The sequence below is a fragment of the Glycine max genome, chromosome 19, assembly GCF_000004515.6.
Source record: "Glycine max cultivar Williams 82 chromosome 19, Glycine_max_v4.0, whole genome shotgun sequence".
NCBI lineage: Eukaryota > Viridiplantae > Streptophyta > Magnoliopsida > Fabales > Fabaceae > Glycine > Glycine max.
In genome coordinates, this window is record NC_038255.2 from 1,961,605 (window position 1) to 2,032,491 (window position 70,887).

Below are 70,887 nucleotides of genomic sequence, written 5' to 3' on the forward strand. Positions count from 1 at the left end.
TTCTTTATTTTTAAATATAAGATTTAGTTAATAATATTAAATTTATATTATTTTATCAAAATTATCTTTAAATTTATTGACATTCATAATTTTTTTTCCACTTAATTGCTTTTTTATTTAATTAATTAATACCTGTTGTTTTTTTATCTCATCTTTTAAGAGAGATAATGTGTTTATATTTTAAATATATAATATTTATTATAAATAATAAAGAATATTTTTGTAAATAAATAATTACTGTAAAGGAAAACTTAAAAAGATTCTAATAGAAAGGAATAAATAAAACTAAAAAAAGAAATAAAGAGTTTTATATTTAACGAAGGAGGAAATATACGCTGTTATCCGGATATAAATTGATATCAGTGTTTTATATGGTATAAATTTACTGCAATTAATTAATTTAACTAATAATGAAAAAATATTAGAAAAAACTATGGTGGAAAATATGTTGTTAACACTTCTCTATTAATTATTATTACTGTTTGTTTTTTTTTTATTACTCCGCAACTTAGGGGATAATTAGGTGTGAAGGCTTTGAATTCACTCTTTTGCATTGATTTTTGGTGATGTTTTTTGGGTTGATGTGAATGGAGAGAGAAAGGAAGAATGATGTGGATGGATGACTAGTTAAGATTGGATGCAGACAATGTTTAGGTCCTGAAATGGGTAAATTGGATGTGTGTTTTCCCCTAAAATATGCTGTCTTTGTTTGTGTTAGGGAAACCTAATCTTTGTTTAGAGAAAGAAAAAATATCACCAGTTAGGCTAGTTAATGCTACTGTTAGTCTGTTACGAAATGTTCCCAAATTCGTCTGAAACAGAAAATATTAAAGTACTTGCTTTCAATAGTAGAAAAGAAAAAAAAAAAAAAAAGTTAAGTTGGGTGTTTAACTCTTTAGTAATAATAGTACTAAGTAGTAACATATTAAAGTAACAATTGCAAATTGCCTTCCAAGAAAAGTAGTAATTGCAAATTACGATGTGCGTGTATTTTGCGTTTGTAAAGGAACGTTAAGAGTGAGTTTATTTATTTATTATGGAATAATTATGATCTTATCTTTGTAAATTGTAAACTCATGATGAAATGATGAAATAGTTATTTTGTATTTGTAGTTTTTCTTAAAGATTGTATTTATAGTTAATGTTCAAAGCAATATTTATTAATTGTTATAGTCGCTCTGTCTCACTATAATTATAGAGAAAAAAATTATTACAAAATAATAATTATTTTAATTTTTTAATGTAATACTGATTATTGTTTTTATTTATATCACTTATAATATTAATGGTGGATAATAAAATATATAAATAAATTAATGATGATATAAGATTAATTTTATAAAATTATTATTTTATTTATTTATTATTTTTTAAAATTTTTGTAAAACAATAATTATTTTTGGAATGCGAAAATATTAAGATAAAGTCTTGAATTAAAGTGGTATATATATTTAATTTTTAAAGTCTTTAATTAAAGCTAAATTCATTATAATATAAAAAACCAAAATTTATTATTGATATATATATATATATATATATAACCAGTCAAAATAAATAAATAAAATTAGTTTTAAAATTTATGTTAACTGACTTATGAAATATAAATGCAAAACCAGATATAAATTTTGAAAGAAAAAAAAAAGAGAGTAGAGAGAAAAAAATTATAACAATATTCTTTTTTCTGTTCAACGTATTGTGAGATATTAACTCTTTTTGCTGAACTCGGTTAGCAATAACAATATTTTATTTTTTAATCAGTTATTGTTCTACCTTAGTCAACATTTTCAATAAATGAGGAGTATAACTCTTTGAAAAAAGCAACACACCATGTATTGAACGGTTAGAATAATACTAAAATTTATGTCTTCTTAAGGTTTTTTTTTTTTTAAGACATGCCTTCTTAACCTAAGACTTAGCAGACATGATAACAACAAAAAATCAATTCTTACTATCAAAAAAAAATATACCGGAATTAAATCTTTTTTCATACAAAAGTTAAGTTATAAAAATCATTAGTTTAACCTTAAATATGTTTTATTTCCTTAAATTTAAAGTAAGTTTAATTTTTATCATCCAAATTTAAAGTTATTTTTTTTTAGTCCTTATAACTTAAAAAACAAAAAAACTTATATCTCTATCTAAATTTGAATGAATATTAAAAAAAAGGCTACGATATTTGATTATAAGAATACAAAACCAAAAGGAGGTATCATGTAAACAACTTGTTGTTATTTATAAGATAACCTAAGTTTCTAATAACATTTCAAGAAACTAAAACATAATTTTCTTAAATTTTGGAGATTAAAAAGATTAATTTTAAATTTGTGAGACTAAAATCAAATTTAATTACTTTAAATTTGATAAACTAAAAATATATTTAAATTTATCTAAATTATATAAAACTTGCCATAATTTTTAAAGGAGGTAACGAAGGGGAAACAAACAAAAGCAATCTTAACAAAATTTTAAAATTAAACGTGTCAATTATATTTTTAAACCAATAAATAAATTAACTATCTTTTTCATATATATTTAGATCATGGGCCTTGTAATGGAAGCTTGTTTTTTATTTGCTCAATACAACAACAACATTAAATGATTAACATTAAACAAAAAAAATTATTTAATATTGACCATTGAATGTTTATTTGCTATAATATTTAGTTAATATTATTTAGATTATTAAATATTTATTAAAATATAATATTCTTTCAGCTGTAAGTGCATATAAAAAAAAACTAATTATTTCTTTAGGAGATAAGGTTGATCCTGTGATTTTGGAAAAGGTTGAAAGGAAAAAATTATGGGTTGAATCTTCACAACTGACCTTATAATAAAATTATCAAATTAACATTTACTAATAGAAAAAAAAAACTTATCTTTTTCTTGTATTATTATTATTATCAAGTTTTTATAATGAACTTGTTACGTATTAATATATAATATTTATTTTCTTTATGAATTTATATGACTTATTACAAATTGTTAACTTTTAAGCTTTTTAATTTGTCTATTTTTTTTTAAGATCTTTTTTTTTTTGTACAATTTTTATGGTTCTCTTGGTACTGAAGAAATATTATCAACGAGCATTAATATTCGATCTACAAGTCTACTCTTGCATCTTTTTAAGTCATTTTACGTGATAAGAACTTCATAATGTAATAACGCAGAAACTATAAAACCAAACAGTTTACTTTGACTTTCAGGTTTATCAATTTCTTGCGAACATTTTACGTGTGAATTATTCTAACTTATCCAAGTCAATTGTCAAATTATAGTACCATTTTTTTTAATTCTAATGTTGTCATTGTGCACGAGTAAACGTTGAATGTAAAATTAATAAATGATGTTATTTAACTTGCAGCCAATTTGTACGTCAGCTTCGTAAAATATGTCTTACCCAAATGCAACACATTTAATTTTGTCCACTGGCATTCAATTTGGTAAGTTAATGTCTTGCCAACTTCAAATGTGAGATCATGCGACTTTATTTTATTTTTCCTGGGTGATAAATTAGTTTTTTATCATGTTATTAGAATGAAATATTTATTAATTTTGTTAATGATTAATTTTTTAAAAAAAAAATATAATTCATTTTTAATAAAATTCTTTTCTTTCAATCATATTTATTTCATCTATAATACTTAAACTTGATATGTTAAAGATTAAGCCAGTACAATTCAGGTCAACTATTAATTGGTTATTATTACGTAATATAGCTGAATGATATGGTTGGTCCTCAATTAATCACATTTATTTTGATAATATGTTCTTATGTAAAAATTGCAGTATATAATTAGCACACATTGTTTGATGTATGGGGTTATAATTTTAAATGTGAACCTAAGAAGCCCAAGGTTGGTAATTGCAAATACTACTATTTATTTATTTAACAATCATTTAATTCATTCATGCACAATCGAAATAGTTTATTTAAATGAATTAAATCAATATATTTATATTTTGGGGTGAGTAACTTTAATTTGATTCTTAGAGATTGGGGTACCAAACTAGGTGAGACTTGAGATTTCATATATCCTCTATTGTATTAGTTGCTTCACCTTTCATTTAAAAAAAAAAAAGTTATTGTTAATAAGATATCTGTGCATTCATATTTTTAAATGAATTTCACCAATAATTAGTTATTGGATGTTGAATAAACTATTCACATTTTTAAAATTAATATCTAAAGATAAGAGCAAAAGCATATTATAGATTCTTCAACAAATTATTCTTATAAGAAGAAAAATAAAAAGGAATAATACTAATTAAAAATAATTAATCTAATGAAGAAAAATAAAAGCAATCCAATTAATATTATTAGAAATATTGCATGAGTCAATAATCTCTGACATAGTTAGATACATTTATTTTAAATTATAAATACATGCACAGTATTTTTTATAAACAAAGTAAAATTATTTAAATATGTGATACGTCGATATCTATAAAATCCACGTGCCCTCTATTTCCAAAATTTTGGTAAACAATTCCAATTTCTAAATGTTGTACTAAGAAATTTTAATGGCCTCCGAACATGGACCCCACTATAGAAACTTAGAAACGATGCTTCCACCTTTTTATATAATCAATTAAATAAATATATAAAAAAAATAAATGATCGCGGCCCTCCAAGAATTCTACTCAATCAAGAGTGTCAATTTCCATGTAACCTCTCCTTTTTTTTTTTTTTTTTTTAGGGGTTTTTCATGTAACCTCTATTCTCCAAGTAAAATGGATAGAAATAAAATTATTCTTATTCGATCAGGAAAATAAAAAACTTTCACATGCATCATGTGCTTCTAAATAACACAAATATTCAAGTTTCATACTGTTTAATATATAAAATATAAAAATAAACAACTAATATTAAATACATAATTGTATAAGGAATTATTTTGTGTTTTTGACTTATAAATAAATAAATAATTAGTGTTAGTTTATAGATAAGTTTTTAGAGAAAAAAATATGAGCATATAGATAAGTTTATTAACTTTTAAAATAATTATTTTAAAAATTATATTAATATCAATGATGATTTATAATTAAATAATAGCATTGTTTGACATTGTTAACGCATAATTATTAGACTCAATTTTTTAAATAAGAATGTAAACACTAGATTTACAAGTTTATAATTTAGTTATTTAATAAGTTTGTCATATTTGATTTGAATTATTTAAAAAATTATGTTTGTTATACGTAATAGACATATATAATGTTTTGTAGTTGATTTATTATGCTAAATTTAAATTTATTCAATTTTTTTATTTGTTAGTATTTATAATAAAAATATGAAATAAACTTTATTTAATAAAAATATAGGTAATGGACCTGTATATGCGTGTCTAGATATTCATGGAATACGAGAATAGAAATATTACCTCTAATCCTTTTTATATGTGATAATTTAGCTAAATCTTTATTTTGAACTACTTGTAAATGTAAATTATTTATATTTATATTTTGGGGAATTTCTTTAACCCGATATTATTTTTTTTCTCAATAATTCCCATCTAAATTATCATTTGAATTTAACATATTCTAAAATAGTGCATGATAGATTAAATAAGATGTAACGAATAATAATGGCACCCCCCTTAGGATATTTCTCAATAGTTGTTGACAAGATTAGAAGAAAACTTACATCTTGGAAGCACAAATTTCTTTCTTTTGATCGGAGAGTGTGCCTGATCAAGTCGCTATTAACATCGATATAACTGTTCTACCTTTTCCTGTTTAAAGCACCCAAGATGGTAGTAAAAAAGATCAGAAGATTACAGAGAGAATTCTTATGTGGTATGCGTTTGCAGATTGGTGTGGAATTCAAACAGCATATAATCAGTCAGTGGAGAAATTCTTTTGGGTTGGTGCAAGGAAAAGAAACAAAACTAATGTGGTGGAAGAATGTGTGGTTAGCAGCTCTATGGACTACTATTTGAACAACAAGAAATAATCTGTTCTTCAATGACTATCCTCTCGATCTGGAAAAGGCTATGGAGCTCATCAAAGTCAGATCTTGGAAATGGAACACGGCCAAATTGAAACACTTCAAGTGTTCCATGTATGATTGGATTTCTAATATAAAGGTGATTATGAAACAAGAGCCATAAATCAACTGTCACAAGGTGGAACTGGTATATTCAGCAAAATTAACAGATGTGGAGTAACAATGAATTTCCAGAGGCAAAATGATATCAGTCAATGAATTGTGAGAAGAAGGGTACTAATGTTTTGATTTTAAAATCAGACTTGGAGTAGTCATGTTACTCAAGCTGTGATAATTTTCGAGGGGTATATGGAAGTAAATGGAGTTATGCTTTTTTGGTTTCTCAGTAAAGTCTAGTAGCTTGATTTTCTGTAATTAGTTTGTGTACTGCTGAAGTTGTTGTGTTGTGGGGGACTTAATGAAGGGTTTAAATGTGTGGTGTATTAGGAAAACACACTTACAGAGGCACAGGGAAGGGAAGTTTTCTTTGGAGGTTAGAGTTTATTTATAAACAAACTGTTTTTGGTATAAATAAATTTTAACCTCTGCGTTCCTTTTCTCCTATAATGCTACACTATGTACTCTTTACCTTTAGGTACCTCTGGTACCATTTATTTTATAATATTTGATTGGCTGATTAAAAAAAAAAGAAAATTTAAATTGGGATTTGATGGCATCATTAAAATTGTTTTTTTTTGTACAAATAAAAAGATGTAGAATTTTTTTTAGTATGATTTGAATATAATAATAAAAAAGTTAAATATCTTTTGTTCCGGAAGGGCTCTCGGCCATGCTAAAGCCAAGGAGAAACTTTTCTTCAAAAACCAATAGTAGATGTAGAAAAAAAAAGGGGGGGATTGCTTGGCACTTCCAGTTATTGATATTATTCATGTGGGTGTCTTTTTGCTTTATCTCATCATTCTCCCTGGACAAAAATATACCAGGATCAGAATTCTATTGTGTTATTAGAATGAAAAAAAAAACAATGGAATTATGATTGTTATACACTTGTACGTATTTTTGTTATTTTTTTTCACCTACGTTATCAAACTGAATCACAATTTTGTTATATATGAGTACAACGGGATGAGAATTCTATGGTTGATTTTTTTTGCCCTCAATTGCATAACAAAATCATGATTCCGTTATGTTATTTTATTTTCACCCATCGTTTAGCAAAATCATGATTCTGTTGTATTTTAATTTTAAAAAGTAAAATTTAATATTTTACATTGTGATTTAACAATCATATTTATGATGGTCTGACAAGTGCCCTTGTAAAATTCAATGCAATCTGAATTGTCTATTTTATCGATGCAATCATAGTCGTTGGTGATAATTGACTCTCAAGAGAACAGTACAAGATGCTAATAAATACAAGTGGTTTAAGGGGCAGCTCAATGTATTGTGTTGATATTTCACCATATTGGGTTGAAAATGCAGAAATTCGTTGTTGTTATGTATTATGACAGTGACGTGGTATCAAATCTTGAAGGGATATTGTTTGAATATCCTTATGGTCCTAAATTCATTAAAATCAGTGAGGAAATGTCACTTGTTGTTTTGAGGAAAGCAATTATGAATGCCTCAAAGGTGGAAAAAACTTATTTGAGGTTTTTTTTATAGTAAACATGTATATGTAGGTGATGGTTGTGTTGAGTATAACTATGGAACTTAATTAAAGACAACGATGAAGTGGGAAAGATGTTTTTCATTTTTTGGAGTTTAGTTCTAAAGGACCAATCGAGTTGTATGCAATTGTTAACCGATCTCCAAAAGAAATTCTTGTCTTGTTGTCTAAACCTAGAAAACCAACATCAGCCAAAGAGATCATTACTTTGATGCGTGAATCAATAACGACAACAAACTTTAATGAAGATGATAACTCTACGCAGTTATGTTTTTAATTGATGAAATTTATGTTTGTTGTTGTTTGGGTAAGCATAAAAACAAGACAAGCATAAAACTGTTAAATATAAGTTTATAGAACATAAAAATAGAATTTTACAAACAACATCATAAGTTGAATACATAATAATTATACAAAATGAAGAATGTCTTTAACAATGATCAATCGTCTTTGTTGGGTTTCTTCCTCTACTGCTCCTCAGGTAAACTACATCCAGTTGCAAGATCCTCATATGTCATCAACAAAAGTTTTGTATGAATTGATGACTATTTGGTGCCTTCAAGTACAACTTTCATGTCCAACAATATCTATGTGAACATTGACATCATCAGGAATCAATCTACATAAATATTTAATAATACAATCAATAATTTTCTTTTCATTAAAAATTAAAACAAAATGATGACAATATTATTTGCATTACTTGGCATGAGTAGACGACACCTAGTACATAATTTGGTATCTGACTACCATTAGGCTGAGACTGTTTGTGGCAAAAAATGTATAGGACTAAGTGATGTCTCTTCTTTCTATGGTGGAATTAGGTATTGATGTGAATGTTCATAACACCAAGTAATTTGTAGTGTAGGCCCATGGAGCCCCATGTGGAACAGTCCCACCCAACGACACAACATGTAGCTCCCACTTGTTCCATGTCTCACTACACTTTTGTGAGTGTCGAGTCCACATGGACATTATTTGAGCTCATATTTTGTATATACCAAATTTTAAGTAATGGAATGAAGAAAAGTTGGTATATTTTAAGATAAAAGTATAGAAATGTAGAGTTCAAGAGTAATAAAAGACATGAAAAATAGAGCAAGGTTCAAAGAGACAAGAAAAACAAACACTTTGAGTCTAAAAATGACAACTTGGTGTAGATTTTGTAGAAGTATTGGGTGTTTGGCCTATCAAATGAACTCTAGATGTAATGCTAATGATTTTTCACCATTTAAAGTTATTCCAACTATTCACCAATTAATCTACTCTAATCATGATCCTTGAGAAGAAGAGTCTAAGTCACTTGATTTCACTCATATTCCCTTAGGAAGCTAAACCAAGTAACTTGCTTTAAGAGTAAAGATGCATAAATAAGACTAACTAACACCATTTCATCCCTAGATATGAGTTATGTGAAGATGTGTCTCTAATATTAGTTTGCAAGCTGCCAAGTTAGTTACAAACAATTTTCTAATAAGTTAGTCCCACCAACAACTAACTATTTTTTCAGTTTTTTTGTTTTGGCAATTTTTTCTTTGATATCTTGTTTTTCTTGAGTGATATATAAACATAGGAGTATTTCCTTATGAGCATGTTGCAACAGAGGTCCCGTTCATGTAATCATATTGAGAGGAAGATCAGAGTGTGTGAGAGAAATAAAGTGAAACTTAGGGATCCTTGATGTTTTTATCTCAACCGTGAAAGGACCAAACAAGATCTTATTTGTACACATAGAAATAAAGTCACTAGCAAATCTACTTTTCTTGAAACAACAACTTTATTCTTTCAAGATGACAGAGGAAAAAATGTTGTCAGATCAAATTGCTAACTTAAACAAGATTCTTGATGATCTTGAAAATCTTGAAGTGAAGATGGAGGATGAAGACAAAGCTCTAATGCTACTCAATGGACTTCCAAGCAGCTATAAGCATTTTAAGGATGCTATGTTGTTTGGAAGGGATCAAACCATTACCTTTGAAGAAGTGCAGTCATCAATTCGAACCAAGGAAATGCAAAGGATACATGAATCCAATACTAACAACAATGCAAAAGAATTGAATGTGATGAGGGGTAAATTAGAGAAAAGGAACTCAAAGTCAAACAAGCACATATCAAAATCCAGAAGTCAATCTCAAAGCAAGTTCAAATGTTTTCGCTATCACAAGAAGGGACACTACAAGAAGGATTGCCCCTGAAAGGAGAGGCAAAGATTCAAAGAAATCTCAAGAACCAAAGATGTGGACAAAAATAATTCAAAGATAAATAATAAAAATATGAATTAAGAGAAATATTTAAATTCATAAAAAAATAATTCCTTTAGTCCCTCAACTTAACAGAAAAATCTTTTAAATTCCTTCACTAGAATTTGGCAGACTAAACAGATAAAAATTTATTTTAAAAAATGGACTAAAAAGAGCATTTTTTGGATTTGAATGACTATGAAGAATTATTCATAAGAACTTGGAATATCAAAGAACTCGATTATTTATGTCTCAAATTTACATCCATGGATACATTAATTCTTTCTCTCTAGTCTTGTTATTATATTCTTGGGGATTTAACATAAAATTTTATGTTTATAATAATATTTATTATTATCTAATTTGTCATAAGATTGATTTTCTTAATTATAAACTCAAGGAATAACCTTTCTATAGTATTGGATAAATAATATAAAAATATTGAAAAGATAGTAATAGTAATAATAATAATAATAATAATAATAATAATAATAATAATAATAAATTCATTAATAAAAAATTGTACGCATGATCTCAAAAAATATCATTTGAACAAAATTAAATTATTCTACCGTTAAATATATCCTCAATCACCACTTGCCAATGAATGGTTTCTCCATATTCACACCAGATTTTAGTTAGTTTATATCAAAGCATAATAACCAAACTAAATGAGAATTATGCATAGAAAGGTGAACTTCTTGTAACAACTAACAAATTTTGCATCATTTTAGAATGATTCATCCGTATGTAATTGTCTCTCCTTACTCTAATTAGACATGAATGACTTTATGACACGTAACTTATACATACACATAAACGTGTACTTCCCAACTTCACCATTTTTCTATCTTAATATTGCCTTATTCTTTCTACCCTTGTTGCCTCAAAGTATTTGCATCTCATTCTCCCTTTTTTGCTCATCATCAACCTTTTGAATGGAGTTCTTTCAAAAGGCTAAAGTGGTGCGCTTGAGAAGCCACCATGATAAATACATGTTGGCTGATGGTGATCAAGAAAATGTCTTCCAAGACCGCAATGGGTGCTACATGAATGCTAAATGGATTGTGGATGTTGTGGAGAATTCCAATTTTATAAGGCTGAAGAGTTGTTATGGAAAATACTTAACAGCCTCAAACATGCCATTCATATTGAGAGGCACAGGAAAAAAAGTGTTGCAAACATTGCCTACTAGGTTAAATTCTTCAATTGAATGGGAACCTATTAGAGAGGGGGTTCAGGTGAGGCTAAGAACACGCTATGGCCAATATTTACGTGGTAATGGAGGGTTGCCACCTTGGAGGAACACCATCACCCATGATGTTCCACACAGAACAGCAACAGCTAATTGGATTTTATGGGATGTGGATATTGTGGAGCTTCGTCCACAAACACAAGCTCCTAAACCAAGACCAAGGCCTACACCTATTACCCCACCTAATCATTCTATGAATGCAACCCCAACAAATCTTTCACCTTGTCCTTCTCCTTCATCATCACCATTAATTTCGGAGATGGATTCCTTGGTCAAGATTGATCTCAGGTCTCCCACAACATCTGAGGTTCGTCATATGAAATTTCGAAAAAAAATTAAAATACAGAGAATCTTGGCTATTAATTTTTTTTCTTTAACATCAAATATGAGATTGAAAAATATAAAAATAGATTAAATTATGTCACTCTACAACTTATGTTCAAATTGTTGGTGATCCATGTCCACAAAGTTTATAATCATCTTAACCATAAGAATTTGAACAAGAAATTGTTCATAAAATGGAGGGCTCCTAACTTTTTAGTTTTGTGCATGGCTTGACACATATGTATTGAAGTTTCTCATGGAATCAAGTAGGTGTATTGTTTCCAACAAAGCAATATGATAATAGAATGATTTGTTTTCCTTTGCACAAATCATTTGTCGCTTTGTATGTCTCGTTATAACTTTCTTGTTATTCCATTAAAAGAAAGCATAAAATGCATCTAAAAGATAATAATAGTTAAAAAGGAAGAATGCTTTATTTTAAAAGATAAATTAATTTTTAGTTGCATGTTGTTTTCCAATATATAAAGAGATAAAAAGACTTGTTATTTTAAGTAATCAATATTACTTAAATGCATGTAATAACTATATCTACATAGTTTCAAAAATTATTTTCCTTTGATCCATTTATTGTTATTCATTTCATATATTTTTTTAATTAACTTCTTTACATGTCGAATTCCATTGTTGTTTTGAAATATGATAAATTACAATTAATAAAAAATTACAAAAATTAATAAAATATATTATGCTATAAGATAGTATTATTTTCATTCTAAGGGAAAAAATGACATATTATAAAAGCTAAAGACAAATATTACTTTTTTTGTTTCCAAAATTCATTATCAACTCATTGTATTTGTGCCTTTAAAAAAAAAAAAACTCACCATATTTGTTAGCCTAACAATGTAGTCATATGTATCTTTGTCATATAGCAAGACCATGTTGTTCAAAAAATATATATTCATTATTACTAAAAATACATGTTGGGGTGTTTTAATATATTATAAGTATTGTTTTTTCTATTTTTTAGTTATTATTTAGCTTTAGTATATACAAGTAAGTTTCCTAACATTGTTAAGTATTCTCATCTTTAAAATGTTCAACTTGAAAAATCTTTCATTAGTAAATTATTCTTATTTTCCCTTGAAATCTCCGTTAAAACTACAATATTTCATCTTTAAGAACTTTATATAATGAATTTTGTTTATCGTTCATATAATTTTCTATTATTTTTCTTTTTTCTTGAGAAAATTATTATACTTTTGAAAATAGATTAGAAATGTCGATAAAAAAAATGTAAGAACAATGCACTTGATTTTTTCTATAAAAACTTGAGGATGGTGGGAAAGTTCTTCATTCACACAAATAAACAACATAAAAATGTATATGTTATTAATTTAGTTCCTTTTTCAAGTAATATCTAAATTGACATTTCAGAGTTAAGGTATTGAAATTAAAAACACCACTATTTATATGGAATAGTCATTTTTTTCTTTTGCATATGCAGTCCGAAGATGAAATAGAATGCTTGTCACCATTGAAAGAAGGAAGAATTATATTTTATGATGTGGGTAATGATAATGGTGATATTGATGATGCAAAAAAAGAGTCATTCTTTACCTTTAAAGGAAGTTGTGCGAGTGAGTTAAAGGATAAATTGAAAGAGGAAACAGGACTTGATGATATTATTGTATGTTGCCGCAATCCGTTGACTACAAAACTTTATCCACTTCACTTACAACTACCTCCTAATAGCATTGACATGCATGTAGTTGTGGTTCCTTCTTCATTCAAACGTGAGTTTTTCTCTACCTATTTGTTTTATGATGCCATTTGCTTGTTTAACAATCCTTCTTTTATTAGGAATGTTCTTTGATCTTGAACATAATAAAGTGCAACATTAAAATCTAGATGGAATGGTATTGATTTTTTTTTAATTCACATAATTCGTGCTAAACAAAGAAACTAGAAAAAAATTATCTTTAACAATTGTTAGAAGCATAAAGTGTCCTAGATCTTGTTACATTTCCTAAGCTTCATATTTGCTATCTTTATATGTGCCATGAAATTTAGACTTTATTTCCTTCTTACTCATTTTTTTCTTCTAACAATATACAAGTCTAACAAAAACCTCTCACCAGTCCAATGATACCAGGAGGTCACAATTTGTTTAGCAGATGAATGCTCCAATAGTTGTGCATATGCATATTTCATGAATTGAACCTAGAGGTGCGAGTGATACAACTAATCAATCATTCAAACAATGAGGTGATATGAGCAACCAAGAGGAAGTAAAAATTTTAATTCATTTTTAAGTGGTTGCTAGAATTTTTTATTATTATTTGAGATGTAACGCAAATTAATGATGTATTTTTCTCTATAATTCTTCACTAGAAATTTTATTGTCTCTTACAAGAACAAACTATTGGCATAACTTGGAATGAAGTTGTAATTTTCTAGATATAGACTTCTCACATTTGATTAATATCCCTACTATGCAAAAAGGTGTTAGCCTAAAAGTTCATATTAACCTTTTTGTGAAATTTTTAACACGAACAATGTTGGCAAAATGAAAAGAAAAAAAATCATATCTTTGAGTTTTGGTTGGATTAGCTGGTTCGAGTTGGATATTAAAACATTGAGAATAATAGATAATATGTAAAAATATATTATTAATTGAAACTTAAAAATGCAATTAAAGCAATTGATTTATAAATGTAAAGTTACATGAGCTTAAAATTAATAAAAAACTAAAATTATAAATATCCTAAAATATATTTTCATCATTAAAATAAAAATAAAAATAACATACAAATATCATATGAACATGTTCATCTATGTCATTTTACATTTTTTATTTACTTCAACAAATATTTTTAATCACCAAACAATTATAACTCAGGAAGCTAAAGTAGCTTTCAACTACCAATTTTTAATCGCCAACAAATTTTATAGTTACTTTTACTAAACATAGCCTAAAAGTTAAATCAATAATTTTAATTTAGTTACAATATTTTTTTTAGATCGACAAAAAGTATTTATTAATATGAAAAACACAAGAAGTGTGAATAATTACAACAATTTGGAACCACTCATTTATGGTCCATGTCTCAAGCTAAGGTTCAACAACAACACAATGTCTCCATGAATCTTACATTATATAACTCAAAATGAATGCATAAAATAAGATCACATAGACTTTCATCAAGAATAAGTCACATGAATTGTCAATCCACTCTCACACTTCCTATACTCTCCTCAGTGCATGTCTTTCACAGTCAGTCAAGCTCCCTGCACCACAAAGCCACCAAATACTGTAAAGGCAAATATCACAAGAAAAGATGTTGAATTGTGATTTTATCATTTTTAAAGCATTTGTGTAATCAAATAAATTTTTTGTCCAAAAGAAATACTTTGTAATACAGATAATAAATTTTTTAAAACATAGACAAACGATGGGATGCAATTTCGCAAAGCATAAGAAATTTTCAACTGTCTAAAAATAAATCCAAACCCTAGGTCAGTTAAAGCAGAAAAAAAAACAAGTAAAAATCAGGCACAATGAATTATATTGGTTCGCCTCTACCACTAAGACAATGTCTAGTTCTTGACAAACCATCAAATTCCACAAGCTTCTCACAAGTTACAAGTATTTTGTCATGACCACTTTTGACTCTACAAATCAAGCTCTACCCTAAGCTTGATCAACACCCCATATTTTTTTACCCTAAGCTTGTGTTAACATTAATTTTTTTTAATATCATGTTTAATTCTTACGGATAAAAAAATAACACAATATATGAATTATCATAGATAATTTGCTTGAAAGAATTTTCATACACTTTAAAATCAGAGTTTCTTTAATTAAATCCTCAAGCTTACTGATACAACTTATTTAATTTTAAAATAATTCAAAGAAAGTCTAAAACACATGCAACTTGAGTTATCCTTCAATAAAAAAAATATTATTTTTTTTCCTCATTGAAATTTATGTATACAAATTAATGTTCTTTATTTTCGCCATTTTTAATCTCTAAGGTAATTCTTATGTAAATAAAACTAGGTAAGATAAAATAAATGTGCAATTTAGGGGCAACACTTTTAAGATCAAATGGTTCTCACTTTCTAGGGATAAAGAAGAATGGTCATTCTAAGTAGCAAAATATATTGCATATTTAATTTATAAAATTAAGGAGTAAATAAAATCGAATGAATTAAATAGTGTTTCTTAGTTATAAATTTGTAGAATTGCTTTAAAGATACTAAAAAAAATAGTGCATCCTATAAAAATATTCAATTCATTAAAGTTGATAAATAATTCTAGGAAGCGTATTGTTAATTATTGATACTATCTATAAAATATTATGTTCACATTAAAAGTGGCTGATAAGTTGATACATAGATATTGACTATAGTGATAAAAAAAGTATTAAATACATATAACATTTCTTATGTGTAACTTCAACAAAAGGTTTCTAGAATTTTGAAGTATAGGGACATAATGTTTCAATGCATAGTATAAGTATCCACCTATTAAATATTTAATTTAATAAATATCTCTTCTTGCGTGTTTTCTAGTTCATCTATGTACTATCTCGAGGTTCAATTTTTGAAATAGTATTGAAAGTAAAGTGTATTTTATAAAACTTGTTGCCTTGAGTGTAGTTAAATAGAACCATTGCTATCCAATCTTAATGATAGCAGTTTCCTAGCTATTTCCATTTTAGATATACATCAAAACTTTTATAAAATTTTAAAAGATAATGAAAACATTGGTCAAAATAACTCCCCACTCATCTTTAGTCTTTTTGGATTCTATGTGTTTACACTACTAGTTTATGGAAAATTGTTTAAAATTAGCATCAATAAGAGTTTAACCAATATGCTTGTACATTAATGCATATTAACCAACCATATTTGCAAGGCGAGTAGATTTTTGATAGCCCATTAGGCTCAATTGCTATTATCTGGCCCAAACATGTTTCACATAGACCTGCTAGGTTTAGTGGCTTTGTCTAGAGTCTACAATCTAAACCGTTGTGGGTTGCTTTTGTCTTTTCTCAATCCTAGAAGTCTCCTATTATCTTTTGACAACTGTATTGTTACCAGCTAAATTTTAGGGTTTTGTTGCACTATTTAACTCTGAAATTTTATGAAAGGAGACAAATTAGAATTTTGTTTGTTTTATTTATTTGTTTTCATCTTTGGAGACCTTTCCCATTTTCGAAGTTGGGAAAATATTTCTATGAGCTAACAAATTGGTGCTTTTATTTTACACTATGCCAAACAAGACAAATAAAGATCTTGAGGAGGCTATTTTGGCCTTAGTAGTTGAAATGGAAAATTTGCAAGCTCACCATGAGAACCGCCACGAGCAACTCCAATCCACCATGGATGCTAGGAATGACGCCCTCCATGGAGTTTTGGCCTCCATTATGGACAAACTAGCCATCATTTCGTCAGCCCCAGCACAGGTATTCTCCCCTGCTATTTTTGCCACTACTTCTCCCACATTCCACATGGCTTTTGATGGCACTATCCATATCACCACCTCACCATTTGGGGGTCATATTCTGTCCTCTTCTACCTTACTACACCAACATAATTTCTCCCCTCATCACACCCCAAATTTTTCTACCAATCCCTTCATCCAGTAAAACCTTTTTTCTACCCCCACTTCTCAAACACCTTTTCCCTTTTCTATTGGGTCACCCACATTTGGCCAACCTTCTCCTCCCATCCCCCTAAACTCTACCTCCTTTTGTTTGATGGTTCTAAACCATTAGATTGGTTGTTCCAGGCAGACCAATATTTCCAACTATACCAAATTCCCCTTAACTAATGAGTCCTTATGGTTGCCTTTTATATGAAAGAGGATGTAATGGGATGGTATAAATGGATGCACTAAAACCAACAATTATCTGATTAGGGTTCCTACTCACGAGAACTAGAGTTGTGGTTTGGTCCATCTACTTTTGATAATCACCAAGCTACTTTGTTCAAGCTCAAACAACAAGGCTTAGTCACATCTTACCAACTTCAATTTAAGTGTCTTTGTAGTCGAGTCCATGGCCACACCCTAGACACTATTTTGAATTGCTTTATCTGTGGTTTATCTCCTAAGATTCAACAAGATCTAACTATTTGATGACCACCCAACATTGCTAATGCTATTGGGTTAGCAAAATTGATAGAAGATAAGGTCAAGGATGCTAGACCTAGATCCTTGAGTAGGCCTTATTTTACCCCTGCACTGAATTTAACACCCCAACCCAACCAGCCCCCACCTCTAGGCACTACCACACATGTTTCCAATTGGCCAATCAAATAGCTTATAAGTACGCAACAAAACAAATGATGTGTCAAGGGTTTATGTTTCTACTGTGATGAGAAGTTCCATACAGACCATCGTTGTCAGGCAAGACAATTTCTCCTTATGTTATTGGAGGATGATATGCCCGATGATTCCTCCACGGGTGACGGTTTTCCAACCGAAATAGAAATTGTGGATATCTCTTAACTCAACTCGATACATTTCCAGCTCTCACTTCACGATTTGGAAGGCTTCTCTTCTCCGAAAATGCTTTGTTTTCAAGGCCTTATTCATAACCAACCGATGAAAGTGTTAGTGGATTCAGGTAGTTCACATAATGTAATGCAACCATGCATTGCAAATCATCTAAATCTCCCTAAGTCTTCTACACCTAGTTTCCCTCTTATGATAGGTGATGGGTCAAGTCTAACTTGTAATGGACGTTGCTTTGATGTTCCTTTATCTATTCAAGGATTTTACAACTCTACATCTTTCTTTTTGTTGCCAATTCATGGAGTTGGTCTGGTTTTAGGCGTAGAGTGGTTGAGCACCATTGGACCTGTGACTTCTCAGTTTCATCCATGTCCTTTACGCTTGATGAGGCTCTGATTCTTCTCCAAGGGGATAACATGCACACCAAGGAGGTTTCCTATCAATAGATTTGTCAATTTTTGCTTACAGACTCTTTGGCATTTGTACACCTTGTATCTATAGAGGGCACCTTCAACCAGCCTTTGCACCCATCCCCACAAGATATTACCCAACTACCAACTTTTAAACACTACCCGTTTGCTCTCCAAATAGTTTTGTGCCACTATGCCAAGGTTTTTTTTTCCCGAAATCCTTGACCTTCCCCCAAAACGACCCCATGATCACCAAATAACTTTACTTCCCAACACTCCACTTGTGAAGGTAAAACCCTGTCGTTATCATCATGCCCTAAAAAAGACCATGTCCAACCTCATTAGTGCCCTTCTTAAGGATGGCCTCATTGTCCCCAACAACAACTCTTTCTCTTCTCTGGTCCTTTCAGTGAAGAAGAAAAATGACACCTGGAGAGTTTGTGTTGGTTACAAAGGCCTTAATGTTGTAACCATTAAGGATAGTTTCCCTATTCCCGCTATTGACAAGCTGTTGGATGAACTGGATGGTGTGTCTATTTTTTAAAAAATTGACTTAGGATCCGATTATCATCAAATCCATGTGCTTGTTAACTCGTTGGCAAGTGTACCAAATCGTCATAAGTAGTAAAGTTCTCGGAAGTCCGAGTGTCGAATCCACAGAGACTTTGTTTGTACTTAGATTAATGCAAACCCAATTTAAAAACAAGAGATAAGAATTTAAAATAAAAGATAAAGAAAGATAGAAGATAAGGTAAAGAAAAGATAAGATATTTAAAGATAAAATTAGAAGATAAAAGAAAAGATAAGATATTTAAAGATAAAATTAAAAGAAAAAGATAAAAGATTGAAAGATCAAAATAGAAGATAAAATATTTAAATTGCGATATGATAAAGATAACTACTTCTACGAAATTCAAATAAAGTCTAAATCTACAAGCCTAAATACTTACTCCTAAATAGAGAATAACTACTCCTAATAAAAGCCAACAGAAAAATAAGGAATAACTACTTCTAAGAAAAGCAAATAAGAAACTTCAACAATAAAATAGGGAATAAAATCTATATAATAAAATTGCTAAAACCTAACAAGTCTAATCAACCTAGATATATGGATTCAGGATTTGTCTGTTATCAATACCAATGAACTAATTCATGCCCCACATCTATCCATCTACTTGCTCCTGATGCCTCATGATGACAAACTTACCTTAATTACTTATCTTCCAAATGCCCTTTGCGAAGACTCAATAACTAAGATACATTAAGATTACATTTTAGATGCTTGCTAAAGCATGGGCATTGGGGCATTAGGTCATGCGAACCCTATGATTTCTTTCTTTTATTGTTTTATTAAGTGTTACCCTCTCCCGAGTGGCCTAACCCTTAAAACCGATTCACGCATTCATTCCTTATCCCTAATTAGGCTTTACCCTCTCCCGAGTGGACTAAAGACTAACAGAAAATAAAGTCCGAGATGCAGAATAAATAAGAAAGAAAAGCAGATAAAAGAACCTGGAAGGAAAACCCTCTAATGATAACCCGATAATTTCTTCCTTTTAGTGTTCTATTAAGCGTTACCCTCTCCCGAGTGGCCTAACCCTTAAAACCAATTCAAGTATTCATTTCTTACCCCTAATTAGGTTTTACCCTCTCCCGAGTGGACTAAACCCTAATAAAAAGTAAGGTCTGAGATATAGGGTGAAAAAGAAAGAACGGTAAATAAATAAAAGAACCTGGAAGGAAATCCTCTTTTTATTGATAACTCTTGAAATGCTCCATACATCATTGGCTTTTTAGGCCTGCCAGGCCCTAGCTAGGGGTTTAGCCACTCATAGTCATGAGGGCTTTACAATAAGAAGGGGGGTGAAAGAAAGAAAGGGAGTAAATGAAACCCCTAGGAGAGGGGGTTCTGTGGTGGTGTCTTTTTTCCCTTGGACTGACTTTCTATTTATAGCTACTGAAGTGGGCTTTGGGCTTTCATAGGCGCGCTTAGCGCGACACCCCGCGCTTAGCGCATGTACTTCCTGGTCCGCTTAGCCTGTGACGCGCGTATTGGGTTGGGTCTTCTTCAAATTTTTTTCTTTTCTTCAATTTTCTGCCCTTTTTGCTTGTTACACCTCCAATTTTTATATCTGCAACCAAAAATTCAATTTAATTAATTTTCTAACTTTTAATCACAAATAACTGCTTAATAATTAATTTCAGACCAATATTTGACTAATTTTCTACTATCAAAATACAATTATGAGTTTCCTGTTATGTCATTTGGTGTTACAAATGCTTCACCAACATTTTAGACAACTATGAATTATTTGCTACGCCCTTACTTGAGACCTTTTGCTGCTGGTTTTCTTTGATGACATCTTCATTGATAGCTCTAACTATACTGACCACTTACCTCATCTTAATTTGGTTTTAAAATTACTATTATCTAATTCCTTTTACACTAAGTTGTCTACGTGTACTTTTGCAGTGCATACAATTGATGATTTGGGCCATATAATCTCTATGGAAGGGGTACAACCAGATAATGGGAAAATTCAAGCTATTTTGCCTTGGCCACAACCTTGTTCACTCTCGGCCTTAAGAGGATTCTTTTACAACTACAAAGTATAATTGGTAGCCTATTATAAAAGTTTCTTTTACAAAGTTAAAAGAAGCAATAACAACAACCAATGTCTTGAGGTTTCCAGATTTCACGATCCCCTTTGACATCGAAACAGGTGCTTTAGCTTCAGCGGTAGGGGTAGTACTAAAGCAAGTCAGACATCCCATTGCTTTCTTCAATAAGAAGTTGGGAGACAAAATGAGGAGTAAATTAGCATATGTGAGGGAGATGCATGTTATTACAAAAGCGGTTAAGAAGTGGAGGCAATACTTTATCTGTAATCACTTTCGCATATGCACTGATCAGCAGAGTTTGTGGCATATGCTCAACCAATCTGGAGCAGCAGAGGTGGACCACCAAGCTTCAAGGGTTCTCTTAAGAGATAATTTACAAGCCTGGTTGCCAAAATCGAGTTGTTATTGCTCTCTCTCAGTGCCAAGAAGAACTAGAAGCCATCCTCAAGACTTTCTCTTCCCATGTTCCGGCCTTGTTTGTTGACCTGCAAAAGTTGTATACATCAGATCCTCAATGCAAGAAATTTATGGAGCAATGTCAAACTGAAAATGATCTCAAACGAGTATTTCATGTCTCTAAAGGGCTTATTTTCTTTAAAAATCAGATCTACATCCCTGAGGTTCGTTCGCTTTGCCACACACTTTTGAAGGAATATCACACTTCCCCAACAATGGGTCATTCTGGGTTCAAACCCATGCCTAATCATTCTCTTTGTGTCTTTCTATTGGCTTGGTATCTCACGAGATGCGAAGGGCTATGTTGCATCCTGCTCCACCTACCAAAAGAACAAATATATCCCATAAAAAACGTCGGAGTTATTGCAGCCTCTTCTAGTACCAAAACAAATGTGGGATGATATTAGCATGGATTTTTTAACGCACTTACCTTCATCAAAGGCGCATACTACCATTTGGCTGATAGTTGACAGACTACCCAAGTATGCTCACATCATTGTGCTTCCCCCAAAATTCACTACACAAACCTTGGGTGCTAGATTTTCTACAAAGATTTCCCGCCTACATGGTGTACCCAATTCAATTGTTTCTACCTGAGACAGAGTTTTCTTGAGTCACTTTTGGAGGGAACTATTTTGCCTGTAGGGCATGCTTTTGAGGTTTTCTTCAGCCTATTGTCCTAAATCAAATGGCCAAACAGAATTTGTTAATCGCTCCATTGACGCGTATCTTCAATGTTTCATAGGAAATTGCCCCAAGAGATGGTACTTGTTCCTTCATCTCGTTGAATATTGGTCAAGAAATAAGCTAAGGATTAATCTGAAAAAAAATCTTAGTTGTCTATCTTTTGAAGGAGGAAAATCAAGTAGCACATAAACTGACCAATTATGATTTATCCATAGATAGACAACTAAGATTTTTTCAGATTAATCCTTAGCTTATTTTAAACGTTGTTATAGCAAATGTAACTTCTATTGTCAATATTATCGTGTGCGCTACGAATTGAATGTGTTTTTATCTACCACATTAACAGGAAAAATAAAAAATAAAAAAACACTCTACTAAAGTAAAACAATAAATAAAAGGTAAATAACATGAAAGAACAATAACAATAACAAAATAACAACATTGATCAATGAAGCTCATGATAGCATAAATTTATTTTTTTCCGAGTGGTATCAGACTTCATCTCCTTAAGTAATATTTCAGTTTAAGTCTGAAATATTAACATAGTTATCCTATACCAATTAACATAGTTAAAAAAAAAACCATTTTCTTGAAATTGATAGTTTATGTCTCATGTTGTTCATGCATTATTTTGTGCATTATAAGGATACATTGTGGCATACCTGAGTGGGACGCATGGCAGTTTCGAGTGCGGAGAGGGGATGATCAAAGGAACCGAGAATAGAAACCATGTTATCGGTGATGGTCTGACTCTTGTGAAGTGACTCTTTCACAAACACTGCTCTTTTTCGAAGAGCGTCCATGGCTTGTGATACCCCCATTGAGATTGATTTTCTCTCACTTTCTTGTTTTCATTTGGTTGCTAAAAAAATGAAAAAAAAAATGTCTAATGCTTAATTTTGATTCGATCCAAAATTGGTCGTGACTCCTTTTTTGTTGCTTCGATGTGTGTTAGTTTTTATTCTCATTGTGTTTGCATGCACCTCGCTAAACAGTTGAAAGAAGTAATTGAAGTTATAGGTTAGTATGACTATTATACTTGTATTGTGGGGACCCGAGTTGTTTACAATGTTTCTCTATCGTTTTTTCTCCACGTGTTTATGCCAATAATTTTATAAATTTATATTTCAATAAATACAAAAAAACTCTAGTCTTCCGTAATGTTAGCAACCTAATTAAATAAATTAATAGACAAAAAAACCTAATTAAATAATTTTAGCATGATATTTTCTAGGTATACACAATTATTGTAAAAAGTTACATTATTAATAGATTTTTTATGATTTTTAATTATTTTAAAAATTAACTAACTTATTATCTACAATCATTGTACACATGTTGTTTATTTTATTTATTGTTGGAAGAAATTTGGTGAGACATATTAGTTGACATGGATTTCATTAAATCCCACTCTTCATTTTATAGATTTTAGGAAATTCAGAGCAATAATAATTTTAAATGAAATAAACATTTGAACAAACATGGTTAATTAATGTTGGATCATTTAATTTCTTTAATTGTTTAACTTATTATCATTTAACTAATAAAACATCAAGGTATAAATACATAACACCATTCTTATTAATTTTATTTGATAAGAAATAATATTATTAGCACTCCTTTTGTTCGTGGAAGGGAACACAAGTGTGCAATAATTTAAATAAATTTGGCTACTATCTTTTTACTACATATTTAAAAACCTCTCTAAAATATTATTTATTGTACACAATTTAGAAACCATGAATTGAAGTGGAAGGTATCAATGTAGAGTAGTTTAAGGCAAGCCAACTCATCTATCACTATGAAATTATGTGTAATTGAAGATGGATCAATGCACCTAGCTAGGATCTAATCTATCTTTATGAAGTGTTTATTTTATGTGCAAGGCATTTTGTTGCATTCCGAAGCTACTATTCCAATTTCTCTTATTTGTAAAAACACTATTTACTTAAACAAGATGCAAACAAACACATATCATCATTTATGCCTTACATATTCTTTGAATGAGTTTAAGTTAAGGTTATATGCAAACTTAACATATAGTTGATGTCTTGACCTTAGTAAACATGTGGCATGAAAGCTATAGGGCACAAAAAGAACTATAACTTCATGTGCACAAAAGATTCCTTCTTGTCTTAAATATAAAAAAGAAAAAAAATTACCTTTTGTTAGTCTCAATATAAAATAAATCTCAACTAATTTTATATTGTTTAATACTATTATTTTTAAAATCTCAGCTAATTCTCATATCATTCATTTAATTAAGATTTTAGTTTTAATGATTTATTTATTTATTTTTTATACCAAATTTCAATGAAATTTAATATAAAAAAACTTGTAATCCAAATCCAATCCATACTTATTCAATTCAAACAATAAATAAAAGAAAAACTCGATCCAAATTGGTTTGATGAATTAATCGTATCCAAAACGGGTTGGGTTAGCCTAATGCAAAACTAAAAAGAATTGCAAATTCTTACAAACTAAGGGGTGTTTATAGAATTTCCGAAAACTTGAGAGCGGTGTGAGGAAAACGTAATGTGTACATAAAGACACACACACTTAACACTGCCGAGGAGCATCTCCGATGAGATGATGAGACAATGGCAAGTATTGCAGGCGTGTTTCAGACTCTGCAATATGTTATGGTAAGACAGTGCATCTCAGGTTTTGGACAACCAAACCACTCTGTTCTCTGTCTTGGGTTTTCCTCACTACTTCCTACCATTCACTACAAACATATGAACCTTTTCTTCACCCCCAGGGCAAGGAGGTGCACTACCCTTGCCATTTCCCCAGCCACAAAGGTGGGTACCTTTTCTTTTCTTTCTTAATCCTTTGCTTCAGTTGTTTTAAAAGACAAAACAAAGCTTAGTACAGTGCTATCAATGTTTTCTTATTCCAATCAAATTTTGGTTGAAGAGCATTACAAAGTATAAAAGTTACGACTTGGGTCTAGCGGAAGGGGTTAGTACCCGTAACATAGTGAACTAAAGTTCGAATTTTTTTTAGAGAGAAGTGTTCATGTTTAATGTCGACAGTGTTATCTGCAACGTGGAAAACAAGGTTTGAACTTTTGCAGGGAGAGGCATTCACATTTAGGGTGCCTTCATTTGGAGAGTGAGTGGAAAAAGAGAGAAATAAACAGTAAAATGATGTGAGACTCACACTTTTACAATATACATTAATTCTAAATTTTCATTTCGATTCACTTTTTTCCCATTTCTTCCTACTCTACCTAACGGATCCTTAGTATTCATAATGTTTGAACATTGCCTTCAAAAGATAATAAATAAGTTTTGTCTTTATTTTAACCAACTATGCTTTCAAACACCATTTGACATGACTAAGACTCCAAAGTTGTGTTCTTTGTTGTGAAGTCAAAGGAGGAGCTGTTAGTGGTTGTTGGGGGTGGAGCAGCAGGGGTGTATGGAGCCATTCATGCCAAGACTGTAGCACCCCATCTTAGTGTGGTGGTTATTGAGAAGGGAAAGCCTCTCTCCAAGGTCTGTGTAATGATATCATGTGGATAAATAATGCTACCGTGCTATTCAGTTCTGCAGTGTTCTCATTCTTCTCAATGTACTATTGGCAGGTGAAAGTTTCTGGAGGAGGACGGTGCAATGTGACTAATGGACATTGTGTTGACAATATGGTAATCCTCCTCTCCTTTTGAAGTTAAACACACATGTTTTCTTGTGGCATAGTCTGTTAAGTGTTAACCACCTTGCACTTGTAGCATGTCACTTTTCCTTTCTAAGATCATTGTTTTATTTTATTTTAAGAGAATGGATTAACTGAAGTTAATTTGGTGTTTGTAATCAACTGCTGTTGAGCTGGTCATTCTATCAGTTTTATCTGTGTTGATTTTGGTCTTGGATATTTGTTTTGCTGTGTCCTACTTGCATCTAATTACTTTATTGGATTATCATAATGGTAACTTAAATGTTTGGGATATGATTAGTTTGTAGATTTTGGCAGAAAACTATCCGAGGGGTCACAAGGAACTGAGAGGATCTTTCTTTAATACGCATGGCCCAGTGGATACAATGTCTTGGTTTGTCTCTCAAGGGGTGGAACTAAAGGTTTTCCTTTGAAAAAGCTGCTTGTTACTTGTTTCTGTTTCAACTTTCAAATGTACATTTCTTATTTTGGATTAACTGCTCTTAGGTTGAGGATGATGGCAGGGTATTTCCAGTCAGCAATAGTTCTTCTTCTATAATTGATTGCCTCATGTCTGAAGTGAAGGAAAGGGGAGGTATGTTGACTTAAGTAATGTTTGTGGTTGTTTGCATAATGTGGATTCTGGTTGATGAAACCTTGTGTTTAAAAACTACTGAGCTTTCTTTTATCTTATGTTTCCATTAACTTATACAGTGTGACTCTTTCTCTGAACTCTGAAGTTAAATCCCAGTCTCCTGATAAAACATTTTTGTAGCTGGTGAATCATGTCTTTTTGTCTTTTTGTTTTCTCTGTGAATATGAATATTAGTTTGAGGTTCACTTTTTTCATAAGCCAAAATGTTATATGGTTATAGTATAGGCACATATTTTAAATCTGCAATTAATAGCTGCCACAGTTTCATCCCGCTTGGGTATAACATTTGCCATTTTCTTAAGTCAAAATGTTATATATGAAATGGTAGATTTAAAATCCAAGTAAAATGATGCAATCCGAGCTACATCATAAAATTTTTGTTTTTTGTTCTATTTCATAGTTTACTTTGAACAATTATCTAAAAAGCAATTGAAAGTTACTAAAAGTTAATTTTGCCTCCAATACAATAATATACTTTCCTACTGATAATTCGGTGTAACCCTCTCTTTGCTACACTTATCTTGGTTCTACATAAACTTGAAGTATCCACTTTTCAAAATGGATGATTCGTCAATAACATGGTTTGTGTTCAAGTTGGAAATGTTAAATTCATATTCCTTGATCCCTATCTATGAAATGCATTATTAAATTATTAGAAATCATAATTGTCCACTTCTTTTGTCTCTGTTTACAATCATTTGAATTTAGGATTTATCATGATATACATTCAATTTGTCAGTGCTGAACTGTGTATTCTCAAATAGTTTCTGTGCAGACCAGAAAAACTGTAACAGCTGTATCTATTTTATCTAGTGGCAAATTCCTTCTTGAGGTTCAGCAGCATACATCTGTTCATGCTGAGCATGTCGAAGCTGATTATCTATTGATTGCTAGTGGTAGTAGCCGTCAGGTTGTAGTGTATAATTGATTTATTTGAATTAAGATGCATGAATCATGCCATATTTTTTAAATCAATTTCTTTATGTCACAGGGTTATACTCTTGCATCTCAGCTTGGTCATTCAGTTGTAGATCCAGTGCCGAGCTTGTTTACTTTCAAAATAGAAGATTTGCGTTTGCGAGAGTTGTCTGGGGTAAAGAATCTATCTGTTAAGCTATTACTGTATAGTTTTAAAAAAAATTTCAAGTTCTGGTTCTTTTTCATTACCATTGTTTTTTTCCCTTTTCTTGGCCATGCCACTTTTTTAGTATTGATTTGCAGTATAACTGTATAAGCATGCTTATCTACTTTTTATTGTGTTAATGGGAGTTGCCATCATTCATTTGTGAGCTTTAGATTGAGAAAGGAGAAAACATTGAATGATGTACGGTATCACTCAAGCTACTTTCTCCACATAATAACGAGAGGTTACCAAATTACCAACTAAAAGATAAAATCTGATGCAACTCTGTAACATTTTGGAGGAGTATGCCAGTGGGTAGCTTAAATCAATGTTCGCTGATCAAGGCTCTGTCAACTGTGCAATGAATGGTTTACAATACACCCTGGATGCTGTTTGTTAATGATAAGTGGATAGTATTAGAAATGGAAATGGTTTGCAATGTCAGTTCCAATTAGATTAAGATTGAGGATGAGGATTTGGATTTGGATTTCACTACAAATATAGAAGAGAAACTGACAGTAATACTCCCTTTTCAATTATGAGCAATAAATGGAAACAGTAGAAACACACTTTCTAAACTAGAGGAAAGTGTGATGCAGGAAGGTGAGGCTGGGAATGAAGGATAGTTACCAATGCCCATACTGTGCAAAAGAAATTACAGGTTGCGCTCAATGTTTTGACTTTTGACTGAGGAAAGCTCACTTATTGTCACTGGAAATGAATTTTTTACATTTGATTTCATCTATCCCTTGACTTTCACCTGCTGGCAGGGATCTTCAGCATAGTGATTAGAGTGGACCAATTGAGGTTATAGGTTGCTCAGTTATTTTATGGATATTATGAAGGCAATAAAAGTTGGAATTGAACTAATCATGGCGAAAATGTTACTATTGTGAAACTAACTGATGAGGAACACTATTAACCAAAACAATCTGAAGAGTTTTGTTGGCAAATCTCTTGGACAACCAGTACTGAAATGTTTAGTCAGGGTTTGGGAGACAGGTTTCAGAGAACTTGTAGCATACCTTGTTGAACATGATCATTTTGCTAATGTGCTGTTTACTGCCCTTGTGAAGGTGACGTGTTCTATTTTTAATGTTAAAGACATGATTAATGGTACAATGCATCGCAATTTGTAACAAGAAGCAAATAAGCAAGTTTGCATCACTGCAGCAGCTCACACTCCTTGTGATTTTTTATGCAAATGATCATGGAACATTGGAAGTAACTTCCTGTAGCTGCCATTCATAAGATTGGGATTTTGGACATACGTATTTTAAATGCAGATATGACAGAAATTGTCTGGTCAGGAAGCTTGAAGGGTTTGGAAGGTTTGATCCGGTGGAGCTTTTTCCTTTGATCATAAGTTTGGACTTTGTAAGACCCATATTTTGAATTTATCTATTGGCCTCAGGCATCAATTCGTTTCTTAGATGATGAGCTTGACTATATATATCATCTAGACCTGTTACATGATTCAGAAATGCTTATAATGGAGTTGCACATGATTGGAGAAGCATGCTCTTGGGTTTCATGATTCAAACTCATTATTGCTGATTAGTGATTATAGAGTTGTTTCTAATTAACATGAGCTTCTTTTCTGTTTTTTAGTGATTATAGAGTTGTTTCTTATTAACATGAGCTTCTTTTCTGTTTTTTTATTTCTTTTCTAGTCCTTTATATTTTTTTTCCTTAATTGTCAGGTTACATTCCCCAAAGTTAAAGTGAGGCTAAAATTGGATAGTGTCCAAAGGAATATACCTCAGCTTACTCAGGTACGTTTTGTTATTACCACCGATTAAATAGTGAAAAACATACATAATATTTTGAAATTTTAGGTTGGTCCCATGTTAGTTACACATTGGGGGCTTAGTGGGCCGGTTGTTCTTCGATTATCTGCTTGGGGTGCTCGTTTTCTGTTCAGTTCAGGTTACAAAGGTAAAGGAAAATCTTTTCCCATACCCTGTGTTTGGAGTCTTTAAAATTATTATAAAATTGATACGAATTCTTGTATGAAACTAGTTTTGAGATGATGGTTTAGGATTTCAATTTATTTACAAATCATTTCATTTGTAATTTTTTTTTATGGTTTGTAACTTTTGGTAGGATTTGTAAATCATTTTCACACAAGTGAACTCTTTCTATTCTGAAGTGCTCCAGCATTTTCATTTTTCCTTTTACAGATATTGTTATAATTTGGATGCAGGCAAACTTTTTGTGGATTTTATCCCTGATCTGCACGTGGAAAGTTTGAAGTCAGTTCTTTCTCATCACAAGCTTCAATATGCGGTAAATTATGGTTTTAGTGCTTCTGCAAAATTCTGCAAACCTATATTATGCTTTATTAAGTTGGAAGTGGCAGTTGATTATATATAAGATTCTTTTCTCAGTTGGTTAATTTTTGTAGCATAAATCTATTTACTTTGCTTGACATTTTACGGAACTTGTATGCTTAGGGAGAAGAAAATTTTTGTTTGGCTTGATAGTTGGAATGTCTAATATGAATCTACAAAATGGAATTGCATGTACAGATTTACATTATTTAGTATAAAGTTGTATCAAGATAAGCTACAATCATGCTATAAATTTCTCCTTTCCACAATTTTATTTACTTGTGTTCAGAAACTAGCATTAATTCAATGTAATCAGTTTGATCAAAAAGACTATTTCCATGTAAATTTCAACTATGATGCCATTCACTACAAAGTTGCAGCCAATTGTGTTAAAAATGATTGAAGTAAGTTGTTTTGCTTGTGCCTTTTGCAGAAACAAAAGGTACTCAATTCCTGTCCTCCCGAATTTGGCATAACAAAAAGATTTTGGAGCTATGTGTTGGAACGACAGGTTTTATAGCAATTACTAATTTTTTTTAATTAATGTAGAGTTGTAGCTAAAAAAATTGTTACAAATTATATAAATAATATTCATCATATGTAGGGTTTAAGTGGAGATATTCTGTGGGCTTCCATTTCAAATAGTTCATTGATGTCCATTGGTTCTTTATTAAAGGACTGTGTATTTGAAGTTACAGGCAAGGTAAGATTTTCTGTACTTTCTTTAATATTAATATTGTCGTGTATCCTTGATTTAACATTTTTTTTTGGTCCTGACAAAGGGTCAATTTAAGGATGAATTTGTTACTGCTGGTGGTGTGCCCTTATCAGAGGTTCTCTTTCTTTCTCAATTTTTTCCTTCTTCCTCCCTACCATTCCATTAATTAGAAATATAATTCAACTGATTTTTTTTTAAGATTATGCTTAATACAATGGAAAGCAAAATTTGCTCACGCCTGTTCTTTGCTGGAGAGGTAGCTTAAATTTAAAACTTGTGTCTTTTATTGAATTTTTTTAAGAAGTAACTATAACTCTATGGCATGGTAATACAATAATGCTAATTTTGCAGATACTGAATGTTGATGGGGTAACTGGTGGTTTCAATTTCCAGGTAAATACGTGTGATTATAAAAATATGAAGGTTTAATGGACATAAATTTTCCCAAGTTATTAAAAATATAACCTTTTATATGCCATACGCTGTATTTTTGAATTCTTACCATGGAGCATTATTTTGGTTCGTGGTATATTCTAGTTTGGAAGTTTCACTTCAACTTTAATTGTCACTGGATATTCTTATTGTGCTTTCATGTTGCCTCACATTTGACGTATTTCTTAAAATAGCGTAAGCCCTTTGATTTTTCCTCCCAAAGTATTCGTAGCATATACTATATCTATATGCTATATACTATATTATACAACTTTTTGTTTGGGGGGGTAGGGGGGTGTTGGGTTTTTGTCTATGATTTTTTATAAGAGCTTTTTTTATAGAAAAGCTAGATAAACAGTGCTCAAGAAGTCTTCTATTTAAAGGTCAATGTATTTTTGGCAATTAAATGAAATTTTACGTGGCCTTCTTTTATAAGGGAAATAATGGACAGAAATAATTATAAAGTAATTTATATTGAAAAGGAAAATTTTATATTGTATTTAATCATAAATATGATATTATACCTTGGTAAGTTAGCATTAGAAATGTAGCATAATTTGAGGGTCAATTTTTCCCTAGAACCATTGGCTCATTCACTTTTGGCATAAAAAGAAAAGGAGAACAACTTTATGACTAATTGATTGGTGGTATACTCAAGACTCCGAACTTCATGCATTTTCCTTTGTTCTGTGTACAGAATGCTTGGTCGGGAGGATTTATTGCAGGAACCACTATTGGTGGATTAGCACTTGGTTCTTATCTGGGTTCAAAGTAAACGCAAATTTGCAAAGTCGCATGCTTTTGTGTAGGCAACTTGATGTTTCTGTTTTGGGATGTCAACGAGGATAAGTGTTACATTTTATCTCATTTCTTTTTGGATGTACTTTTCCTTTTCTGAGGATAAACATTGTTTAATGGATGAGATTTTAATTCGGAAAGTTCTTTTTGAAATGGGCTGTTGAAAGTAACCTAAAAGTGTCTTTTTTCCGACAAATATCTTTTTTTCGTAAAACAATTATATTTGAGACATTGTTGTTGGTACTTTAAAGGTCTACCTTTTCAAGTGCCCACACTAGGGATGGAAATAAGGTCGGGTGAGCATGAGTAGTAGTAGTCTCCTATCACTCATCTCCTTAGATAAAAATTTGTCATGTGTCCGTCCTATACCAATACCGGTATACCTATGAATTTGATTAATTTCGTGGCTATTCATAGATACTTATTAGAAAATAGAAAAACTAGCTATTATATTAATAAATTATTAATTCAAAATACATCAATTAATGAATGCAAGAAATGAAGCATAAAATAATTGTCCTAATCAACAATGATTCTAAAAACAGTACTTGAAATCTATCTACACATTAATGAAAATACTACAATTTAAGTAACTTATTTATATACGTGTGATGATATTTAAGTAGTTTTATATGAACAAGTATCCATGTGAACAAAAGTCTTGATATTATTCATTCTAAGTCTTATTTATTGTAATATATATTTTTGTCATCCTAAGCCTTTGTCTCTTAGTCTTGTCGCTTAAGGGGTTGTGAATCATCTAGTCAAGGAGGTTGACTTTATCAAGTGTTCACACATTTTAAATTTGACATTTGAGGGATTGTAAGGGTTCATATCTTTCGGGGTGGACAGTTAAAGGGTCATGAATCATCTAGCCAGGAAGCTTGATCTTATTAAGTGTCCATGCCTTTTATGCTCGATGCTTAATGGATTATGAACTATCTGGCCAGGTGTTGACCTTATCAAGCACTCATGCCTTTCAAACTTGACACTTGAAGGGATGAGGACAGTCTAGCCAAGGAGACCAACTTTATCAAGCATCTATTCCTTTTAGTCTTGACACCTGAGATGTTGTACATCATGTGATTAAGGAGACCAATTGATATTCACAAAATAAGGTCAAGCTCTAAAGAAATATCAAGCTAATGAAGATGTTTGAACTAATTAGAATGATTGAGGGAAATTTAGCTATTATGTTGCGATGCCATGGTGTCATGACCCTATGTCCACAAACCTAATGTACCCATACACAATGGGGTTGTAGAGCTTTCTAACACATGAGTAAGGTGTGATAAATAGCACCACACCTTCACACATGGAGAAGCACAATAAGTATCACACTTTAACACACATCAAAAAATGGTCACAAGAATTGTCGGAGAGCACATAGCATAAACATGTTCTCTAGTGTTTCAATCACACATAGAAAGACTCATTGAGTACCTTGAGTCTCTCTCTGGCTTAGGTTTTCTCAAGGATTATGTTCTCTAGTACGAGTAGTTGTAATAAAATAGCATCATCTTGATTTTCTTTGGTACATATATACAACATTATTTTCCAATAACTTAATAAGTGTTTTACAACTAAAAATAATTATTAAAAAGATAATTATATTATCTTTTTATACTACTGTGTTTTGGAGGTGGATTGATGCTTATGCCTACAGCTGTTTCTGATCGTCTAGGATGATTAATTTATGTATGGAGCCGTGGAGTAACTAAAACTTGTACTTTTCTTATAAAAAACTTAAGAGGGATATACTATAAAGACTAGGGGAATACTTTAATCTTATAATAATAATAATGATATCTGACTTTATATATATATATATATATATATATATATATATATATATATATATATATATATATATACTTTTTCATATTTTACTTTTTTTAAAATTAATTACAATGAAACAAATACTAAAAAATTGACAAGATATATGCATTTTAAAATGATAAGAAAACAAAAGAGCAAATTGGTTGAAAGGACTGGGAAGCCCATAGACTCTAGTCAATGATCTCACTTGTGGGGCCTCAAATACCAGACACCAAATATTTGGTGCTCATACATCAAATTCCACTTTTGTCTTACTTATCCCAATAGCTAATATTAGGTTCTAAGGTTAATTCTTGTAACTATTAATATTGTAGCACGATTGACATATAATCATGTGCTTTAAGGATTTTTTAAGTACAAAACATATGTATTCATTTTTACAGTGAATAATTTTATTTGAGTCAAATGGTAATTAATAAAATTCTCATTTTAAGTATTTAACAAGTATTAGTAAGTGTGATTTTAACTTAAAATTATTAATTAAGTTAGAAGAATCTCGCGCTAATTAATCTAAGCACTGTTAATAATAATAATAATTTTTTTTTAAATATACAATCATGAATTCAATTTTATTTTTCTGTATCTGGAAAATATATATAACTGTTGTAGCAAGTCTCACTCTAGGATAGTGACTTAGAAACGTAAAAGTTGGGCTCACTTTGATGCTTTGGTATCAGAAAATCCCAAAATCAAATTCAACTTGTCCACCTTTTTCCACCCTCTCTCTGCAAGTCTTCTTCCTGGAAAAGGTTTACCACCCTCCTTTCCATTGCATATTCCAGCATCCCAAAATGTCCATTCTCACAAATCCATAACAAACCCACCCAAATAAACAATAAGAGTGACACTTTGAATTTGATGTTCCCACAAAAATATAAATTTCCTATTCCTCTTAATTAACAATTTCTTGATGAAAAAACTTTTGTCCATGCAATCATAAGTGCCACATATTTGGAAATATTCTTAAATATATTTTACACGAATGTCGGTAAATACAATATAATTTTAAACTACTTAATAATAAGATGTATATGAAATTCATTAATACTATTTAAAATACATTAGTAATATTTTTTTTATGTTACATAACCGATTGCATATGATAACAAGAACAAAAAATTATAACATTCATTATCATATCACTTAAACATGGAAGAAATATCGTTAAATAAAAGAGAAATTAATAATTCTTTTTGGTGAATTGAAAACATTTTCTTGTCAAAAGTTAGGAATTAATTTTTCAAAAAAACCGATATTTGTTTAAGAGAATAATTTCTCTTAATAGATAACCTTCCATACCCGTAAAAAACTCCTTAAATAAAATATAAAATTAATAAACATGTTTAAAATTTTAGTTGAGGAATAAAAGATATAAAAAATTAAGAAAACTTATTAAATTATTCAACTTTTATCAAAACTACTCGTAATTTATTTATTTTAAAATAGAAATATTGACAATTGTTATATTTATAATTAGTGAATTTCATCCCTCGTTCTGACCCATAGAGTAGAGATTAGAATTAATTTGACCCGTATATGATATACTTAGATAAAGTACCATTAGTGGTAATTTTTAATATAATTTTCCGTAATTTTTAATAATAAAATATTTTATTTAATAGTGGTAATTTTTAATTAGTTTTGTTAAGACATTCCTTATCTTGAGGAATTTCGATTCGCTACAGTTAAACAAATGTGCCACTGGCAGTTATACAGTGCTCACAACATTCTTTATAACATTACATTTTTTTTTTCATTTTCTCTCTCTCTTTCTCTCTGTCTCTCCTCTCGTAGCTTCCTTTAAGACTCAGTTTTCCGCTGTCCGAACCAGAACCAATTTTCGTTTATTTCATTTATTCATATATATATATATATATATATATATATATTTTTTTTTTTTTTTTTTTTCCGAGTATATATATATATTTTCCGAGTTGCTCGCACTCTTCAGTCTTCGCTAACACTCAAACAGTTTCCGCCATTTCCTCCTCGGTTCTCACGTGCGCATTCTCTCTCTCGCGGAATGCGCGGGGATTCAGTTACAACAACGACACCGTTTTGTTCACAGTTTCTCACGTTCGCGCCATTGCTCTGGAGAAAGCGAAGCTGAAAGCTGAATCGGTCGCAGTGATGGCGGTGACGGAGAAGATCAAAATCGGCGTCTGCGTGATGGAAAAGAAGGTGAAATGTGACTCCGAGGTTCTCTTTCCTTACGCTCAATCGTGCTTCGCTGTTTTTATTTTTTTGTGTGTGTTTTTGTGTTTCGGTGATTCGGTAAACGGAGGTTTTTGCGTTGCGGTGAGTTCGAACTCGGCAGAATGCGCGTGATTCCGTGCCTCTGCTTTTCTGTTCTCATTTTTTGGATTTTATTTTTACAGGTTTTCTCGGCTCCTATGGGGCAGATTTTTGACCGGTTACAAGCGTTTGGTGAATTCGAGGTTGGTGAATCATGAATGCGTTCGGGTTTTCAGTGTCATGTTTTTTCCCTGTTGATGTGGATTTTTGGCTTGTTCATGAATCAACTGGAAGTGACAGAGTTTGGATTATTCGATTTCTTTCGTATTGCTGACGCATACTATTACTAATGAATAATTATTATGTAGTTAGTTAGTTCATCATGCTTTGTCTTTTTGGTATTTCTTTGAGTGTAATTTCTATTCACTATTTTACATTGTTAACCAAACGAATGGTTGACGTTGGTATGACTTTTAAACTAAAATATTTACTATAGTTGTTTTTTTTATATATTTCTATGAGTTTAATTTTTATGTATTGTTAGGACAAAATATTTTATACTGTCAATCAATAAATTGATTTTTAAGGTAGTTATGATAAAATTCAATAAATTTATTATATGTGATAATTTTTTATTAGATGATAATGTAAATCTATCCATGCATAGACTATTTAGTCTGTTTCTATACTATATTGTTTTGTTCTGTAAAATAAACGGCAGAGTTAGTAGCTGTGCTTTCCATTTTTTTTTCAATTTGTTTCTTGTATATTTTTTTCCTTGGTTGATATTTTGTATTATTTGTAGGTCATACATTTTGGGGACAAAGTGATCCTTGAAGAACCGATAGAGAGGTACTATAGTCTAATTTCACTAGCTGGAAACTTGCTTGAACTCTACATTTTGGAGAGCAATATTTGTGGTTCTGTTTGAAATAAAGTTTCTCGTGTTTATTTAAGTGACTGCTTTTATTAAAATGCATCTAACCTAGGGAATAGGATCAAACGTTTGTGAAGACAACATATGGGAATGAAAGCAAGGTGAAACTTTTGTAATTTTTATTGAAAACATATCAATGAAAAATAAAAAGGAAAACAAACTAAACACTCCCTTTTACTGGAGTTTTTACCAGGAGCAAATGATGGAATTTTTTTTTGTGTATGTGAGAAGTTTCATTAACATATATCAGTAAAGCATTTATTATATTGTATTGTATGTATGTGATACCATTTGCTTTTACTGGAGTTTAAGATTGCTGAAGTGTTTGACCTTTTTTGTACAAATCCCTACATATTTAGATTTTAAAAGAAACTAAAAGCAACAGTGCCAACGTTGTTGTTTTACAGCTACAGTTTAGAGTTTTTAACTCATGCATCTAAATTCACTACTTAAAAATTTCATGATGACATCACAGCATTAATTGTATTTACACTTGCAACATTTAAGTTATAGCTGAACTATTTTATTTTTGTTCACCTTTTAGATGTTAAGAGTCATGCTGTTAATTTTTAAATATTGTGTTATTTCAGCTGGCCAATATGTGATTGTTTGATTGCTTTCTATTCCTCGGGATATCCCCTTGAAAAGGCTGCGGCATATGCTACTTTAAGAAAGTAAGCTTGTTTATTTACCTTCTTTATTTGATTTGAATGTTGTATATATGTTTTGTTACTCATCAGCCTATATGTAAGATAGTCAAAACATTGAATTATGAAACACTAAAATGTTCCAGAATTACATATAGGGCCATGATTAGTTACACTCATGATGGTCAAAATTCTTGTATAAATATAATAGGACAATACATGTATACTAGCTTATTGACAATCATCTAGAAAACAAAAACCTTTATTTTCTGGTGTATTTAGTTTATATAACTTTTGATGTGATTTTTTTTTTATGTTGCTTTGCTTGCGGGTATTTCAAGGGATTTCTGTTTCGGATGCTGAAATTGGGAGGCATTATTACTCTTACATGCAAGGAACTCTGTTTATATGATACTAGTGGTGCACAATTTTGTAGCCCGTAACTGGCTTTTTATTCTAGTGGAACTGTAATGCCTTTGTGCTAGTCTTTGCACATTATGTGTGGAGAATTAGGTAGCACCATTGACCATGGAATTCTTACCTAAGTTTTGTATGAGTGTGAAAAGTCTTATTCCTGACTTCACATGCAGATTAAGGCATGTGAAATGTACAATTGTGAGAATGTCGTCATTCTTAAACTTTTAGGTTGCTTCTTAATCTTAAGAATAATTAAAAGTGATTGTCACTGGAGTTAGCCTCTAACTTCTAGGAAGATTTTGAAATGTCCACAGGGTATTATTGATCCACTATTGGTTTGACTTTCACCTCCTTTCCTATGCGAGGTTCCTACAATATTGAATCTAATATCATGAAGTCATCTTCTTTTCCTGGAGAAGGATATGATAGAGATCTCAATTAGCCAGACTAAATCATTCTTATTTAATTGGTGTAACTGTTGAATCAGTGGGCTATTGCTCAAATTTACTGCATATATTGCCTGCTGCATTGGTTTCTGTTCCTCAGTCAATGGTGAAGCTCACTTAAAATATTTGCACTCACAATAATTTCTTAAAATTGATAAAGGTAGGTGGTAAAGGTAGACATTCCAAGAAAATGAGAATAAGAGTAAGATAGCTAGAGAAAACAGAGAGATAAATCTGAACTAGTATTCTGTTATTAAACCTTATCTTTAAACTGAGAACAATTACAATATATGCTTAGACTGACTGCAGCTAACGGCACTCAGTTAGAGTGTTAGGATCCAGTTGCAAAGTATGAGACTTGAGTCCTACATAGGAAGTATGGAATTCTTGTGTGGGTTTGTAAGGCTTTTAACTCTCCAACTGCAATGACTTGCTTTTGTGGTGTGGTTTTCTCAAGGTTCTTATCAATTGGTATTAGAGTTCTTCTCCATGTCTCTTAGCTACAATTGAGTAGCACGGGTGGTGCTGTTGGCATTGTTATTGTAGTGTTTGCCTAGGATTAGTTAGAGGGCTAGTGTACAACCAGCCTATGTGAGTGCTGAAGCTATGGAGCGTGGTGGGATGTTAGGATCCAAATGCAAGGTATGGAACTTGAGTCTCACATTGGGAGTATGGGATTCTGGTGTAGGGTTTACAAGGCTTTGGACTCTCCAACTGCAATGCTTAGCTTTTGAGGTGTGTTTCTTCCAAGGTTCTTATCAGAGAGTCAGTTTTATGACTTTTATCTAATTTTAACTGAATGTAACTATGTAACTGCTGACAAAAAGACTAGACAAGCAGAAGTAGCTACTCTAATACATTCCTTTGTTATTTTTGTTGTATTTTTACTTTGAATGTTTGGATGAGAAGGTTTACAGGTCTAAAAATTACTCATACACTGTGATGCAGACCTTTTCTAGTAAATGAACTGGAGCCCCAATACCTTCTTCATGATAGAAGGAAAGTATATGAGGTACATGGATGTAATCAATTTCTCTCTATCTCTCTCTCTTCGTTTTTTTTCCAGTTAGGCTGTGCTCTAAATGCTATGTAAAGTTCAAGTATGATGAAGCCTTGTTTTTTTAGCTTTGAATGCTTTGCAAATGTGCTGTCTGGTTATATGCTGATAACTCTGCTCCTCATGCTGTAAAGATTGACTTTTCCTTCAATGTTCTGGCTTAGGTTTCAAATTAAGGCCTAACCTGTTTGTCGTTGTTTATTAGAAGTCTGATCTTTATATGTTGTTTTTTAGCATGAAGCCAAACCAAGGACTACAAAAACTGAAGTTTGAGTTTGTGTTAGTTCAAATTTTTCTAAGGAAGAAATAAGGGAAATAGAAAAAAATACACTCATTAAAGTTGTCTTGGGCTTGGGCTGATCTGTTTGTCATTTATGTCCCTCCCCTCTTCCCCCGGGACATGCATTTAAACTTAGTGAAAGTCATATCTCTGTTTCTTCATGTTAGTTATTAATGTATGACCAATTACAGTCAAAATGCTTTATGCTATTTCTTTTATGATATATAGTTTTTTTTTTTTTTAATAATGTTCAATTTTGGGCTTCAAGCGTCTTGAAATGTTTGGAATCCCTGTTCCAAGATATGCCCTTGTAATTAGGGATGTCCCATACCAACAACTGGATTACTTTATTGAGGAAGAAGATTTTGTTGAGGTTCATGGCATGCGGTTTTTTAAACCATTTGTGGAGAAGCCTGTTGATGGTAAGCTTGTTTCTTGTGTGGGTGAAACTCTTTACTTTGCTACCGTTTCTTTCATCAGTTTTTTCCCCCCAAGAAGCTACTGATATATGCAATGTACATTGCATTGTCTTGTTTAAAAATAAAATTTACACATTAAATTATAAATAAAGCATAATTTAAAAAAATTAGATCATTAATTTGAAACTGGGTTTTGTTTTTGAACTACAGGTGATCCTATTCCTAATATCCTATGGAGTGGAGACACAAAATACTTACAAAATTTTTAAAAAATTAAATATTTTACTACAAGGCCTAACATGGACATTTATATAGATGAAAAATTAACTAACATGCAATAAATAAGTGATATTCTAAATTTCAAGCGGAAACAATGGGGGATAGCATTCACATGGTATAGCTTACAAGTTGTGTGAGGTAAATAATTGTTTACACAGTTGGCTAAATCTAACATTTTACAGCTGTGGACACTTAAAATGTGGGTTTGGGCCTAACGTAACTCAAAAAACTAGTTCATAGGATGAGAGTTGTCTCCCACTTATATACTCCATTTTGGCCTTATCTCTAAATGTGGGACTTAAATTTTTCTCAACACACCCCCTCATGTCCAACACTTTTGGACTTGGTGCGTGGATGACATGATAGGTGACCCATTTGATGGATCTAGGATAGACTCTAATACCATCTTAGAATGTGAGTTTAGGCCTAACTCAATCCCAAAAGTTAGCTCATAGCGTGAGAGTTGCCTCCCACTTATATACTCTATTTTGGTCTTATCTCTTGATGTGAAACTTGAGTTTTTCTCAACATGGACTATGTATGCATTATTGTTTAACTATCTGTAAAATAATGGTATTCATTCTCATTGTAAAAATAAGAGGAATTGCAGTCCTATTTAAACTGAATATAGCTGGATTTCCAGCTATGACCCATGGCATAAATCCCATAAAATCAGGAATTTCTGCTTCTAATAAATCCTGATCCTATTTATTAGGAAATAAACTACATACAAAAATATCCTAAAATTGCACAACTGTACCTAAGTAATTGCAATAGGATCAGCTCCTTTTCTACACTCCCTCAAGTTGGGTCCTATATGTTATACAGTTCCAAAACAGGTTGTCCTAGGAATCCCTATTTTGGTGAGAATATAGCAAGCCGCTGTCTTGTTGAAATCTAGGTCAATTGAACAACTCTGTTGTTGAATTTTTCTAAGATAAAATGTCTATTGATTTCAATGTGTTTTGTCGTATCTTGATGGACCGAATTATTGGCTATACTGATTGTTATTTTTGGTGTTTTGAAGGAGGAAGCTCCTTGTTTGAGGGCAACCCTGTGTTTGTACTCAAATCTGGACTAAAAACAGATGATTTCTATAATTTATTCTGAATTCAGTGTCTTATTATTTCTTAAGTCCAACAAAAACACTTTTATTGTTGTTGGTAAAATGAAAATTTCATTTTCCTTTTCGTTGCTCTGCGTCTTACCAATTTATCATGACTTTGGGACATAAGATGATGAAATGTTGGTTGAATCCATTTGCATCATGTTATTTATTTGGCATACCTTAATATGTTAGTGTTTACTTATTAAAGTACTTTCTATTTTGTTGGTTTTGCCATTGCAAGTCAAGTTATCTAACATGATTTTCTTGTTGTATCATATACTAAATGAATGGAAGTTATAATCTCCAAGATGCCATAATTATGCAATTATTATTGGACTATGCACACACAATCACAATTGGAAATATATTTCTCAAATGTGATAATAACTGTTATTTTTGTGCCTTGTGAAGCTGATAATCACAGTATAATGATATATTATCCCAGTTCAGCAGGTGGAGGTATGAAGGAATTATTTAGGAAGGTGAGCTTTAGGCACTCTCCATAGGTAGGTGGGTCATGGGTGTAATATTGTACCATTAACATGATATGATTTAGAAGACATTCTTTTTCCAATAGACTTGTTCAAATTGTGACTACTGTCTTGGTTTGTTTACCTGCCTAAATAACTAACACAAGGGTGAGGTTTTATTAGTTCTTATCTTTGTAAAAAACATCAACCTATTCAATTATATTTATTTTTAAATGGGAGGATTGAATTGGTTGGGATGTGTGTGCATATGCTATCTCCAATGATTATATTGCAATACAATCTTTAGAAAGCATATATGGTTTGTTGGGAATATAAATTTTAACATTTCTATGCCTTCTAACTTGAGCTTTGACATAGTTTGTTTTTCAGTAACATGCTTTTTTGATAATTTCTGGTTTTCCTTTCACTCTTATTAGTTATATTACTGATAGTCTGATGTATAACTAATCAACTTGATATCTGTTTTGGGTATTACATTATCTTAGGTTGGCAATAGGTCCAGTGAATTTCACCCAGAAGTGAGAAGAGTGAGGCGTGAAGGATCCTATATTTATGAGGAATTTATGCCTACTGGAGGGACAGATGTTAAGGTTTGGCAGTTTTGAGATTTATGTTGCTTTCTATTCCTTTTCTCTTAAATGTATTTGGAATGTTTCTCCATATCCTTTAGCATATTAGAATGGTCTCCTAGAATTTTCATAAATGACTGTAGGTGTATACAGTAGGTCCTGAATATGCGCATGCTGAGGCAAGGAAGTCTCCTGTTGTTGATGGTGTTGTTATGAGAAATCCTAATGGGAAGGAAGTAAGTAGATTTTGTCTCTTCTCTCAGATATTCTTTCTCTGTTCTCATGATCTACATTTTGTTTATCCTTGCCTGTACATTTAGCATTACAAGATGGTCATTGCAAAGATTTTGATTTCGTGTTGCTTGGTGAAGGGTTGCAAATAACTCTGAACTACCTTTATGGTATAGGAGTGGTCAAACATTGTAGAGTACTAAGGCGTCGCATAAGTGAGTTGCAATCTCAGTTTTGTACCAAGAAAGTGTGATGTAACTTTTATTCTAAATTAGATACCTCTACCTCCTCAACCAAGCAAAGACTAAACCTTCATAGATTTTCTAAAATCTTTCAGGCACCATCTTCCTCTTGGGTCTTTTGATTCTTTCTGGTTGCCTAAATTGATTTTTCTTTTTTGTTGGTAATTGTTAAAAAATGTTTGTTCCCTAATCATGCAAACATCTCATGGTTATTTTAATTTTGTGTGGATTAATAGAAGGAACAAACATGTACCATTGCAAAGCAGGCCAGAATTGCTTGCTTGAAACAGTAATTTAACTTCTGTATTGAAGCATGTTTATCATCTCATCTGACAGGTTAGGTATCCAGTGTTACTGACTCCTGCTGAGAAGGAAATGGCAAGAGATGTTTGCATTGCATTCAGTCAAGCGGTATGTTGTAAGAATGTGATAAATACACGTTAATAAAAGAAAGCGTTCTTATTTTTTTTTAAGTGTGTTATTTTCTTCTGAAACAGGGTGTCTGGCTCCTTGTTTGTTAGATTTATTTGTGTACAATTTATGAACTAATCAGTAATCCTAGTGTTGTATTGAATTGTAGTATTTTAAAACTGCTATTGAACCATGTCAATCGCCATATTTCTATTTCTCTTTTCATCTATTGTAGTAGCTTTACCTTCTGTGTGAAGTTTGTTCTTTAGCTTAGAAAATATGTTCTAAATCCTTTTGCTGATAGTTTAACCACCTTGACAAGTCCTATCATCAAATACTTCATAATGTTTTGGAAAATGAATCTTATTATTTCAGTGGATTAAATCAGAAGAAATAGTGTAGCTCCAAATTTTATTTTTCCAAGGAAATCCTAAGTGAGAATTTAATATTCTATTTTTTCACTTTATCTAACTTTATAAGTCCTGAACTGTGAAGCTGTGAGCTAACTGTTATAGTAGGTAAAATGTGCCTATGTCAATGGAGTTTGCACAATGTTTTATGAATTTGAATTTAATCCATGTGATTCTCTCTTTAGAATATGGATTAAATGAAATCTTTCTGTGACTAAAAGAAAATAATTTGTCTGATCCTCTTCATGTGATACTATAAATTTGTGTTGCTTGCAGGTTTGTGGGTTTGATCTATTGAGAAGTCAGGGACGCTCATATGTTTGTGATGTGAATGGATGGAGCTTTGTTAAAAATTCATACAAGTAAATTTTGTAATTAGATTTTTTTGTCAGTTCTGTTTTGATATCGGCAGCATGGTTCAAAATACTTTAATAGTTATTCATTTTCTTTATATAAACAGAAAATCATAGTATCAGTTCTTCCCAATTTGATATATATCTGATTTGGGGATATTATAATTGTTCCCTTCTATCCTTAGTAAATATTGGAAAGGTAGAGATTCCAATGCTTGAAAAAAATATAAATGCTACACTGAATGATTATTGAGAACTTCTATCATAATAACCAATGTGAATAGGGTGTTAAATTCTGACTCCATCCAATAAATCCCCTATTTCCTAAAAGCAACATTTCTAATAGTTGCCATTGGGATTAATATGCATATATAGTTGATATCTGGAAACGAATGTTGCAAATTAGTACTCTTATCTTGTTTTTTAGGCAATCAATTCCCAAATGCTGAATTGTAGGCTGGAGATTGTCCATCATTTGTAATATATTTTATAAAAAATAATAGTTTGATCTAAAGAATACATATATGGTCATTTTACAGAACATGTATAGCATAAAACCCTGTGAAATAAGGAAAGACAAATGAAATGTTTTCCATTTCAAATGTTAAAGCATTATTGAGCTATCCCTCCTTGGAAGGTGATTTTCAAGCTCTCACTAAAGCTTGTGGCATGCCCTGGCTTCTCAATGGGCTAAAATTTTGTCAAACCAAAGTTAAATCCAAGGGAAGAGAATATGAAGAGGTATCTAGGTGACAAAACCTTTAAGTCTCTTCGTCTCTTATACACTCTGCTTACAAATCTCAGACTCACGCTTTATGTTACCCCATGATTATTACACATATGATGTAGATATTCTATATTTTTGTTATGGACTATCCTTTTGTGTTGTAGTCGTTACTAAGTAATGATAATTAGTTCTAGGAAACTAAATTCCCCTTTTCAATATGTACTTTGACAAAGATTAGAAATTTGGAACTCTTATAAAAATGTTGTCACACTGCAAAGAAAAAAAAAACTTGTTTCATGGAAATTTTGCTTGTGCTGATGATTAGAAATAAACTTATTGCAAACTATATTTTCTGCAAATATTTTCTTTTATACTAATAAATACTATACATTGTTCCCAACATTTTTGTGCTGGTGAAAATCACATTCTGTTGCTAATGAAGGTATTATGATGATTCTGCCTGTGTTCTGCGGAAGATGTTGTTAGATGCAAAAGCACCTCATCTTTCTTCAGCAATTCCGCCAACTTTACCTTGGAAAGTAAATGAACTAGTCCAACCTTCTGAACCACTAACTCGTCAGGGTAGTGGTATTAATGGCACTTTTGAAGGTTCTGAGGAACTGCGTTGTGTAATTGCTGTTATTCGTCAGTATGTTCTATTCCCTTTTTTTTTATCTGGTTTGTTAAATGTCTTGTTCCCTATATACTCTTCTCTTTTGGCAGTGGTGATAGAACTCCAAAACAGAAGGTGAAGCTAAAGGTTACTGAGGAAAAGCTGCTGAACTTAATGTTGAAATACAATGGTGGCCGGCCGAGATCTGAGGTAATACTATTTTGTGGTCCTTCAGTAATGGTTATTAAATTTTATTTGAGTTACTGAGTTTTTAATCTTCTGTGTGGTTGATCTATTGGTCTTATGTTTACAGACAAAACTTAAAAATCCTTCAGTAATGTTTATTAATTTTTATTTGAGCTACTGAATTCTTAATCTTCTGTGATTGATCTATTGGTCTTGTGTTTGCAGACAAAACTTAAAAGTGCTGTTCAGCTGCAAGATCTGTTAGATGCCACAAGGATGCTGGTGCCTCGCACTAGGTATGTCACCTGCATAAATATTGATCACATTAGTGTCTCACGCAACTCATTGTCAATTTCACACCCAATATTAATGAAATCTCAAACATTGTGATTGGCCTGCTACATTCTTAAAACCTTTTATCTTGAAATTTTCTTTGCTTTAAACTAAAACATGGTTTGGCCAACTTTCTATTTTCACATGAACGTTATTATGCAAACTTTTAACCAATGAAATTGTAAGAGAAAGAGAAAAGAGAAATAAATTACATATTTTTCCCTTATGGAAGAAGAATTTTATAATTTTTATCATAAAAGAGGAGAAATACAGATAGCAGACAAGATATTCTCTTAAAAAGAGACATGAAGTGAAGAATATCAAATTGAAAAGCACGTAAATAAAGCTAAGCTTGCCAATCATGCTACAGGAGAGAATCATTTGAGTATCCTATTGGCTAACATCATAAATGTGCTAAAGTCAATTTCATCCGATACTTGTACATGGGAAATCTTCTTCCTTTGGGAAGATTTCCTCTTGTGAAGCTAAATACAATTGTTTTTAAAAATTCTTAATACCCTCTGAATCCATAGAACAACCATAGCAAACCAAGCCCACTTCTTGAAGACTTCCATGTCTTTGCTTAAATAATTTCCAGTAGCACTCATGAAATCTGCAACTTGAAACAAGAAGTTAGTGGATACATGACAAAAGGTTGCAAGTTGAAACCGCTGTTGATGGTTGACAGCTTTTTAATTTCTTCCATGTGAAAGTATAAATAGCAAGGATTGAAATATTGTAATATGTAATTCAACATTCGTTACATTCTAAAATTAATTTGGCCAAATCTAATCATATTTGGCAATGTTTTATAAAAATATTACCGAAAAATGATTTCAGTAAGAAATTTCAAATTAATAAACTTAAGCAATAGAAATATTTCAATTTTTTTTTTAAATGAATTTGTATACCAAAATATATGGAAAATATCCCATAATATCTTGAATTCTTGATCATACTTTAGAGTATCTTGGATTATCTCTGAGGATTAGTTTTCCTATTTGCTTGGTTTCCTTATTTAGTTAGGATTATTAGTATAAATAGGGAATAATGCTTTTTTTTTCATTGTCACCATATATCATCTCATCATATCAAGTCAATATCGATTTCTAAGTATTTATTCTCTATTCTCTCCATTTTCCACTCTTTATACCTAAAACCCCATAATTTCAACAATGCATACTGCAAAAGTGCATAAGTGGGAACCAACCATTGATTAGCTTACTTTCTGGGTAACTGGTTTTAGGTTTCTAGGATACATGCATGCGTGCATGTATATGTGTGTTGAGTGCCCAGATTCCATGTTCCTAAAATATGTTAACAAGTAATTACTCTTCACAGTTAGTAGGACTGTAGGAGTGCTGGATACTGCTGCTCCAATGATGTTTTACTAAATAAATATTCTTAATAATATGGTCTCATTGTGACAATATCTTGTTAGATAAATCAGCTTAGCAGTTCTCTTATTAATTATTGCGTTATAATATTTTTTTTTTGGTCAGCAAACTTAATAGTATATATTAAATGAGTACCAGAGGTACTAACAGTACAAGTATCAATCCAGAATTGAGCTTAACATAGTTTGGCCAATCTGGAAAAACATTTAAATAATACAGAAACATGCACTGCTATTCTATCCTGTTCTATTTATAATATTGGTTAGGCATTATGATGTATATTTCAAAAACATTTTAGGGACTTGCTCAGCAGTTTAAGCAGCACATTGGTCATGTTCTTGATCATGGTACTAGAGCTTGATCAACTAATCCTAACCTTCAGTCAGTATTATAATTAAATTTTCCATATAATCTAGTATATATCTTCTGTACAAGGTAGTTCTGTGCCTATGCTCTGAGCAGCTTTCACTTTTTCTGGGTGGTGGGTTGTTTATAGTTAGTTATGTAAACTAACTCTTGCTTAGCCCAGCTTATGCTGCAAGGGAGGTGATTGATGATATGCTTTCTAGACATGCAGAGGAATTGAAAAGCTCTTTTGTACTGATGATTTATTTTCTTTGCTTTGATTACTTTTGTCATTTTCTCAACGTTTCAAGGAGCAGTTATTCTAAAAGCTGAAGCATTTGGGCTGATTTGGCCTTTGGCATGGTATTAGAGCTTCTATGGCCTACCTATTAGAATTTCTATCCTTACTTCCCCATTCTTTAATAACAATAACAACCCAGCCTTATCTCACTAAATTGGGTCAGTTACATGGATCATAATTATTTATCTATGTGGTGGATACCTTAATTTCCTTGTGTTTGCAAGTTTCTTTCCTTCCAAATGAATTTTCCTCATTTTTTTCCAAATAAAAATTCCATAATCCTTTTTTTTCCATGTTCAAGGTAGAATGTATCTTTCATTAGCTAAATTAAAAAACTGACTCTTTTTCTGTTGCATATATACTTGGCCATTTCTACGTACTAGTAATAGTTGCCACCAGTTTTTTAGTCTATATGTGTATGCTAAGCCAGAGTTTTGAATTAACTTTATCTTTGTATATATTTAGACCAGATCGAGAAAGTGATAGTGAGGCTGAAGATGTTGAGCATGCTGAAAAGCTTCATCAAGTTAAAGCAGTTCTTGAGGAGGTTATTAATTCTCGACACTGTTTTTTCTATGATACTCATGAGTATGTTTTGTATTATGAACCTACTAGTAATTGAAATTTGAAAATTAAATTTCTTTTTATCATAAATTTAATTTTTCTTATAACTTTTCTGCATTAACTTATATCCTTTGCTTTCTTTTTAGATGTTAATTGAAATTTCAGTTCTATATTAGCTGTCGGGTACAGCTCTACTTGAAAAACTTTTCTAATTCATAGTCATTTTGGAGTTTGGGACACATGCTCTTATGAGTGAATAATTTTTTTATATATATAATATTGATTAAGCTATATGACTGAATGCAATGCCTTCCTACATGGCTGAAGCCCATGACTTGTTGACTAAAGATTAGGCAAGAGTAAGAAAAAATGGAAACACTTTCCTACCTGGGATGTCAATCATCAAAAATTAAATTAACAATATTTCTCTGTTGTGCATAATACAGGATATGTCTGTTACCCGAGACATGCCAAGCCATACTGATACAGCGTATATGCTTGCATGTCCTTTTAAAGCCCGTAAAATTGCTATCTTTACATCTTTTTTTATCAAAGTCTTGAATTGTTTCATTTCTTTTCCTTTTCTTCACATTATCAGGGAGGACATTTCTCTGGCATCTATAGGAAAGTTCAACTAAAGCCACTAAAGTGGATCAAAATGACAAATGACAATGGTGAAGTTGAAGAACAACCTGTTGAAGCTCTTATGGTTCTTAAATATGGTGGTGTTCTTACACATGCTGGCAGAAAGCAGGTTCTGATTAACAGACATATAAGATACAAATGATTCTACTCAGTTGAGGCTGAATTTTATCATACTTCTATTATTGTTGAGAATAAAAAAGAATTTTTCATTTAAAACCTTCTTTCCTAGTTGTATGAATTACTTTCTCTTTTTGCAGGCTGAAGAACTGGGAAGATATTTCCGGAATAAAATGTATCCAGGTAAAATTCAAATAGCTTTTTTTGAAGCAAATGACATAAATAGTTGAAATATGAGGAATATTATTGATATTCAGACTGTACAGGGATTCCTCTTTTTTTATAGGAAATTACATCAAGTAATTTGCTAAAAATAAGGAAATTGGTCCTCCTAGTATTTTTTTGTGTTTTAGTATGTGTAAATTATGTTTCATACAGGATCATGTATTCTTATTACATGTAGCATCAACTTGACAGTGGCTTGTACTATGTATAAAGGCAAAATTTTGTGTTTTAAAATTGCAGGAGAAGGTACAGGGCTTCTTCGCCTCCATAGTACATACCGTCATGATCTCAAGATTTACAGCTCTGATGAGGGTCGTGTGCAGGTATGGCCTAAGTTGTGCTCACCTTAATAAAAAAAAGGCTAAGTGGTTTTCATTATTGGTTGCTACATTTTTATACATTTTGTAAGTGTTTGATGTCTAGGCAGCATGTTTATAAGCCTAATTTGTCCTTTGGCATCATATGTGAGCCATTTTTTTCATGACCCATGCTAAACAGATGTCTGCAGCTGCTTTTGCCAAAGGTCTTCTTGACCTAGAGGGGCAGCTAACTCCGATCCTGGTTTGTGGTCTTTCCCCCGAAAAAAATATTCGATCTGTTTTTTTATTGGATGCTTGACTGATTTGGTTAACTTTTTTGAAGGTTTCCCTTGTTAGCAAGGACTACTCCATGTTGGATGGGCTTGAAAATGCAAGTTCTGAAATGAAAGAAGCCAAGGTTTGTACTTTGTAATCTCTTCGGTTATTTATATTTCCTTCTATATTATAGGCATTTCAATGGTGGTGAAAGGGAATTGTGGTTGGAAACATAAAGAGGTTTATTGCTAAACATTTAAGAGATGGATGGATATTGGAAGCGATACTTGTTTTCTTTTTGTTTCTCTATCATTTACTGCATTGAATCCCACAACCAACAGAATTCATTAACAAATTTGGACCAGGCTTATCATTTTTGTGGTCTTAAGGAGCTAGATATTAGCCACCGGGGATGGGAAAATCTAAATGGAATGCCTCACCTTTACTGGAGAGTAACCATTCAGTCAAATTTGATCAATAATTTTGTTCATGATTCTTTTGCAAATTCATAAAATTATTTTTCAAGAGTTGGAGAACTTGTTACCAGACTTTGTAATTTAATCTAATGTTTTATATGGTTAATTGCTTAACATGAAAATTATTTTATTATTTAGTCTTTTTGAGGCATAAGAAATAATCACATGTTTTGATAGGAAGTCAATAATGTTACATTGTTTGGAATGTTGACAATAAAATAATTATAATAATTATGCTATAAAATTAGGGATAAATCCTGAAAGTCATCAGCGATCAAGAAGAGAAAAAAATAGAAATAGGAGTTCTGCAAGGCTATGTATGGGAGGGAATCTCTGATGAAAACATTTAGCATTATAAGACCACAAAGTTCACAACTCTGTAAAGATGACAAAATTTGAATGAAATTTTAATATCTTTTTATTTTAAGCCAAGTGTCTAAAATTTATTGTTTGACATATATAACACTGTATAAAAACATTGGATCTTTGTCTCAAGTAGTTTACTGGAAAATTAACGAGAGAAGGGGCCAATCTGCAAGTGACAAAATGACAAGTCAAAATTTCTAATAACTGATGCTTAGTGCTTAAGCACTTCACGGTTCATACATTTTCGTAAGATTTGGGGGTGTCACTAGAATGTTAATATACCTATTATCTTGCTTATTTTGTAGGCTTGGTTGAATGAAATTATTACATCTAATGCAAATACAGTTGATAGCAATGGATCACCTGAATTTCCTTGGATGGTTGATGGAGCAGGACTGCCACCCAATGCATCAGAATTACTTGCCAATTTGGTAATGTTTTGTAAATGTTGCTCTCAAGCATAGTTCGTTAAACCACTTTCCTCATAATTTGTAGGGAAGGATAAAATTAGGGGAAACAATCCGGTTCTCTGAATATTGAGATGGAAGAAATTATTATATTTCCAACTAATATTCACTTAGTTATGTACATTTATATACAAGTTAAGTCTGAATAAAAAAAAGAAAATAACAAATTCTAAGTGATTCTATCATTAGGGTAACTAGAAAAACCTAAATGATTGTCCTAATTACGATAATTAGGAATGCCTAAATCGTTGTCCTAATTATAGTAACTAGGAAAGCCTAAATCGTTGTCCTAATTATAGTAACTAGGAAAGCTAATGATTACAAGAAATCATACAAAAAAATCACTACCAATATGGTTAGCAGTGATCCTGAGAATAAAGGTACAAATAAGATACAATCAAAATTTTCCTTAGTTCTCACCAGTAGTTATTGCTTCTAATTGCCTCTTCTTCTGTCAATAAAATGTTAAATTATTCTTGTGAAATTGCAAGTAAAGCCTGTCTACTGTTTAGCAAAATGGCTAATTGTTAATCATGCCTTATTTAACTTCTCAATTTTCCTATGTACATTGTCAATAGGTAAAGTTGACTAAGAAGGTTACCGAACAAGTAAGATTACTTGCACAAGATGAAAATGAGAAACTTACAGAAAGAAGCTTATATGATGTAATTCCTCCTTATGACCAAGCAACAGTACTTGGTAAGACAAATATTGATGTTGACCGAATAGCTGCTGGATTACCTTGTGGTAGTGAAGGATTTCTATTAATGTATGCTCGATGGAAAAAGCTTGAAACGGACCTGTATAATGAACGCAAGGAGTAAGCATTTTCCATTATTTGGTTTAGTCTTGTTGCTTTGTTTTAACCTTATCTTTTTAATATATTAGACATAAAAATTAGCTACATACATGACCAAAATTACACCAGAATTTTTTGAAACTAATTATTTCTTATCTGAGAAGTTAAAACTCATTACATAATTTATAATGACATTATCTATATTTTTCCTTATTCCATTGATGAAATTATTTTTAAATACATACATCTTAGTATTAAATTATCTCATCTAAATCATTTTTTTTCTTTCCATAATAATATACTACGTTTTAATGTTAGTTGTATCTTGTAGCATTTTAAATAAGTGAAAAAAAGATTTCAATTAGAATCTATGACTTGCCTATCGTTAATTAAAATGTTTGTAAATGTTTATAAGTTCAGTTTTTAAATAACATTTTCCAATGACAATTTCACTTACAATGTCATGAATTCATGTACCTTACATGTGCTGCCAATGAGCTTCTATTTTTCTGGTTATGTGTGTGTTGGATTAGCAGACACACACTAACAATGTTTTTACATGCACAGACGCTTTGATATCACCCAAATTCCTGATGTTTATGATTCATGCAAGTAAGTCATCTCTTTTATTTCTTGTTTTGATGATACGTAGCTCATTTCCAACTCTACAATAATATTTGTGCAACATTCCAGTTATCGGTATAGATTATGATTCTTTGCTGGAACTTTATCATTGTGGGATGTAATTTAAATAAATAAAAAAAGCTGTTTCATGGATATCAATTTCTGGGAGCTTGTTCATATAGATTTCAATGGGAAATTATGTAATCCAAGAGTCTTTTGTTATGGAAAAAGTTTTGTAAAAATATAAGCAAATAGGAAACAAGATATATGATCCTCAAATTCAATTTTATGATGACACTTTTCAATTATTGAAGTTAAATCTTTAATGTCACCACAATAACAAGGAGTCAACAACCAAGCCTTGTCCCACTAGATGCCCTGGACGTTTCATTTAAACTACGTGATTTTTATTCTTTTCTGACAGTAAGTTAATGTTTACTTATTACAGATATGATCTCTTGCACAATGCACATCTTAATCTAGAAGGACTTGATGAGCTTTTCAAAGTTGCTCAGGTATGTAGAAGTGTGTTAGGGAAAATTCTGTCCAACTCAAAAATGATTTGATTTGAAGAGAGATGAGAGAGAATGAAATCGAGATCAAGTTTGATGATCTCTTTGTAATGTTGAGAAAGAGAGAGATACATTGAATGAATTCTATGTGTATAATTTTCACAATGGAAGTTCTTATTTATAATGGGTTATAAATACAATGAATAACGGTTACCCTAATCTACATAAATATATACAACACACAACATCTCATAATATGCCTTATTAAAATGTTTACATAATCTCTTACACTCTCCCTTAAGCTAGAGCATATAAAACATACATGTAAGAAGCTTGTTACATAGATAATTTATTTAAGGACCTCTCAATGACTCTGTGAGGACATCTTCTAGTTGTTTATTTGAATTAACAAATCATCCAGTGGTAAGATCTTTTGGCAGCCTTTCTTGATGTGAATGGTCCTCTCGTGAAATACTAGATTTGAGGCAATATGGGTGGTTGCTTGATTGTCACATATGAGAGGGTCATCTGTGCAACTTCTTCTGTTCTTTGAGCAACTGTTCAAGCTAGATTAGTTCACAAGTAGCTAGGGCCATCGCTCAATATTTTGCTTCTGCAATTGATTTTGCAACAATAGTCTGTTTCTTGCTATTTCAGGAAATCAGATTATCAGCAATAAGAATGAAGTAGTCATAAGTGCCCAGTGTTGGGTTTAACCTATAGGAAAGGAACAATATAATTAAATAAGTAGAATTTATTACTTAAAATATTCCCTGCAGAAATGAAACCCTTATATGTACTACTTTTCTGTGTATATTGACTGATGAGTTCAATCTCATTGCTTTCCTAATTGCTCAGCTAATTTATTTGCAGATGCTTGCTGATGGTGTAATTCCAAATGAATATGGAATTAATCCAAAGCAGAAGCTGAAGATTGGCTCAAAGGTAAACTCCTGTTGTAAAGCAGTGGTTGAATGTCTTAGATATGATAAGCATGGGAACGTGCTATTTACTTCTTCTAGTAATTAGAGAAATACCTCAAAAAGTTCAACTTCTGCTTTATTAGGGCTATCGCAATACCATTTGTCACACCTTGATTATAAAAATTAATAGCCTCATGAATTTCTTTAGTCATATTATATCCACATTGATGATCTAAATGTTGTTACCATCCTCCATCCCCAAAGAGAAGAAACCTTTTATAACTTTGTCTTTAGTTTCATGCAGTTTATATTGTTTAATGAATAACTGAACACAGTACACAAATTAAATGCATTGCTTCTACCTATGTAATTAAAAGTCTAGCCACCTGATTATATTTTTTTTACTGTTTCAATTCAGATTGCTCGTCGGTTATTGGGAAAACTTTTAATTGATCTGAGAAACACTCGAGAGGAAGCCATTACTGTTGCTGAGCTGAAGAATAACCATGACCATTCATTATCCATAAATATCGAGAAGGAAGATGCAGAGGCCAAGTCAAAACTATTCCATAAGAATGATGAAATGGATCAAGATGATGATGATGATAAAGAGACCAAATATCGTTTAGATCCAAAGTGAATAACAGGTCCTCATCTGATTTTCTACATTATTATGATCTGTTCTAATCTTATTGTTTTGCACCAGGTATGCAAATGTGAAGACACCTGAGCGCCATGTGCGAACACGCCTCTACTTCACATCAGTGAGTGTTGTATCCGCAAACATCTATACCTCGTGTCAATGATTTTATGTAGGTAAAAAAATTAAGGGATATTAATTAGGTGAAAATTGGGGGATACTAACTAGGACTTGGGAGAAAGTGTAGCAGATGTTTTTGATTAAGAGTGATCTGTTTCCTTTTTTTTAAGGCTTGGTTCATTCTTTAAATACCTTTGTATTTCCTCTTTGGTGAAGATATGGAAATTTTATTATTTCTAGATTTATCTACACAATGTGTTTTCAACATGTAAAGGCAGCCCAAATATTAATCTTAATGTTAAACTTATTATAGTGGATGAGATTTATAGATGCTGTTTAGATATATAAAATCATTTTTGGGTCCCCACATTACAACTTAAGCTTTTAGGAGAGTTGGTCTTGACATAGTATCAAAGGCATCTTATGATCAAGTGATCAATCCTTACTGCCCCGGTCTTCATAATTAAATTGAAATGTTAATACAATGTATAATGGGCCTCTGTATTATTCAAGCTTCAAGTTTAAAGGGATCTTACCTGACAGGGTGTGTTAGATTAGATATTTAGATACATAAAATCATTCCTAGGCTATCACCGAACAGGCTTAAGCTTTTAGGAAAATTGGCATGTGACACAAAAGTGTAATTTCACTCCTATAATTCTATTTCCTTTATTATATAGAGGCAAATTGTTTTAGAAAAATTTCTGAAGATGTTTCCTGTCTTTGTCCTAAAATTCTGCAGTGACATTCTTACTCTGAAGTTAAGCAGAATTTTTATTTTACATGATGTCTCCGTAGTATGAATCCATTTGGTTGAAGTTATTTGGTTCATATTGTATTGATTCATTATATTGTATCTTAAACAGAACAATAATAACAAAGCTCATATGACAACTAATTTTAACTAGTCAAAATTATTTAGTTATATTGAAATCTCAACTTCAAATACATTTATCTAAATGGATACACTCAAGAAGACTGATTCATAAGACTTTGTGGCTTAGAATTGCTCTGTAAATTTGATCTTCTTACTCTGTTTCACTTGCCTTATTTTGTTGACAGGAATCGCATATTCATTCTCTCATGAATGTTCTTCGTTATTGTAATATGGAAGAATCCCTTCAAGAAGAAGAGAGTCTTGTTTGCCGTAATGCTCTAGAGAGACTAGTTAAAACAAAGGAGCTTGACTATATGAGCCATATTGTGCTTAGGATGTTCGAGAACACAGAGGTGAGTCATTTTGGCCATTTACCTGTAGAATTACTAATTATTCCCAAGTGTTCGGCATTACATGAATAGGTTAGGTTAAGTTATTGCAGTTCCTTAGTAGATCTAGTAGTATAGTTTACCATGCCTGACATAGACCTCTGGATGTCTTGTGATGATTCCTAAGTGCAAAGTTTATAACACTGATCAGCGTTTTTAAATGTTGCACTGAACTATGCAATATTATTGTTCCCACTGGAATTCAGCTGAGTGCAAATGAGGTTATATAAAACCAAGTATATTGTATTACCTGAAGCTTAACACCAGATTGACATGTTTTGGGAAATGAAATAACTAGTTATCCAATTGAATTGAGTTATGTAATTTATTTATTGAACTTTGTTTTGACTTTAAAATTGCAGGTGCCTTTAGAAGATCCTAAAAGGTACCGTGTAGAGCTGACCTACAGCCGTGGTGCCGATTTATCTCCCTTGGAGGTAATCCAATCCAATCCAATCCATGTGAATTCCATTACGTTACTTGAGGAATATTATATGAGTGAAGATGCAAATTTGACATGGAGAACTTGTGTTTTCAACAGCAGCTAATATAGTATGTTATGGTTGGCAGAAGAAAGGTAGTGCAGCTACTTCATTGCATCAGGAGCACACACTGCCTATAATGGGTCCAGAGAGGCTGCAAGAAATAGGATCATATCTGACATTAGAAACTATGGAGAAGATGATTCGGCCATTCGCTATGCCTGCAGAAGACTTTCCTCCAGCAACACCTGCAGGATTCTCTGGCTATTTCTCAAAATCCGTCCTTGACCGTCTCGTTAACCTTTGGCCTTTCCATAGGCAATCCAGTTCTCTTGGAAAATAGTACTCAACTCCTGTCTCATTTTTTTATTACCACCTGAATAATATATTTTATTTATTTTTAGTCCTTCAAAAATACAAAAATCATGTAATTTAGTTCTTGGAGAGGGACCAAAATGCATTATTTTTGTCAGAAAGAACTAAAAATAAATAGAAACTAATTTTAAAAATATTATATTTTCAAGAAAAAAATACTTCAGCCTTTTTTTATTGTAACGGTAAAATCTTGATTATCCAAAGCGAGCTTTTGGCTCCTTTGGAAAAAAATTTGGAACAACTAACATCTTCCAGCAACCAAGTAATATTGTTGGAAGTAGTACTACAAAGTAGCCATTATTAGTAATAAAATACACTTTATTTCCATCCTTTTCAATTTCTTTCCAGCCTTTACTAATACTAATGTGATTTTATTTACTATTGTTGAGGGTTTGTTTATCATTTTAACTGTAGGCAAGTTTGACACTTAGAACTGAGATTAAAAAAAAAACATTGAGGGTTCAATTCAAAATTTGAGTGGATGATTGACCGCAAATTTTCATATTTCGTGGATCAGTTTGATCCGTAAAAGGTACTTTTGTCTTTTGGTGGTTAATGCTGGGTGTACCAACAATAATACTGGGTACAACTAGCAGCACTCAAAAAGTATATCAGTGAAAAACTGAAAATCATCGGAGTAAGACATTAGTATATGTGAAATATGACTACTCTATAAAATTAAATGAAGCCCAAAATCTAATCGGCAATATTTTGTACTCCTGAGCCTACAAATACGTGAATGCTAGTAAATAAAAGGTAATTAATAGATCATTATTTGCTTTGGTGTACTTCATTAGGGATTGGACAATTCGTAATACAAGTTGTATTACCAATTGTCTGATCCCTAATGCACTAATGCACTTGGAATGCCCCAAAACAAATAACAAGGTGTGTTAAGTAACGGCCTGTGAAATTGTTTTGGATTTCATGGGCCAGGACAAAAGCCTGTGCATATACTTATTTAGGTAGGGTGATTTTTGCACTACTTAACACACACACACACATATATATATATATATAATGGTATCACTTCTTGCTTTAAAATTATCTCTATTTAAATGAGATGAGCATGCCATTTTTTAAAAATGTTAATTTTAGAATTTATTAATTTATCTTTCAAAAAATTAATTGAAAGTGATTTTTTCTTATAGGATTGAAAGTGATTTATAAACTCTCTTCTAGAAATTTAATTTGGAAATGTTTTAGAAAGAAAAGAAGAGTTATATACTGCCAGTCCATGTAAAAAATTTTACACATTCATCCAATCATAACCTATCATATATGATAAGTTTATTGACTTTTTTAAATAATTATCTTAAAGTAACTCAAACAGTAATTTGTGATTGAATCACACATTAATAGTGTGTAAACATTAAACTTTTTTACAAATCATTTTTAAATTTTAATTTTGAAAGAGGGTTTAATATGTTCCAGAATTTAAAAAGAATTTAACATTTAGAATTAAATTTTCAGAAGCCAGTTATAAACTACTTCGGAGTTAAATTTCTGAAAGTAATTTATAAAACTTTTAAGATTAAAAAGGGTAATTTTAAAATAATAGTTAAAAATAAGGAATGATATTGTTTTTTTTTTTTAAAAAAAAAGGAGTGGTACAAAAGTAAAATCCATTAGGTAGATAAATTAGTATGAAGTGTGAGTACGTTGCAACTTGCTACCTAGTATATGAACTAAATATTCTTGATATGATTATGCATCTTATTAATCGATGTGTTAAGGATAAGGATACCCATAAAGAAATTTTAAATAGAGTTTTTTTTTTATTAGAATTCATATCAGGAATGTATTGAAAATCATAACAAAAGTGTATTAATGTTATTTTTAATAAAATCTTTTATTTTAAATTTTTTAATTAATGTCTTTAAGATACTAGTTAACAGTTTTCACCTAAGCAATGGTAAAAATTGTCTTTCCGGAGGTTGGCCTGTAGATAAACGGACAAGAGCTACCCAGAGCTTTTGCTGAAAAAAATACTTTTTTAAAAGCACTTATTTAAAAAAATTAAGTTTTAACGAACCAGTCCTTATTATCAAATTTGATAATCAATTGTCTTTCGTGTGGGAAATGATTGATAATTTATTGGGTAAAAAAATAATTAATTATTTTACATCGAAAATATGTTATTGTTGAAAATCTTGTATATTGAGCGAGAACATAAAATCATGGGAGACTTATGTGCCGCTTGATTTGAGTATTTTTTTTTTTAAGAAAATAAGAATAAAAATATGTTTGTTTAAAATTTAAAAAATATTTTTTCTGAAAATATTTTCAAAAAACAGACCTAAACTAAAAATAACAAATCAATATTTTCAATTTTTTTAAAAAGCACCATGATACCATAGAGTATTTTCTTCACTATAATATTTTCTAAATTTAAAATAAAAATTATTTCAAAAAACAAAAATAAACACTCAAACCAAATTTCACCTTATATATTTTTTCTTTTTCTCTCTTTTCCATGATGTTAAACAACTAAAATTACTTATTTCTTGTTCATTTATTCTCCTTCCCTCCCTTCTTCCCTCAAATTCATTTGTACCAAATACAGTGGTTGGAAAATTTCTTTTTCACATATAAACTATGTTTATTATTCTTCCACCTAACTTTTGCGAAGATAATGATGTTTGATTAATTAAGACTTTGATAAAATAAACGTGTTTATTTTAAAAATAATATAATATAATATAAGAGTTCATTCCTAAAGCACAAGAGCTGCAAGTTAAAAAAAGTGAGAGAAATTAATAAATAAATAGATAACTAAAAAGCTAAAGTATAAAGAATAAGACAAGGCAACAAAAAAAAAAGCAAAAAAGGACTCAATAAATGAACACAAACTTAGGATTTCTAAAATTTAAGAAAAATTATAAAAACTCTCCATTGAGCTTCATTTTGTGCGTAAGATAATTTTATGTGAGTCAAATAAGATTAATAATAAAATTTTCTCTCAAGAATTTAATTCTAAAAATACTTATGTGATATGACAAACTTGCTAATAAACACTAACATAAAAACTAATTCGAATTCCAAATTAAACAAAAGATGTAACTATTACATTTAACACTTTTAAAAAAAAAACATAAATCTAATCATATTTGAGAAAGTCAAATCATTAATAAGCAATATAGCATTAATCATACTAATATTAGTATTAAAATCATTCATTGTAATATAATACTAATATTAGTATAAAAAATCAAAAAAAAAAAAAGATGGAGGTACAAGTATCTATCTCTCTCGGTTTAAAAAAAACAGTATTTTTTTAGAGGAAAAAAAAAGTATCTATCTCTCTCTTTAACGTAAAAGAAAAAAAGTATCTATCTCTTAAAAAAAATCTATAAATATCCAATAGAAAATATACAACTAGATTTATATCTGATTCTGGTATATAGCAAGTTAACAACCATTGGGAATTATCATATTTATTATTAGTTAAATTTCCTGTAATACAATCAACATGAACTTGTAAAACACATCATATAATCAGTAATGCTGAAGACGCTATCTTAAGACTTAAAGTCACACCACAAATATTGATTCTACATCATGAAGATTTAGGTGTCAAATAAACATATCATTAAAGTGCCATTCACGTCATTAAAAGATAGTGAACATATTTTAAAAGGTGGGAGGCGATGTTCCTTTACCAACGAGTCAATCAACATTATTCATTCTCACTTTCAAGAAGAAATTCTTTTTCACAATTATTCTAAACTAATTATATTTAATTTCTTTTCAATGACCCCTAATGTGAGAAAGTGAAATTCACCAACTTCTTGAAAATTGCATTTGCAAACTGTTCATCCCCTAACACTAATAATTATAAAATGTATTTCTGTCATTCTGTTTTTCTGTATTTGTTTTCAACTGAGATTTTACAAATAACAGTTTTCATGATACTTACCTGACGAACTTTGTTAATGTTATACCCAAAAAAAAAAATATAGACATTTCACTTTCTCTGTTTAAATAACTCGAAAATCCATTACTAAAGTTTAATAAATGTAAAGGTAGCTCCTACTTGTACTTGTATTGAATCTTTACTTATGAATGAAATGATATAGGATGTGAAATGAGAATAAATTAAGTCTCCTAAGACTATTTGGTCGAATCTTGCCACTAGAGCTGCTGCATCTTATGTCGTTTCCACTATTAGGGTTTAATTGATTTCCCACTCTCTTGTCGTGACAATTCTAGAGAATTGAAAGTAGGTATATAAAATCTATTTTATTATATTATAAATATAAATCATCAAAAAAATTATAAATACGAAATATGACTTTATTAATAATTAATCTATATTAGATAATTTGACTTATTAATTACTCTTAGTTAGGTGTGTCTTTCCAAAAAAAATTATTCACATAATTCAAACTTATAATTTTGTTTAAAGAATTTGAGCTAAATTTCACTATTAAAAATATTAGTATATACAGAGAATTTATGTCACTTTAATTTAATTATAATGTGAAATTTCTTAATTAGTAATTGTCTAACGATTCCTTAAGTTTTTTTTTTTTTTATCATATATCTACTGCTTCTTTCAGCTGTTCATAAACATACCTTCTTTATAGGATTCCTTTTGTCATTAAGCCTTAAAAGAAAGCTATCAAAACGGATAAGAAGAAGAAGAAAGTTATCATCAAAATGGTGTTTAGATGTGAGGCACTAACTAGAAAGCGAGAATAAAATGATATATATTATGAAACTGTTATATGATCCATATATGATTTGTATTTAAAGTAATACATAGCAACTTTATATTTAAGTTTTGTTAATTGTGATTGTAGAATGCTAGTATGTATATATTTAACAAAATTTTCATTTCCTCCTCTAAAAATATATATAAAAAATATTATTTTTAGTTCTTCAAAAAAATATTATTTTTAGTTCTTCATTTTCTTCGAATTTTTCTTTTCAGTCTCCGGTCTTTTTTTATGAGCGATTAATTTTTTCCATTACTTTTGAGACTAAAATTAAGAAGAAAAAAGTTATAAAAAAACTAAAATCATGAACTAAAAAACTAGTAAACCCAAAAACAAAATTTTGGATTTGTCACAATGGAGGGTAATTTAGACCTTTTGCAAACCTTTATCAAGTTTAGCCAAGAGTGCCCAAAAGAATTGTTGACAAGTTTTATTTGTTTAGCAGTTCAAGGCTCTCATAATTTAAAAATTAAAATAAGTAATAAATATTACACAAAACACCAAAATCAGGTTGGAGTTTGGACCACTCCTTCCCAAAGGGACAACTCCACCTCATACGTGTCAACTCTGTAGGAGGACAAAGGCAAAACTAAAAAGCCTTTCAACCTTTTACGCTATATATATATATATATATATATATATCGCTATATATATATATATATATATATATATATATATATATTATTTATTTATTTTTTATAACCATTATAACTAGGATGTTTAATTAGTTAGTGAGACTAACTCTTAGTTCCAATCTTAGTCACACATCTTAACATTTTTCATCCCTTCACAAAAATGTATTTATGGAAATTTAATTTAATTTTTTTCCCACAAACTCAACTAGTATTGTCAATTAAATTATACCCATTAAATAATTATTTTATTTAATTAATTTAGCAACAATGAAATTATGAACAGTTCTTTTACTTTTTTTATTGCATCATACTAATATTAGTTTTCATATATTTTTTTCTCTCTTTTCTTTTGTTTTTATTTCTCATTAAAGATGTATATAATGGTCAGATTTCAATTTAATTATTTATTTGCTTGTTCTGGCCACCAGAAAAAAAAAATGTATTTTCCTTTTTATTAATTTACATGAATAGTAACAATTGTTGGGATTCAATTCGTCCTCAAAGAGATGCATGCCTTTATAGCACAAATTTTAAAATTTGATGACATATAGTCCAAAATGGAAGCAAAATAAACTATTGAGTAATGAAGATTAAAGCTTGTGAAAATGAAACTACGATTTATTAAAATTAGATAGAGATTCAAGAAGTTGGTGAAAATTAAGAGAAACAGAGCCTCTCTCATGCACTGAATTTTGTCTTCATGCCTTCCTAAGTTAGTACAGGTCAACCAATATGCTTCTATGTTTGTCTAACTTTACCTATTTAAACATATGAACAAATCTGTGCTGATGTATATGTGCCTGTGATTCATTAATATACACTTACTTTTTTCAAAAAAATAAAAAACTATATTAACAAGTTATATTTTGACTTTTCAGTATATTTAAACACAATCAAATTTTGGTACAATATTATAGATAAAAAAAATAGTTATAGTATTATAAGTATTTTATATGTTATTTTAATTTAAAATTAAATTTTCATTTTAATAAATTTTAATGATATTTGACAAAAAATTAATACACATTATCATAATGAGACTCTAATTTTAATTATTACATGATAGTATTATGTCCTTTAATGAAAATTAAATATATATAACTTACTATTATACACATCTTAAAGATAAGTGACAAGTAAAAGCGTGTTGGTGACCATAAATATTGAGAAAAATATCTATATTTAGTGTCCATATTTTAAAATTAATTATTTAAAAATTAAGCTATACTCCGTACAAACTATAATAATATATACATTTGGCTAGATATTAGCATATTTTCTTTTAAAAAAAAGTATAATAATATATACATTTGACTAGATATTCTATAAAACAAAACTATGAAACTAAGTAACTAACCTCCGCACAAAATATAATAGTTGAGTATATAATGAACAAAATAGTAGTCAAGCCTTAGTCAAAAATAGTGACTGCAGAATTTGAATTTATATTAATAATCCTTTTCTTTTTATTGAGACTCGCCACTGGGAGGGTATGACTACATTGATTAGGTAGATAATGAACATGAACACGATTGCATGCAAACTTCAAGAAAAAATGTAGTCATGGTCTCAAATCTCAATCCAAGTGTTCAAAATTTGTTAATATATTACTTTATTTGTTATTTAGTGTATAAAATATTGATGGTTGAGATCCCCCACTGTTCATGCCAGAGAAACACACTAACTTATGAATACTAAAGTCCTATAAGAATTAAAATTTTCAATAAACTCTAATATGTGTAATTTGTGATTAAAGGAAGTCACAACTATTCATTGACTATGCTATTTAGAAAGTATTACATTAAATCTAAAAATTAAAAAGAGTTGATAGTTTCTTATCTTAGTTTACAAATGTTATGGTATGTTTTATTAGGAGACAAGTGAATTAAATTGCTCACTCTCTAGTTACAGTCTCTGGATTTTATGTTATTCATCACGCTTTTTAGCATATGTCAGTATGCATTAAAAGTCTTATTATTAATGAGATGATATAAGTTCTTTTCTTCCTCTTTTTTTTTTTTTTGGTTGAATAAATAAAGAAATGGAAAGAAAATAAATTGATATAAACATTTTTAATCAAAGTATAAAAGTGTGAGTCTAATATTATTTTATTATTTATTTTTTTTCATTATCTTTCTCTTCAAATGATGAACACATGCACAATGTGAATTGAATCATAAATTTGAATTTCTCCTGCTAACAATTAACCTTTATCTGTTAAAATGACTTTTAAAAATAAGATATCTACTTATATTCTATTCAACAATTGATGATGCTTCAAATATTAAACCTGATTGACACGTATACTACTTAATCAATTAATCCATAATAATGAGATAGTTTGCATTTGCTAAAACATCAACCCTAAAAGACACATGCACTTGCTCAATCCAATGATTCACAATTGGACAATATAACCAAAATTGTACCAATTCGTGATGGTTTTGCTATCCTAATAAGATAACATCTAAATCCATTATTTGTGAACCTCCCACCTCTCTTTTGAATTTGTCCTATGTCAAAGTGAATGGAGAGGATAAGCAATCCACTTATGTCTCTACCTTGTGAAGGTGAGGTGTCTTATTTTAAATAACTTGCAGCAGTCAAGTTTCCACCAAGGCATGGTTACTAACCTTTAGTTTGCATGCCCTTTAGAAATCCAAATGAGACACGCCATTACAAAGTTCTATTTTATTGTTTTTTAAAGGCAATGGTTTTTTATGTTTTGTTTCTATAAATTTTAATTCACCTTGTGTAAGTAACATTAGTGAAACTCAATTTGAATTCTTTAAATAAAATTTTATGTTAGAGTTTTGTTAACAAATAGAAATTTAATTGAAAATAGAAGTTTTTTTTTATAATATTAATTAGATTTTTCAACAAAAATTAATCATCTGTGAAACAGTAAATCATTTACACTAATTATGACATGTGCACTAACAAAACAAAATCTCTTTATATTTTTCATATGTAACAATAATAAAACTTATACTTCAAATTTTAAATAAATTATTCAAACTATTGTCTGTAGACCAATCCTAGTAAATCCCCATTTCAATGAAGTTGACAACCAACATCATGAACATCAAAATCAATCCTGCAGTTTGATATCAAATATTGGTTAAGCAATCTGATTAATTAGTCAAATACTCATCAACCATCGAATTCCTTAAAAGAAAGCAAGCTAGCAATTGAAGAGTGTAGACATTAATCTCTTTATTAATCTTAATCCTAACTAATTATTAACAAAAAGGATGTGCTGGACACGTTTTGATTCTAATTGGAGTTGTGTTTGTCTTTTGCAATGCCCAATCATCAATTGTCTCTGTGTGGACAGCTCTATCGCGGTTCGAAAGGCTATCCCTTCTCTTTTCGTAATTAAATCTTAATTTTTTTTAAAAAAAATTTGAATCTTATTGAATATGGCATTTTAATCCATATATCAAATTAGTTTCTGAAAATATATAAAAAAATATGAAATTTTAATCCGACACCTTTATTTGCATAACTCAAATATAAAAATTGTAATTCAAAATTACTTTTAGTTCTGCTAAAATTATTATTAATTTTTAAATTATGATAACCAAGTGCATATTGGATCACTTTAAGGTGCTGAGCATACTTTTTAAAAATATACTTTGGATCCTTTACTTTAGACTAGAGGTACTATATTTTATTTTATTTTTAAAGAAAATTATAAAATGTATGTGTGTGTATATATATATATATATATATATATATATATATATATATATATATATGTGTGTGTGTGTGTATATATATAATACTTTGTTTTTTCAGATAACCAAGTCTGCTCTATTAATACAAATGCACTGCTCCTGATAAATTTAATGAAATAACAATATGAAACAAAAGGGAATTTTTTAGGTATAAAATAGAATGGTTGTTTTAAGAGAGACAAGGTAATCTTTATATTTGGAAAAATTAACTGAAAGTTAAAAAATAGTAAAAAGTTAAATAGTTCATAGCTAAAAGTTGATGACTAATAACTTAATTTATTGTTATATTATAAGTGTTCAATAAGATTATCAAGTGGTTGAAAAATGTTAAATGATTGAAAATGACATGTTTATATTATATTTTTTATATGATTTTTAATTTTATTTTATGGATAAAAATATATTTTGAGGTGCAGTAATTTTATTTTTTAATTAATTTTAAATTCTTATAATTTTTATTTATATAAAAATTATTTTAACTATGTTTTTAGCTTCAATTATTATATTTATCCATATTATGTATTCTATTATTAATCTTATATTGTATCTTAAATTACTTTTAATCAAAATTAAAATAAAGTAAAAAAATTAAATATTTAAGTAAATATTATATTTTTATTGTGTTAATTAACATAAATAAATAAATCATCTAATATAAAATTATTCAAAAATAATATAATGGTTAAAATAAATTATGTTAATTAACATAATGTTTAACATTTATCATTGTGAAGTATAATGTTGAAATAATAAATTAAATATTATAAATAGTATAATGGTTAAAATAAATAGTGCAATATAAAAAATTTAAAAATATAATAACACAAAAAAAAAATTTATCATTTTATCATTATCAATATCTTGATATATAATGCTAAAATAAAAATAGTGTAATTGTTAAATTAAAAAATTTAATAAATATTTTAAAGATAAAAGAAGAATAAAATACAAAACACTAAAAACTAAAAATTAGCTTTTAAAAAATGCTTAAAAAACACAAGAAATTATTAATATTAAAATAACTCATTTATCAAACAATTAAATAAAAGTTTCAGCTAGTAAAATAAATTAAAAATTAATTGAAAAAACTTACTGAACACAACCTTAATAAGTGGTGTATTCATGACCCTACACTAGCGGAGATAATTTATTTAAAAAGATTAGAAGTTAACAATAATTATTATCGTACATATAAAATACAGAAATAAATATTAAAATTATGTGCATTAAGTCAAAAAGACAATAAAATGTTTAATAGGATAAAACATGTTAGTGTCTCGTAAATTGAATAGGGAACGAAAGTTGGAAGAACAAAATGATGATAACATTATTTTTTTTTTAACTTTTTTGTTCATTAGAAAAAAGAGATTCTCACTCGTTCGGAGTTCGACTAACAAATAAATAAAATTTGACAAAAAATTTATTTTCATCAATGATTTAACTCAAAAAATAAATACTCTAACTATTTAACCTTAAACATAATAACACTATACATACACTAATATTTTTCTCAAAGTAAAAAGATGCATTTGTATCTTTCAAATGTATATGGATCGACCACTGTTCTTTTTCTTAGTGGGTAGTATTTTAAAAAATAATATATATATATATATATATATATATATATATATATATATATATATATATATATTACTAGAAAATAGATTTTTTACATCGGTTATTAATCGATGTTGAAATTATAGACGTTAGAGTATCAACATTAACATCGGTTGTTTAAAAATCGATATTAGTTTTTGCTAAAACGACATCGATTTTTTAAAAAATTGATGTCGTTGTTTACTGACAACATCAGTTTTTGTTTTAAAATAAATGATGTTGTTTTTTGGTTTTTTTTCTAATATCCTATTTGTTTTTTTAATTACCAACTTGTAATTAGTTTATATCACAACTTATCATTCAAAGTTGTAAAAAAACACAAAATAAGTCAAGCACCAAAAGTTATAAACAAAATACATCATGCACCAAGAGTAATTATAAACATTTATAAATAAAATATACCATAAATGTGCTCAGAATGTTCCAATGTTTCTCACAAAATATAGCACGAAGATTTATAAACAAGAATTTACAAATTGATAATAGCATAATAGTAATGTACTTTAATTACAAACAAATCCAAAATAAAATAAAGTTAGAAGTTACATTTGGGAACTCAAATATAATTTGAGTTCCAGTATGCAAATTATGTGATTGTGCAAAATTCCTCCATCCATTTCCAATTTTTGCAGTTTTCCTATAATGATTATAAACTATCCTACACTCTGTAGTGTCTTCCAACTTCAGATGGGTGAATCTTGCCGCTTTCATAAATGAGTACATGATACTCGGCACATTTTGAAATTAACATTAAATTCATATTAGATATGCATGTGATTTTAAAATTTGACATACAGAGAAGTGCTTAATTACTCACCAAACTATTGCAAGTCACTTTGTACTCAGTCAGTTGGACTTTAAAAGTGATTGAGTTAGGAACTTGGTAGTACAAGGAGTGTCATTTAGGGTAAGCTTTTGGTTCAAAACTACTTTTGAAAATGGTGAGGAGGAAAATACTCTATCCAAAATGAGTCAAGGTCACATGATGATTTCCAGTTAGCCCATAGAACTCTCTGAGTTCTGTCCATCTAACTAGTAGAGCTAGACTCGGAAAATCTTGATTATATGTAACAGAGTGCATGTTGCCACTAGAGTGTAGCAGATGTAAGTAGACTTTAGTTCATCCTTCCATCTTACAACAAATAACCTACTGACTTCACCATAAAGCTACATTTAACTAGCAAAATGATATAAACAAATGTGTCATATCATGTCATGTTTATTTGAGAATAGTGTTGAAATCTCTAACATGATCCATAACATGAACAATGTTGAATATTTTCTTTGCTTTTTTGTTAATCTTCATCATTGTGTTAACTATTTCCTTCTAGTTTTGTTGATCTTCATCCATCATTTTTAAACTCCATTTACAATATAAACATGACATTAAGTAGTTTTTTCAAATCATCTAAATCCACTAATTGATCCATGCACAAACTGACTATGCACCATGCTTATCTAGGAGTTTATTCCATGCAACTAATATAATGAGAAGGAAGCAAAACCATGCAAAATAGAACCTAAGTAAATCTACAACCAAAACAAAACCTAAGTAAACTAGAACCTAAGTAAAATTTCATTGTCAAAAAAGGTATACATTGTCGAAAACAACTAGAACCATGAATAACCAAAACAACCAAAACAATGTCGAAAACATTATCAAAAACACTGTCAAATCCAACCAAAACACTGTCGAAAATAATCAAAACAAGCAGATTTATGATCTCATTGTCGAAAAAAGCTTCGAGAGAAAAACATACCATGAGAGCAAAAGTGAGACCGTGAGCGAAGGGTGGTAGAGTGAGAGTGACACCGTGAGCGAGACACCATCAACGACAATGATTTCAACGCCGCGAGAGTGAGAGTGAGACTAACAAAGGGTTCGTGAGGGAGACAAATCATGAGGGAGACAAAGCGTGAGAGAGATGAACTGCCAAAAGCGCAAAAGAAAAATCATAAATAGGAGAATACAATGTCGATTTTTGAAAAAACTGATGTTAACCAACTCACGTTAACATCGATTCTTCGAAGAACCAATGTTGACGAAGTTACGTTATTTACGATTATGCCATTGCATTTTGGTTTACATCGATTTTCTATATAATCAATGTTATTCTAACAATGTTAAAAGTAAATTTTTTAGTATTGATAACTTTGCAAGGTACCAATGATACCAGATAATCCAGTAAAAAATAAAAACTAGTCCAAATTTTTTTTTTACCTTATTATATTACACTACTCTAATATTAAAGATAAAGATAAAGCTTTTAAAACAATTACTAATACTTTTTTTTTCTTAAAATAACAAATAACAAATATAATATGTAATAACAAATAACTATATAGTACTCCTCTGTTATAAAAAATAAGGAGTACTATATTTGTTTTTTTTTTTTAATATTGAAGATGCTTCTTGTATTAATATTGAAGATAAGAATACTATATTAGTTATTTAAAAAAATGCTTCTTTAATTAAAAAAAAAACTTTGTTATTGAAGATAAGGAGACATATCTGTTTCAATAACAGTTTTCTTCTGTTTATGCAAGAAGCATTTTAAATGCTGCAGAAGTAATGCCAGTAAACAACAACTAATACATCCTGTACCATTTGTATATGTACCAATGACATATTTGTGAACACAATCCCACTTTGGACAAATTGTCCAAAAGGGGTCCCTTTTATAAACTTATTCCTGAAATAGGGTCCTTTTGAAAGTAATTTCGGCATGGTGCTCTTTTTAACGTAGCATGCATGCATAAACCATGCAAACCGCCATTGGCAATGGCGAGTTTACTGCGGAATGGATGCGTGGCACGTAAACCGCCTGCATGGCTGGCGACTTTGCCTAACGAGGATCTCGCCACCTCTACTAGCGAGACAGCACAAACCGCTGGTTTGACTA

The 70,887-nt window shown here is 30.4% G+C and overlaps 3 protein-coding genes across 12 annotated transcripts; all 3 read left to right on the plus strand.

Moving 5' to 3' along the window:
- The first annotated feature begins 10,772 nt into the window (after positions 1-10,772).
- LOC100814499 (uncharacterized) lies at positions 10,773-13,275 on the plus strand. Its single transcript, XM_006604897.3, has 2 exons — positions 10,773-11,421; positions 12,907-13,275. The coding sequence occupies exons 1-2, from the start codon at positions 10,798-10,800 to the stop codon at positions 13,273-13,275; spliced, it is 993 nt and encodes a 330-aa protein (XP_006604960.2). The 5' UTR covers positions 10,773-10,797.
- Positions 13,276-24,657: 11,382 nt separating this feature from the next.
- Positions 24,658-31,962, plus strand: LOC100802042 (uncharacterized). 3 transcript variants are annotated; one of them, XM_006603663.4, is made up of 17 exons: positions 24,664-24,748; positions 24,865-24,907; positions 25,481-25,606; positions 25,696-25,755; positions 26,072-26,185; positions 26,271-26,358; positions 27,183-27,328; positions 27,410-27,511; positions 29,245-29,316; positions 29,380-29,479; positions 29,748-29,830; positions 30,308-30,385; positions 30,479-30,577; positions 30,657-30,707; positions 30,792-30,848; positions 30,944-30,985; positions 31,722-31,962. In XM_006603663.4, the coding sequence occupies exons 1-17, from the start codon at positions 24,693-24,695 to the stop codon at positions 31,797-31,799; spliced, it is 1,395 nt and encodes a 464-aa protein (XP_006603726.1). In that variant the 5' UTR covers positions 24,664-24,692; the 3' UTR covers positions 31,800-31,962. The 3 variants fall into 3 exon arrangements, with proteins under 3 accessions (XP_014626845.1, XP_006603726.1, NP_001241606.1); NM_001254677.2 differs by having other exon boundaries at positions 24,676-24,907; XM_014771359.3 differs by lacking the exons at positions 30,792-30,848; positions 30,944-30,985 and having other exon boundaries at positions 24,658-24,907.
- Positions 31,963-35,467: 3,505 nt separating this feature from the next.
- LOC100815564 (inositol hexakisphosphate and diphosphoinositol-pentakisphosphate kinase VIP1) lies at positions 35,468-57,596 on the plus strand. Of its 8 annotated transcripts, none has more exons than XM_014772179.2 (30): positions 35,468-35,842; positions 36,040-36,099; positions 36,702-36,748; positions 37,424-37,507; positions 39,292-39,355; positions 39,949-40,102; positions 41,898-41,968; positions 42,463-42,567; positions 42,690-42,782; positions 43,356-43,430; positions 44,117-44,202; positions 45,363-45,569; positions 45,644-45,743; positions 45,945-46,015; positions 48,561-48,642; positions 49,258-49,413; positions 49,562-49,604; positions 49,887-49,969; positions 50,145-50,207; positions 50,289-50,363; positions 51,369-51,494; positions 52,109-52,350; positions 52,897-52,941; positions 53,402-53,468; positions 54,339-54,410; positions 54,807-55,024; positions 55,095-55,152; positions 56,211-56,378; positions 56,777-56,851; positions 56,959-57,092. In XM_014772179.2, exons 1-30 carry the CDS (start codon positions 35,792-35,794, stop codon positions 56,965-56,967), a joined length of 2,850 nt encoding a protein of 949 aa, XP_014627665.1. In that variant the 5' UTR covers positions 35,468-35,791; the 3' UTR covers positions 56,968-57,092. The 8 variants fall into 8 exon arrangements, with proteins under 8 accessions (XP_014627665.1, XP_006603850.1, XP_025983012.1 ...); XM_006603787.3 differs by having other exon boundaries at positions 35,471-35,842; positions 56,985-57,596; XM_026127227.2 differs by lacking the exons at positions 35,468-35,842; positions 36,040-36,099 and having other exon boundaries at positions 39,981-40,102; positions 56,985-57,596.
- Positions 57,597-70,887: the final 13,291 nt, after the last annotated feature.

Excerpts from the sequence above, each read along its gene's own strand:
- LOC100814499 (XM_006604897.3), top strand. The coding sequence starts at position 10,798 with ATGGAGTTCTTTCAAAAGGCTAAAGTGGTGCGCTTGAGAAGCCACCAT. Across the intron at positions 11,422-12,906 it reads GGTCTCCCACAACATCTGAG|TCCGAAGATGAAATAGAATG; the intron begins GTTCGTCATATG and ends TTGCATATGCAG.
- LOC100815564 (XM_006603787.3), top strand. The coding sequence starts at position 35,792 with ATGGCGGTGACGGAGAAGATCAAAATCGGCGTCTGCGTGATGGAAAAG. Across the intron at positions 42,783-43,355 it reads GAAATCCTAATGGGAAGGAA|GTTAGGTATCCAGTGTTACT; the intron begins GTAAGTAGATTT and ends CTCATCTGACAG. Across the intron at positions 56,379-56,776 it reads GGATGTTCGAGAACACAGAG|GTGCCTTTAGAAGATCCTAA; the intron begins GTGAGTCATTTT and ends TTAAAATTGCAG.
- LOC100802042 (NM_001254677.2), top strand. The coding sequence starts at position 24,704 with ATGGCAAGTATTGCAGGCGTGTTTCAGACTCTGCAATATGTTATGGTA. Across the intron at positions 29,317-29,379 it reads ATATACCTCAGCTTACTCAG|GTTGGTCCCATGTTAGTTAC; the intron begins GTACGTTTTGTT and ends TTGAAATTTTAG. Across the intron at positions 30,578-30,656 it reads TATTTGAAGTTACAGGCAAG|GGTCAATTTAAGGATGAATT; the intron begins GTAAGATTTTCT and ends GTCCTGACAAAG.